Source organism: Lytechinus variegatus, chromosome 4 (assembly GCF_018143015.1).
Source record: "Lytechinus variegatus isolate NC3 chromosome 4, Lvar_3.0, whole genome shotgun sequence".
Lineage (NCBI taxonomy): Eukaryota > Metazoa > Echinodermata > Echinoidea > Temnopleuroida > Toxopneustidae > Lytechinus > Lytechinus variegatus.
This window is the reverse complement of record NC_054743.1, coordinates 45,583,484-45,655,572: the sequence shown is the minus strand read 5'-3', so window position 1 is coordinate 45,655,572 and position 72,089 is coordinate 45,583,484. Positions and strand designations below refer to the sequence as shown.

General features: G+C 35.8%; 3 protein-coding genes and 1 long non-coding RNA gene across 8 annotated transcripts; 3 read left to right on the top strand and 1 right to left on the bottom strand.

The window, feature by feature from the left end:
• Positions 1-3: 3 nt before the first annotated feature.
• Positions 4-6,629, top strand: LOC121414169. Its single transcript, XR_005969812.1, has 5 exons — positions 4-348; positions 1,641-1,812; positions 2,456-2,612; positions 4,193-4,318; positions 5,827-6,629. It is a non-coding gene; the product is annotated as an uncharacterized LOC121414169 (long non-coding RNA).
• A 12,302-nt stretch (positions 6,630-18,931) lies between these two features.
• On the top strand, positions 18,932-33,234 carry LOC121414168. 2 transcript variants are annotated; one of them, XR_005969811.1, is made up of 3 exons: positions 18,932-19,152; positions 30,205-30,418; positions 31,576-33,234. XR_005969811.1 is itself a non-coding variant. In XM_041607244.1 (3 exons), exons 1-3 carry the CDS (start codon positions 21,608-21,610, stop codon positions 31,757-31,759), a joined length of 405 nt encoding a protein of 134 aa, XP_041463178.1. In that variant the 5' UTR covers positions 21,513-21,607; the 3' UTR covers positions 31,760-33,234. The 2 variants fall into 2 exon arrangements, 1 of the variants encoding a protein (XP_041463178.1); XM_041607244.1 differs by lacking the exon at positions 18,932-19,152 and adding an exon at positions 21,513-21,614.
• Positions 33,235-33,413: 179 nt separating this feature from the next.
• Positions 33,414-49,818, bottom strand: LOC121414167 (THAP domain-containing protein 5-like). 4 transcript variants are annotated; one of them, XM_041607240.1, is made up of 6 exons: positions 49,610-49,818; positions 41,975-42,180; positions 39,058-39,198; positions 38,462-38,796; positions 35,491-35,606; positions 33,414-34,296 (listed from the first exon to the last, which is right to left on the bottom strand). In XM_041607240.1, exons 2-5 carry the CDS (start codon positions 42,131-42,133, stop codon positions 35,603-35,605), a joined length of 639 nt encoding a protein of 212 aa, XP_041463174.1. In that variant the 5' UTR covers positions 42,134-42,180; positions 49,610-49,818; the 3' UTR covers positions 33,414-34,296; positions 35,491-35,602. The 4 variants fall into 4 exon arrangements, with proteins under 4 accessions (XP_041463174.1, XP_041463173.1, XP_041463176.1 ...); XM_041607239.1 differs by lacking the exon at positions 49,610-49,818 and adding an exon at positions 48,216-48,467; XM_041607242.1 differs by lacking the exon at positions 49,610-49,818 and adding an exon at positions 46,321-46,524.
• A 13,737-nt stretch (positions 49,819-63,555) lies between these two features.
• Positions 63,556-69,287, top strand: LOC121412718. Its single transcript, XM_041605491.1, has 4 exons — positions 63,556-63,629; positions 65,808-65,957; positions 67,525-67,901; positions 69,181-69,287. The coding sequence occupies exons 1-4, from the start codon at positions 63,612-63,614 to the stop codon at positions 69,284-69,286; spliced, it is 651 nt and encodes a 216-aa protein (XP_041461425.1). The 5' UTR covers positions 63,556-63,611; the 3' UTR covers position 69,287.
• The last annotated feature ends 2,802 nt before the right edge of the window (positions 69,288-72,089 follow it).

The window sequence follows — 72,089 nt, the reverse complement described above, 5'->3', positions numbered from 1 at the left end:
TGTACAAAATATCGCTGTATAAGAGGTGCTGTATAATTTTTTGAACAGAACATGTTTAAGCTTTGATAATATCGGTATAAAACACGGCGAATTGACCTGTTTAAGGTCCGTAGACAGAAGGCTTGAACAGGGGGTTGTACAAGATACCGGCACATGTAAAGCGCATGCGTACGCGTGCGCAGTGCTATGCTAGTGGTCGGAAGATGGCGTTGAGTATGTTCGACTCGGAGACTGCTGCAGTGCACTGGAAAAATCGTGTTTAATCTCCGTTTTAGAACATGAAAGATTTGGGGGTGACAAACCTGCTTCAGGAGTGGGACTTCCCACATTTAGTTCCAATCTTTAGAGGTAAATTCAGTGCTTGATTTCGAGTGAATGTTCATGAATAATCTCAAAAGTCAATGCATTGTTACCGTTGTTGCAGTGGTTTTATTGTGTGTGCATGTACGTGTGTAACTCTATATGGTCGCCAAGTCAGAAATATATAGGCCTATGATTTTATTGGAAAAACCTCGGCTCGGCCGGCAGACATTTTGAGATTGAAAAAAAAATGGTGCCCCAGTCTGCGCACCCATTCACTTTTGCACGTGATTTGGAGATTTTGATGAGAAAGGCTGCATTTTGAGGCTATCATAAGAAATACCAAAATTTCATTATTTTTCCACCTTTGTGAGTCGGATTTTGCAATAAATATCTGTCTATGCATTAGATGTGTAAAGTTTGCATTGCGTATCTTATAGATTCTAGGCCTACTAGAATTGCGCAGATACGCATGTGCGCAGTCTATGGTACCTTGAGCGAAGTTCGGGCAGGATCCACTCCACTTAATTACCACAAGGGCCTACACCATGCTCCACTTACACGAACTTCGAGACCATGAACTCGATCTGATATTCTGAGTGACAAAAGGTGGGATTTTATGGGGGGTGAATTATGAAATTCATGCAACATCACGATTTTTACACAAAATTTCACTTCTTTCCATGCTTCTATTAGTATTAGTCTCAAAATTGGTGATTTGAATTATAGCCTACATGAACTGTGATGAAGATCCTCACACATATAAATAATTCACTGCCGATGATCGCATGCGGATGCGATATGCGCGAGGTACCGGGTCCGGTACAAGCTCGGACCGGGCCGTCCTCAAGCACATAGCCTACGTGTAATAATGTAGGCCTGGCTAGATCTATTTCTAGTAAACTTTATTCAATTTTGTACGTCTACATATGTGTATGTTAAACCCCATTAAAATCTAGGTCTATACTCATGATACTATAGGTCCAAACGTGCAAACCTAGATCTAAATCCTGGCCTATAGCTTGGCCAATAGTCCCTTATTATTGGCCAGCCTAGCGAGGACAGGCCTACATGCAAATAGCAACAGATCTAAATGTTACATTGTAATTGCAGATGTATGTACAGTTTGTGAATGATCAGAAACCAATTTTGAATCTGAGATACAGGAATTACATTGAGGTTGACTTCATGTAAATTCCCCACTGTGCACAGGGGAAGTTTTTATTGAGAATTTCTACAATTTATCCACTTATATTCCATCAGTTCTCTATAGAATAGTCAGATAACTTGTGTAATAATTAATGTTACTATTCTTGATCTTTGATTCATGTTTATCACAGTTAAATGTTGCAGAAGATGAGCACGAAGAAGACACCTGGATGCAATATTACTCATCACCTGACAACATAGTTAATGTGACGAACCTCGGTACCGAGATATGAGTTGACTAGAGGAAACCCGCGACCAAGCACAGCAGAAATTCTTGACAAATATCTACAGCTTTTGGGAATGGTAAAATAACTTGATTACTTAGTGCAGTGGGATTCGCATTATGAAAAAAAAAAATTAAATTTAATTGTTCGAAGTTGAACGAAGCATTTTTGGTTATGAATTTCCAGAATTATTCTCTTTCTTGCTTGAGAATATAGTGCAAGATCATAGGATCACTTACTCTGCCTCAGTGTTAAAATTTCAGTTGCATCTTAGTTGTCATAATTCTATGATTAGTGGAAAAGTTGTTCTGAAATCCGATTGGAAAGATTAATTAAGTTATGTCTTCTTCCCATGAATGTCAATCTCTGGGGGATATTAATTTTCCCACCTAACCCCCCCCCCCTCATTTTGCAAATACTAAGTATTTTCCTCCAGTGGTTAATTACTCCAATAGTGATCAATATTTAAAAAAAATGTGATAAATGGTTAGAAATAGAAAGGTCAATGTCAAAGCTCACTAGACTTTACTTGATTTGTGCAGTGTGTGCATGTGACCTAGGGTTTTTGTTACAAACATTGATAAGTTTTTTTTTTTTAGTTAATGAGCAATATTTAGCATGACTTTAATTACAATGTACCGGTAATGTATGAAAACATGGTATTGGTGGTAATTGAATTATGTGTTATACAGCTTATATATAAATACTTATTTCATTTTCAGATTGATCAAGACTTTGATTTAACAATTGATGCAGCTCCTGGTGCCCTTTTCACAATGTGGCCAAAGTTGTCCTGGCAGACTTTGGAATTTGCAGAGAAGATTAATCCAGGGTATAGAAAGATCCTAGGGGCTGGAGTGGACCAGAAAATGACGCAGAGTAAGTTTTAGTCTTATAGTTATACTCAATTCAAACTTACAGTAGCAGTGAGAAGACTATTACAAAGCTGCATCAACTAGCATTTAAACTGCAAAAGAGGATATTTCCTCTCCAGGTGTGTAAGAATAACCATGCTTACAATTTAAAGTGAAATCAGTGTTCTTATGTACACCGAATCCTATCCAACATAATTAGTATAGTTAATGGACCTCATCGAAACAAGCAAGTGATGTTCTACAGTAACATACACCAATTCAGAGTAATGATTTCTGAAGAGGAAGTAACACAGACCCTTTTTTTTTACTATCGTGTTGCACAAGCCATTTAAGAGAGATAATTGACTCTCAACATAATACCAGCTGAACACTGCGCACAGCATTATCAGCATTATTCACCATTATTGCATTATTGTGTACGGGGGGGGGGGCCAAGCATTTTTAGCCTATTAAGAAAAAGAACAAAGAAAGCCACTCCAAGGCATATTATTCTCGTGAAAAAGGAATCCGCTCCAAAGCTTCGAATATTTTCTGTTATGCCGTTCCGATCGATCTGCTACAATGAGTCGTAATTTTGAAAAAGCAGCCGCTGCAATGAACGCTGTCTGACCATTGCCTCTGTGCTAGCGCACCCGCCGCCCATGCTGCCGGTCTAGCTGCATGCACGTATGCCCGTTCCATAGGGATGCATGAAGGCACTCACATGCAGGCGACTCGTTCCAAGGACCCCCGATTTCACAAACATTTGTAGTTCTGAAGCCCGTTCCGAGGACCCTCCTTTTTACAATTAGCCCACTCCATGGCCCCCGTTTTTTGTCTCCCCGCGGCACACCTCCACCAATTTTCTTGAATAACTTTGTACTCAAGGCTTTTAATCAAACTTGGAGAGAAGCATGGTTATATGCAAATTTATTTCAATTTTACCAAACATGAGGGTCACCTCATGGGTCAGGCTGATGATGAGCATGGGTCAAAGTTAAGCCTATTAGGGAAAGTTTTGTATTACAGCTCATAACGTTTGATCCATGTACAGTGTATGCCCATTTTTTTACCAAACTTGGATGGTAGATATCCCCGGGGGAGTGGGGGGGGGGTTGAAGGTCACCTCCAGGTCAAATGTTACAGCAGGGGTTGAAGAACTTTTGGAGCTCATTGTTAGGATTTTGGTTTGTTTGTTTGTTTAAATTTGTATCATTACTCATAAATTGTTACCAATCTAAGAGAGATGATGTTCTTCAGAGATTTGAAGGTCACCTCCAGTTCCAAGGTCACAGGCAGGGGTCAACAAGCCTTTTGAATATAAAATGATTTTGTTGTATATTAATGGGTGATACACATTTTGGCTGAAATCACCATGGTGAATCCCTTTATTACCTTGAATCCTTATAATATCTCAATTATATACTTGTTCCCATTCCACTTGTAAGATTGAATCTCACTTGCAGGCAAACACATTTAGTTTGAAAATGCTGATATCTCCTCACCTTCATCTTTCTTTCCTATTTTCTTTGCTCCCATTCTTATTTTGTTTTCCCTTCCTTCACCGGTCACTTCTTTGCTCAAACCCTATTTTCATTTATACAGGTCAACAATGAAGAAAATTTGGCTTTCAGTACTTCCTGGGATTTTGATCGGCAGAACGAAAGGGGAATGAGGCAAATTAAATGTGCCGTACTTCAAAGTCTTGAATCTTTCATCAATCTCCAATTAGTAAGTATTGATTATCATCTTACTTTTACAAAGATTTTATTTATTTATTTATATATTTATTTATTTTTTGGCCAATTTAGGTTAAAGCTCTAATTTTCCTGAACAATATTAGAACGTTACTGTTGGCAATCTTTGAGAGCACTTAGGTTTGACTGTAGCGCATGCTCACTTGACCAAGGCAAGTGTAAATATCAAAGTGCTTAAGTTGCTTACCCAAAAAGGTAAAAAAAAAAATTTAATGTGGGCAAGTAAAATTTTGACCCCAACATTGAAATCTGTTCAGGGCAGCTTACTGTATTTGTTCTATCTAATAATCCTGATACTAAATTAAGTATCTCAATTCTGTAGCGCAAATCATAACAACGGAATAAGTTCACACAATGACTTAGTCAATACCTATTCTGCATGTATGTCATGGTTGTTGGATGTCTATGCAAAACTGCACATCTTGCGAAGACTTGAAATCTCCTTAAATGCAGTTCTCTAAACTCAGAAAAATACCTCCTATGGTTTTACCTCAATAATGTAATGAGATCAACGCTGATTCATGTTATTTATTTTGTGGGGGGAGCAATAGAAGTCCTTCTTAAAGGGATGGTCCGGGCTGAAAATATTTATAGAGTAGAATTCACTGAGCAAACTGCCAAAAATTTCATCAAATTGGATAACAAAGTTATTGAATTTTAAAGTTTAGCAATATTTTGTGAAAATAGTCGTCATGAATATTCATTAAGTGGGCTAATGACGTCACATCTCCACAGTATTTTATTGTATGAAAATAGGTTTATTCAATTTTTTCCTCCAAGAACTAGAAAAATTGGATTGACATTTCATTTAGTGCATTAGATATTGATTGCTGCAACTTATTTCATTATAAAGGAGACATACATTGTATTATTCACACAAGTATGAAATAATGAAAAAATATGGTTTATGTAATAACATAAGAAAACAGAAAGTGGAGATGTCACATCATCAGCCCACCTAATGAATATTCATGACGACTGTTTTCACGAAATATTGCTAAACTTCAATAACTTTATTATTTGTTATCCGATTTTGATGAAATTTTCGGCCTTTGTTCAGTGAATTGTACTCTATGTATTTAAGACATGAATATTTTCAGCTCTTGACCATCCCTTTGAAGATATTGGCTAACAATACCACAATTAAAAAATCTGAGCCGCATGATTTCCCATGCTGAAAATCGTAAGTTGACCAGATTCACTTGCCCATTTCATTATACATGATAGCCCAAAAAGAATAGAACAATTTAGATCTTTAATTTCAGTGATATAGCCAAAGTGTCATTGTATTGGATATTTCTTTTTTTTGGTAGAATGATGTAATTGTCATGTTTTGTGAACCCTTGTCATTATGATTTTCGAAATATCATGTATTTCCCAACCCTGCTCTTAGTATGTAAGGTATAATACAGATTATCCAACTAGATGTCTGTGTGATTGGTCTTCTACCCCCTTCGATTCTTTGTTTTGCACTTTATTTAGGAAGGAGCATGAAGAAAAAGAAGATGAACAGGAATTGACAATGGCGCGTTCCATACCTGGGAGTGATTGCACAGTGGCACCCTTGGACCTAATTTCACCCTGACATCAAGTTGGTTTTAAGGAGAACCATGAGAGAAATTAATAAATTAAAGTTTGCTGAATATCAAAGAATAACAGAGTTATGAGGCTTCAAAGTTTTAAATTTGTGACATGACATGCGAGCAGCTCCCAATATGTCAATCATGTAATATAAATTCCATAAATTGCCATTTTTTAATGGTTTTCATGATAATTAAATGGGTTTTTATCAGAAGCTTATATGAAATAATGTTTCTGATAACATTGAATCCACAGGTAAAATCATTTTCCAATTTCCCTAGAAAAGGCACTTGTATAGAATTGATATCACATAAAATATGGGGAGCTGCTCGCATGTGAAATCACAAATTTAAAACTTCATAACTCTTATTCTTGGTGGATTTTCACCAACTAACATGCAATGTCAGGATGAACCTTGCCTTATATTGGCAGCCTTTCATTGACATTTACATACAGTATTTTAGGTTTTGTGAGCAAGTATATGAAAAAGGTGCTAATTAACACCTACTTCCCCTTCTTAACCCTAAACAGGCCGGGGGGGGGGTTAAAACAACCTTCCCCCAACATTATCTGCGATCATTCCTCCGCGGGAGATTTGTTGACCCTGCCACTCTCAGAGTTTATACTAAGTCTCGCGCATCTTTTGAGACCAAATTTACGATGCCCAGGTACGTTGTCCCGAAATTATGCAACATTTCGTAAGTTCATGTCTGACCAAAAATTGTTCCAAAACGTGATTTCGTCCACAAAGTCAATGCAAATTGAGTTTTCTCATCTTATTCATAAAGCTATGATTTTTACTTTAAACAGCAGAAGTCAATTGATTTTAGCATAATTATATGCTTCAAACAGGCTGTGCTATAATTTAAATCTGGTGAAAAAAGGTTGAAAAACAAAGAAATTTCTAAAACAATAAAATACATAAGAAATTGATTTCCAAACTGAAGTTTTTTTCAATTTCGATTGTTAAGAATGCTACAAAGAATATTTTTACCAAAAATTAGCATTCTGGGAGCTTTATGGTATGAAGTGAATTAGAGCAAAAAATATGATTTACCCACCCATAAATTAAAATAATATCATTATTTGGAAAATTTTACCATACAGCCTTGTAGATTACATCGCACACTACCAGCGTGCAAATTGCTCGCGTGATCGGCAGGGGGGGCACTTCCATTCACGAGTGGATACCATGCGCGACCATGGGGTCTCGAAAAGCACCCTAAACACGTAATTTCCATATTCGGAACATGCACCCCTTAACAAGTATTGGCGTGTGAAACCCTACCCTTAACAACTCTTGGAAGCAAAACGATACTCTTGGCAAATATTCCCTGAAATGAACCCCTAAACAAGTACAGGAATGTTTTATTGTTACGGGTCCTTCGGTTGTCTGCTTTACCTTAGTTGGTTTGGTACGACCCCATCTTCTACTATACGTGCAAATCAGACTCTAAACACGAAGTGTTAGGGCAAAAAGGCCATCCTTTATGAAACATTTTTATTTTGTTTTATCGTCCCCGCAAATTTGACCCTAAACGTGATTTTCCTAGCGATATAGATACCCTTTTTTCATTATATTTGTGTTTTTTACACCATTATCACGTTAAGTACGCAACGTGCCATGTCGTTAAAAAGACATCCTTTTTACCTGTTTTTAAGGTCGCGCATGGTATCCACTCGTCAATGTAAGTGGCTCCCGGGGCACCCCCCCCCCCACAGAGCAGCCAAAACAGCCTGGTCTAGTTGGGGTTGAGAGGAGTGCTCGTTTGTTATTCTATTGATCACATGTAAATATTTTTAGGTCAAATGGCATTTTTTAGGACGGTTATTTGAATAATTTCACCTGTTGGTGCAGAAGAACAGTTCTTGTTATCTTTGTTGTAAGAACTTAAGTCCAGTACACATCATCTTTCCAGATTTCATGCAAATACAAGAAATAATCTTCTAAGGCATGTCTGAAACATTTAGATGACAATCTTTATTCCAATTTGTTTTGCCAGGATAAATTGGACTCATTTCGATACTTTCTCAATGCTAATTATAATGTTCCATCGTTGAATTTATTTAAAGGTCAAGTCCACCTCAGAAAAATGTTGATTTTATTTTATTTTATTTTATTTATTTCTGCATTCACATCAATATCAGAATTACAAAATACATATATACAATATTTACAAAGGTAATACATGACAAAATAATAGAGTTACAAAATACATATATACAATATTTACAGAGGTAATACATAACAAAATAATAGTCGCATAGTATAAATATTGTAAATAAATATTAACAAAAAAAAGATGTGTTATATATTTTTTCAAAACAAGGTTATAAATGAATGCAGGAGACCGCCATCATGAGCGATTAGGCTTGATGATGATGGAGGCCTCATAAAAGGTACGTAATAGTTCTTCATTGATCAAGTGGGTGCTGTGCAGGTGTAGGTGCAGGTGCGGCAGAGAGCAGTTGAGATATTAAGTTTAAGAGGGGGCTGCGTAAGATGTAATAATGTTACGTTTAATATTAGCTTTCAAGGAGTAGATTGTTAAAATTTGAATCAATAAAGAAAAATCAGACAAGCACAATGCTGAAAATTTCATCAAAATCAGATGTAAAATAGGAAAATTATGACACTTCAAAATTTCGCTTATTTTCAACAAAATAGTTATATGAACGAGCCAGTAAAATCCAAATGAGAGAGTCGATGATGTCACTCACTATTTCTTTTGTTTTTATTGTTTGAATTATACAATATGTCAATTTTTACGAATTTGGCAATTAGGACCTATTTGCCTGAAGCACAAAATGTTAAAATAATGGAATTCCACGTGTTCAGGGAGGAATGAAACTTCATTTCACATGACAATGATGAGAAAATGAAATATTTCACATAATAAAATACAAAAGAAATAGTGAGTGATGTCATCAACTCTCATTTGGATGCAACTAGCTCGTTCATATAACTATTTTGTTGAAACTTTAAAATGCCATAACTTTCTTATTTTACATCAGATTTTGTTGAAATGTTCAGTGTTATGCTTTTTGAATTTTTCTCCTTTTATTCAAATCAAGTTTTTGTTGGGGTGGACTTGTCCTTTAAATATTCAGCAACTGAACATTTGCTCAATGCATTAAAACTGAAGGATCTTTTGTACCATAATTGGATACCACCCTCTAATTTTTCATCCATTGCACACTTATTTCACTTTGGCCTGCAGTAATGCTGAGCTTGGGTCTGTAATAGGACATATATTTCATATTTGCTTTGCTCACATAGTATTCAGTGGCTACACCCTAAATAGACTGGGCTATTTCGACGCCTAAGAAGACGGGGAGGGGGGGGGCTAATTCAGCCCCCCCTACGATCTCCGCCGTGGATGGCGCGATCGAGACGAAAATTGGCACTCATGTTACCCATGGCATTATCACATAACTATAACATCAAATTCTGCAAAAAAATTGCATGTCTCATTAATTATGCTAATTTATGCGTAAAATTATAGATTGCTCTAATTAATAAAATAATGCCCCTGAATTGCTAATTTTTGTTTCACATACTCTAGATAGGCATCTGATCAAATTTATTTTTAAAAAATTTCAACATCACATTTATTTTCTTATGTGTTCTATTGTTTTCTAAATTTATTTTGTTTTTCTTTGTTTATCTACTTTATTCAATGGAAATTGTCATAGACTTTTGACCATAAAAAAGATAAAATTAATAGGTTTTAAGCAGTAAAAGGAAAAATGTTGATACATTTATGAATTTTGGCTAAAAACACTATTTGCATTGGATTTGTACACAAATTCACATTTTTGATTAATTTTGGGTCTGCATGCACTTACGAAATGTTGCGTAATTTCGGAACGGCGTACCCGGGGGTCACAATTTTGGTCTCAAGAGTTGCGCCAGACTTGAAAGTAAAAAGTTAGTGAGCGACATGGTCAAAAAATTTTGAGGGGAGCTGAATCAGTCCCCCCCCCCCCTCGACATTTTTTTCGTTATAAAGCTGCCGTGTAAAGTTTTTTGACCGCGTCGCTCACCGACTCTTTACATTCAAGTCTCGCACAACTTTTGAGACCAGATTTCTGACCCCCGGATACGCGGTTCCGAAATAACGCATTTCGTAAGTGCTTGCAGACCCAAAATTTAACAAAAATGTGAATTTGTGTACAAATCCAATGCAAATAGAATTTTTAGGCAAATGTATCATTATTTTTCCTTTTACTGATTGAAATTTATTAATTCCATCTTATTTATGGTCCAAATAAGTCCCCGACAATTTCCTTTGAAAAACAATAAAAAATTGAGAAATACATAAGAAATTTAGAAAACAATAAAATACATTAAAAAAATTAAATGTGATTTTGAACTTTTTTTTGTACATTTGATCAGATTCATATAAAGTGTCTGTGTACCCCAAATTTGCATTTTAGGGGCATTATTTAGTTAGAGCAAAATTTTGATTCTACGCATAAATTAGCATAATTAATTAGCAATGAGCTTGTTCGCAGAAAATGATCTTGTAGTTTTGTAGATTATGCGACGGGTAACACTCGTACCAAGTTTTGTTGCAATCGAGATCATAAGAGGGGCTGTATCAGACTATCAGCCCCCCCCCCCCCCCGTCTTAGGCATCGAAATAGGTTGAAATAGATGTAATATTTATGAGTCTTGTTATTTGCAATGTTTCATGAAATTGTAATGATATTTTTGTCTAAAGTTATCATGCCGATATTCAATGTACATGTAATTTTCATTAATTTATGTATCAAATAGCTATTTGAAATATGAAAAAATGTGAATTCTTCACTGTTGCAAGTTAGTTATCAGAGTACTTCTTAGATATAATGCCTGGATTGAGATTTTCTGCATACTTAAGATCACTACAAGGATCCCCATCTTTTTAGGATAATGTTAATCTTTCGCATTTGTGAAAGCACACAGGTGTCTGATTTTCTTGTAAAAAAGGGGGGGGGAATAAAATAAATTACTGTTACTGAAAATTTCTGCTTTTTAAAAATATATATTGATAACAAGAGGGCAGCAAATACGTCAATGATAAGTTATGGACATTTCTTCATATTTTGTACACATTTCAAAATTTTCTACCTTTCCCTGTGCAGGATTGAATCTACTCGTCCGTGTTCCGATATAATATGTCAGAGTCTTCCACAGTGTTACATAGTGTTTTAAGTGATACCTTGTAAAAAAAAAGTTTTAGGAGTATTGCCTCCTATGTATGTAATGTAAAACATGCATACTTTACTGTGCAGGTGTGAAATGCAAGAATAAATATCTTGAATGAAACTGAAAGCATAAAAGTTTCTCCTTTGCCTTTCTTCTTTGCCTCCTTCTTTTATACAACCATTTTTGAACAGTTTTTTTTATACAACCATAGTTTATACAGTTGCACAAAATTTAATCAGTATTGCATAAAAATCTTTTTACAACCCGCTGTATAAAACCAAGTTTTAAAGGGGAATCCAACCCAAATAAAAACTTGTTTTTATAAGGAAAAAAAAATCAGACAAGATGGTACATGAAAGTTTGAACAATATTGGACAAACAAAAAGAAAGATATGAATTTTTAAAAGTTGTAAATATTGGTAATCACTATACCCATGGAGACTTCAAATTGGCCGCATATGGGATGTCACAGTGATGTAAGGCAAGGACTACTCTTCCATGTACTCCAATACATATTATGGCTAAAATGTCATTTTTCCCAAAAGTTTTATTTCAAATTATATTTTTCTTTCATGAGGACATAAAACAATATACTACATGGGTTATATTTAGATTACTGCCCCAGGGGACTGGGTACTTAATAGAAAACCACAAATCCCTGATAATAAAGTACATGGCCTATGGGAAAGTTGTCCTTGCCCCTTGTCATAATTTACTTACCCAGTTGCCAATTTGAAATCTACATAGTATTAGTGATCTCAATTTTAAAGCAGCTATAACTTTCTTATTGCTTGTCCAATTTCTTTCAAACTTTCACCATTCTGTTTAATTTATTTTTCTCCTTCCCAACACAACATTTTATGGCCAAGGCTGGATTCCCCTTTAAACATAATTTCTATAAAAAATTTGTACAACCTGCTGTTTAAATTTTGAACAACCGAGGGTTGTATAATTTTCAAACAACAGTTGTAAGGTTCATATTTTTTTTTTTTTCTTTTAAACCAGTACTGGTCTTCTTTATTTGGATAAAAAATATACACATACATATGTACACAAACAAAAATTTTACAAATTATTCAATATTAGATTCCATTTGCTCATATTCATATACAAATTTTCCTTTCGTTTACCTTTCTCAATATCATATCTTTTTTTCACAACATATATGAACATAATTTTCAAATCATAAAACTTCATCTTTTTCATTGTAACTAATGTTATTTTGTAACATTTGTAAATAGAATATAATGCATAATTCAAAATTAAATTAATTTCTTTTCCTTTTTCTTTTCTTAGTCCGTAAACAATATGCTGAGGCTTCAAACGAAAATTTTGAATTAAACATCTGCTTATGAGTGCTTCTACGTATTTCCAAAACTTATCAACCTCTATACACAACCAAAACAAATGAAATAAATCACTCAACTTATTGCACTCACTACAAATATTAGTGTTTCTTAAATTCCATTTTTTTAAGTTACAGAGAGTAGGTAATAAATTATACATAAAATTGAAATTAAAGTGGGCTATGGCATTATCTTGAATACTTTTGAGTTTCAGTGTCCATGTAAACAACCAAGAATTCTTATTTTCTTCATCTAAAATTTCTCTCCAAAATAATTCGGCCCTTGATCTTTCAACATTTAATTGCAACATCTCTTGATAAATTTGTTTTACTCTAGAGTTACAATTAAGCAATGTATTTACAGATGGCATACATGATTCATCATTCAAAATTGAATTTTTAAATTTTCTAAACAAAGCAAGGTTATTTTCTTTTAGTTGTTCTCTCCACATTTTTGGTATTGACATTATACAAACTGCATATTCTGACAACCATTGTCCATCAAGATTGACTAACTTTTCTTTTAATTTATTTACAGTAAGAACGGTATTCTTAGATACCAGATCACCTATGAACAAAATATTTGACCGTATCCAGTTCCTAAATAACAACATCCTTCCATTATGTCTGATATTGTTGTTAAACCATAACAATTCTTTGCAAATCTCTGCACTTGATATTATTTTTTTCTTTTCCTTAAGCATTTTTTCTTTTTTAAAAGTAAAATAGACATATAATATATCACGATAAAACTTTGGAATCGTTTTCAATGACAGGATATATTGTGGATCACACTTACAATTTCTTAAAATAAAGCTTCCACCTAATTTATCAAACCAATAATCAAACATCCATTTCCATTTTGATTTAGTGTCATCGAAATATTTGAAAAGCCATCTTAACTTAAAACTGTTTAACTGTATACCTAGATCTAACATATTTAATCCACCATTTGACAAATCATTAATTACCATAGTTCTTTTTACTTTGTGAATTTTGGATCCCCAAAGAAAGTTCATCATTAATTTGTCAATTTTTTTTACCAGGTCGTTAGGACAAAAAATAATTTGAGCAGTGTATACAAATTTAGACAATATTAATGTTTTTAAGACAATTATCTTACCTTTATATGTAAGATTTCGTTGTTTGCAAATGTTAAGCAATCTTTCTATTTTATTAATTTTGTCCTTTGACCAATTAAGTTCGCAGCTCATTGATTCATGTCTTGTAAAAATTATACCAAGTGCTTTAACATAATCCTCAGCCCATGGAATATTACTTATCATTTCTAAAGGTTTATCTTTCCCCAACCACATAACTTGTGTTTTTTCCTTGTTTAAAATAACACCTGAAACTTTTCCAAAATCTATTATATGCTCTATGGCCTTATTTCCTGAATAATTATTTTGCATAAAAAGTGTCATGTCGTCAGCTAGCTGACATAACTTTATTTCTTTAGATTTTTCTCCAATACAAATTCCCTTTATATCCTTGTCACTTCTGATTTTGTTGCTGACAAACTCAACCGCTAAGATAAAAAGTAACGCAGATAACGGGCAACCTTGCCTTATCCCTCTAGTGGGGTAAAATGTTTCTGTAAAATATCCATTCAAAAGAACGCAATTCGATATTTGTGTATATAGAATCGAAACCCATTTTCTAAACATTATTTTGAAACCATATTTTTCTAAACATTCATCTATAAAATTCCACTCCAGACTGTCGAATGCTTTGTAGAAATCTACAAATATAAGACGACCATCAATCTGTTCAAGTTGTGTGTAGTCAATAATATCCTGAATCACTTTTGCATTACAATACCCGATTCTACCTTTTATATAACCAACTTGATCTTCATTTATCAGTAATGTTAATATATTTTGCAATCTATTAGCTAAGACCATTGCAGCCAATTTGTAGTCAACGTTGAGTAACGTTATTGGCCTCCAATTTCTAATATCTTCTTTATCTCCCTTTTTATACAATAATGTTATAATACCCTGCCGTTGGGTGTACGATAAACGTCCATTCTCAAAGCCCGCATTCAAACTAAACAAAACTAAATCCTGTATATCTTCCCAGAATTCGATGTAAAATTCTACCGTCAGTCCATCTCCGCCCGGTGTTTTATTTCGTTTCATATTTTTCAGTGCCTGTGTTATTTCTAACTTTGATATTTTACCTTCACATGTATTCGCTTCTTCACTTTTCAATTGTGGTCCATCTATGTCTTGAACGTACTCTCTAACCTCATATGTGTTCTTATTTAACGAAGTATATAATTTCGAGTAGAATTTATGTACATAGTTCAAAATTTTACTCATTCTATGCTCATTTTTCCTTCCTATCTTCAAAGACGTAATAGTCTTTTTAACTGCATTCTGTCTTTCTTTTTCAACAAAATATTTCATATTTGTCTCTCCTTCTTCATAATACTGCACTCTTGACCTGATTTGTGCACCGGCACATTGTTTCGAGTAAAATTGTTCTATTTTCCTTCTCAATTCTACTATATCTTTTTTATTGTTATCGTTTTCAGTGCTCTTAATCAACTCTTCATATTTCTTTTCTAAAGTTCTTATATTAACATTCTCTTTTCTTTTTAATCGTTTTGGCAAAGGTTCATATAGTAAACAGCGGTTGTATAAAATTTTATACAGGTTGTATAATTTTGTTTTTTCTGTGTAGTGAACAGGATGTATCTCCCCGCTAGACGCAGCTAGCGGCGGCGCGCTGCTCAGATTAAAGCAGATTAACAGCCCCATTAATCCTAGATTTTATCATTGCAGCTTCTCGCCGCTTCTCGCAGCTTGCACGCGGTCAACTTGCAGGCGAATACTCGTACTCAAGATGTGCTTTCTAAATCCGTTGGTGAAATGTGCGCGACCGATGAGGCGATTTTTTTTGTCTGCCCGACACGAAATAAAGGTATTAAAGTATGAAATATTGAGCTAAAAAGTGTCTTAGATCTTTAGCAAAATAATTCTTATACATTTCGAGGTGGAAAGATTCATATTGATATTAGTTTTATATTATTTCCGTTGCATAATAATGATCTATTTCTTCCAACAAAGTACGATCATCACTTATTCTTAATCCGACCCCGACATGAAATAGGACATAGTAACTTCTAGCAATGTAAGATCATCGCTTGCGTGTTTGTTTAGGTCCGTTCCGGCACGAAATGAAAGTATAAAAGAATGAAATATTGAGCTAAAAAGTGTCTTAGGAGGTTTTAAAAATATTTCTGGTACGTTTCAATGTGGAAAGATTTGTATTCATGTAACTAAACTTTACGAAATAATTATGTATTTCTTAGAACAATGTACGATAATCGCTTGTTCTTGAATTCGACCAGACAATCAATAATACAAGATATGGAATATTAAAAGATAAATGGGTCGTAAATACTTTTAAATAGTTTGAAGGCGGAATGAATCTAATTACCCTTCGTATAGTAATCTACGGTATTTTCCCAAATGTATGATTATCGCTTGCCTGTTTGTTTCCGCTCCGGCACGAAATGAACGGGGAAATTAAGGAAATATTGAGCTAAAAAGTGTTTTAATGGTTATAAAGATATTTCTGGTACGTTTAAGGTGGAAGGATTCGTATTCATATAATCAAACTTGTGAAATAATTATGCATTTTTTTTTAACAATGTCCGATGATCGCTTGTTCTTGAATTCGACCAGACATTTAATAAAATAAAATATATGAAATATATAAATGGGTCGTAGATTATTCAAAATATAGGCCTACTTTTAAATAGTTTTAGGTCCGTTCCGGCACGAAATGAAAGTATAAAAGAATGAAATATTGAGCTAAAAAGTGTCTTAAGAGGTTTTAAAAATATTTCTGGTACGTTTCAATGTGGAAAGATTTGTATTCATGTATCTAAACTTTACGAAATAATTATGTATTTCTTTGAACAATGTACGATAATCGTCGCAATTCGAACAGATATGTAATAAAACAAAATGTATGAAATATTAATAGATTACACGGATCCTAGATTATTCGAAATATACTTTCAAAATGGTTTTAAGGCGGAAAGAATCTAATTACCTTTAGTAATAATCTACGATATTTTCCAACAATGTACGATTATCGCTTGTGTGTTTGTTTCCACTCTGGCACGAAATGAAGGTATAAAAGAATGAAATATTGAGCTAAAAAGTGTTTTTAATTGTGTTAAAAAATATTTCTGGTACGTTTCAAGGTGGAAAGATTCGTGTTCATATAATTAAACTTGCGAAATAATTATGCATTTCTTTGAACGATGTCCGACGATCGCTTGTTCTTGAATTCGACCAGACATTTGATAAAACAAAATATATGGAATATTAATAGATATGGGTCGTAGATTATTCGAAATATACTTTTAAATAGTTTTAAGGCGGAAAGAATCCAATTACCTTTCGTTGTAATCTACGGCATTTTCCAACAATGTACGATTATCGCTTGCGTGTTTGTTTCCGCTCTGGCACGAAATGAACCGAGAAATGAAGGTATAAAAAATGACATATTGGGCTAAAAAGTGTCTTAAATGGTTTTGAAAATATTTCTGGTACGTTTCTAGGTGGAAAGATTCGTGTTCATATAATAAAACTTGCGAAATAATTACGTATTTCTTTGAACAATGTACGATAATCGCTTGTTCTTGAATTCGACCAGAAAACAAAATATATCAGTGTAGTAAAATCACGCGAAATCGTCATTACGCAAACATGTAATAAAATGAGGTCACCACAGTGAATCGATAACAGCGAGAGCGCTGCACATTGCCAGCGGTTCACGGAGATTTGCACGCAAAACCTATGAGAAACGAGCGAGAGCGAACGATTCCACGAGCTCTTCCCCCTTCTTTCCCTTCCCGGCGATTTGTCCCAAAACAAAAGGATTTCTGCAAAGTACGATACTTTGTTTTTCAACTTTATTAGCATTCGATCTATCCGCGCCGATTTTTTTTTACCGTGGCATTTTGTTATAAATTACCAAAAGAACCTGTACATCAGTTTTGCCGAGCTGAATAAAACGACTGATAGGCGTTTATGACAGCCGTCATTCACGTAAACTTTTGTATCCGATATGTAAACTTTCATTCTACACGTAGTGTACTGATCAATATGCACACAACGTCGTACTTGAAGGTTCGTTATAGTATTAATATTCATAGGTGATAGCAACGGGGAACATAAGATTGACATGTACAATAAAAACCAGTAAAAACTATTTAAAAATGATGAGTCCTTGATGCAGTTCACCGACACAGTGAAGGATCAGGATCGTCAATTACAAAACAGATGAACATGATGAAATTATAAAACTTACATGACTTGTCCAATATCGCATGAATCATTAATATCCCTTATTTTTCCTCTGGCTTATGACTGTTAAGTGCAGAAAAGGGGAAACGGTGAATAATTTGGTACTGGCTGTATGGTCCCGTGGTCAGTTAGCGTGCATGTACGGTAGGCCTACATTCACAATGATCACGTCGATGGTCAGAGAACAATTTCCCTCATTCATCTCAATCCTGTCTTATCATTACATGTATCATGTGTATACCAGGGAGATGGGGGTTGGTGTGTGCATTAACGTGTGCATACAAGGAAAGATAGCCGAGGTATAGGCCTTAGTTTGTGTGTAAGTTCATTGGGTATGTTGGGTCGTCTCTTTGGTCAAGAGCGTGGGTGCTGTGTGCATCATAGCACGGTGCAAGCTTGTGTGTCAAATACGCGCGAAACGACTAATAACTATGGGGCGCCAAGTGTCCGCCAGTATATTCTGTGCAATTCAAGCAATTCCGTACACAAAATGTGTTTTTATTCAGACGAAAATCTTTTCGTCATGACGCTGTTTTATTTCGTACACGAAATTTATTTTGTGTCACACAAAATTAATTTTGTCTCAACGAAAAAAATTTCGTCTAGACGAAATGTAATTGCGTCCACAAACTTTTTTTGGCGTGCCATACTCCGTCCAATTCACGCCATTCCGTACACAAAAGTTTTTTTGTTCATATGAAAATGATTTCGTCATGATGCAATTTTATTTCGTATACGAAATTATTCTTGTCACACAAAATAAATTTTCGTCGAGACAAAATGTAATTTCGTCCACAAAATTTATTTCGTACACACGAAATGAATTTTGATCTAACGAAATGGCACCCCAAGTGTTCAAAGGAAAATTCTGTAGGAAAATTTGTGTTTCACTCCAACGAAATTCATTTCGTCATGATGCAGTGTGATTTCGTATACGAAATCTATTTTGTGTCACACTTATAATCAATTTCGTCGAGACGAAATAAAATTGCGTCCTCAAAATTCATTTCGTTGCGATGCGAATATCTATTCCGTCGATGAAATGATTTTGTGTCACATCACAAAAAATTCCGTCGACAAAATGATTTTGTGTCACATCACAAAAAATTCCGTCCATGTAAAATAATTCTGTCTCCTCTTTCTGGCAGGGTATATGAGATCGTCGCTGATTGGCTGCACCTTGCTCAAGCCGATCTTCGATCGATCGATATCCGGCCGCGGGACGGTCACACTCACAGGTCGGCATGTTGGTGAACCTTTCCTGTTTAGCTTAGATTTCACGTTATCATGGTTATTCATGCCAACAAGAGCTGCAAACAACTTCTCTAATTAGTAGAATGTGGACGGACATTGCATTCGTAAGTTCAGCTATGTTTGAATTACGTTGAAAACAAAATGGGAAATCGTAGTGGTTGCCATACGTGCTACTTTCATTTGCAAGAAGCTGTGTACTGTAAAAATTATAGTCCCATGTATTCAAGTTTGTGTACTGTAGTCAGACAAAGGGGGGGGGGGGATTGGTCTTTTCTGCACACCTAAAATGGTGAGGAATTATACAGGCTGAAGATATTTTGGCCTAGAACTTAGCAAATAATGTAAAATTCATACAGAGCAAAATGCTGAAAATTTCATTGAAATCAGATGACAAATATATTTTTTTTAATTTGAAATAACAAATTTATTCAACAGTTTGGGCATGTTGGGCGGGCTTGGCCGCAACTTGGCGCAAGTTTACCCAGCCTCACTAACCTCGTACCCCGGGCCGGGGCACTTGAACAAAAAAGTGGTGGGGGTGTGCCGCAGGAGAGACAAAAACGGGGGCCTTGGGCTTGGAGCGGGAGTATTGTAAAAAGGAGGGTCCTCGGAACGGGGTTTGGAACTAAAATTTTGTGAAATGGGGGTCCTTGGAAGTTGGAACGGATCGATCGCCAGCGTGTGAGTACGTGCGTATGCATCCCTATGGAACGGGCATCCGTGATGCAGCTAGCGCAGCCTCCGCCGGGTGCGCTCGCTCAGAGACGATGGTCGGACAGCGCTCTGTGGCCGCTTTTCACCAAAATTGCAGCAGATCAATGCGACCGGAATGGCGTAACGAAAAATATGCGAAGCTTTGGAGCGAATTTCTTCTTTTTTCTAGATAAGAACAAAATGCTTTGCCTTGGAGCAGCTTTCTTTGTTTTTTTCTCAATAAGACAAAAATGCTATGCCTTGGCTTGGAACGGAAATTTGGGTGTAAAAATGGGGGTCCCCTCCGCGGCACATACCCACTATGCATTATATACTGAGTGCCCCCCCCCCCCGGCCTCGTACTAGTGTGAGTGCCCTAGCCTAGGCTACTCCACTTACACGTATTGCGATGTTTCAGTCTTGATTCAGGCCCTCTTCAAATTCAGCTCCTCTGTAATTATGCTCTCGCAGACAAAGTCCGGAGGGGGCATTAAGCGTTCCACCTGTCCATTGATTTGCCTGCCTCCCCCCCCCACCCCCACTTGGTTTCAGTGCAATAAATTGAAATATATTTGATTGTTTTTTTTTAAATTTAGGTGTGTTGGTAGAGGACACTCTAGGCACCGTGCCTATTAATTCCTGTGTTAAAAAAGTGAGTGCACGCGAATTAAAAGTTGGACTTAAATTACTAGATTTTAACATGGAACTCCATTAAGAAAACTATTTTTAATTAGTCCCTAGATACTACTTCTTTTCTTGGGGTATTGAAGCCTATTCGTCCAGAACTTGCTCAACTTTTGCGACTAGCCTTGTCGCCATAGGGTTGTACACATCCTCGTTTAATACTGATTGTCACGTGACACGGCAATGTGTGTGTGTGTGTGTCGTTAGGCTGTTTGGCCTGTATTCAATCAAGGCGTTCTATCCGTTATGATTTTATATTGAAGCAGAATACATCAGGTATAGGCCCATGTCAAGTCAAATCGATACAGGGATCGAGGGGGGAGGGGTAGAGCAAAAAATTCCCAGTCACATGGTATGAAAATGATATTTTTTAATGATTGTTCATGCATTAGGGCAAACCCCTGTGTGGCAGGAGCATGATGAGTAAAAAAAATGAATTAGTAGAAAGAAAGAGGCCGAAACATATGGCACGTGGGAATAAAGTTGCTTTATATGTTCCAAGCGAATGAAGCAAGCGAGAAAAAACCTTTCGTGCAAATCTAAATTTGAGACAGATATCTTACCTTACACTTTTCCTAATTTTGGTTTCTTTAATTCCCTTCATTTTTTTATATCTTGGTTGTACGTAGAACATTCGGGGGGCATGCACTGGGCATAACCCTGGCTTGTGTACCCCAGTGCTAAATCAGCAGGTGGGTTTTGATATCTCTGGATCTTTAGCAATTTTAAAACTTTTTATAGAATGGATGAGAAAATCCCTGCAATCTGATTGGTTGAGAGCAATGCAAAAATTTTACTGGGCTGCATGAACGATATCCCGATAATCAAAACGCAACGATATCCACTGTAAACAAGCAATCGCCCGAAAAGTGGAGGTGCCGTGGCCGAGTGGTCTAAGGCGCCTGGCTATACATGGAAAGTCCGGACATCGATCCCCGGCCGCGGCACCTATGCCCGTGAGCAAGGCATTTAATCTACAATGCTCTTTTATCCTGCTTTCAAATAAATGGAAATGCTATATGCATTATTGGTAACTAGGTGTGCACTTGTTTTTAAAAAAAAAAAAAAAAAAAAAAAAAAAAAAAAGGTCATTGTGATGTCATCGCGCATGTACTGTTACCGTCACTTGTTTACGTCAAAATTTGAATTTCGATCAAAGCAGAATGAATCAAAGGATGCAAAATGATCTGTAAGTACAAATACGGTACCGTAATTGTCATTGGGATTAAAACTGCCCACATACTCGTTAGTTGAGAAGTACGATCTAACGTTAGATCTATACTGCCCTGGGCTGGCTGTGCACAGCGAAATATCCACTGCAGGCCCAGGCAGGCGCTGGCCCCCGGCGCGGCCCGCATACACACACACAGCTACATGTATTGGAGGTCCGAGGCTGCCTCAACTGCTCAAGATATAGTCAATGCAAAGCTGTATCTGGCATTTTGGGTATAACAATATCTTTGTGGCAACATTATCCAGTTAAGCCCATATTTATGTTGTCCAGGGTTATCAAAGTGTCTGCGCTCTGCATTAGATTTTGGAATTTTCATGCATCGATCCGGTAAATAAATCATGCGTCCAGTAAATAAATCATGCGTCCGGTAAAAAAAATCATGTGTCCGGTAAATTAAATTTACCGGACGCATGAAATTATCATGCATCCAGTAAATCATTAATTTTTGTGGTTTATTAAAAAAAAAATTCCATTCTATAAAACAGATGATGCATGGGTTTCTTTCGTGGGTCAGTGGAACTGTGTGCATGTGGTTACCTTGTACACAGAGTTCCTACTGACCCACTCTAACGCATCATTTGTATATAGATGGCTACTATTTTTTATTAAATCGCGAGTGTAGACCTAAATGTAATTATAGAAAAACATTTCGTTAAGGTTTTTATTTTTTTGACCCCCCCCCCATAAAAGAAGGAAAAACAATTATAAATGAAGTTATAATATACACCCCTTTAATGATTTCGCTTTTTCTTCTCTCTTTTCCCCTCCTTTTTTTTTGGGGGGGGACCTTTTCGTTTATTTCCCAGTCTTCCCTTTCTCCCCCCCCTCTCTCTTTCTTTCTTTCCTTTTCTCTTATCTGGATTTTTTTTCCGGTGAAATCCACTAGGGATCAAGGGCCAGCCTGCATGCCCCTGCAGCGGTTTACGCCTCTGCCGTGGTATACGCATGATCTTAACCCTAAAAAGACTGAATCAGCCCCCCCTCGACATTTTTCGTGATAAATCCGCCGCGCAAATCTTTTTGACCGCGTTGCTCGCCGACTTTTTACTTTCAAGTCTCGCACAACTTTTGAGACCAAAATTGTGACCCCCGGTACACAGTTTCGAAATTACGCAACATTTCGTTCGTGCATGCAGACCCAAAATTACTCAAAAACGTGAATTTGTGTACAAATCCAATACAAATAGTGTTTTTAGCCAAAATTCATAAATGTATTATTATTTTTCCTTTTACTGCTTAAAATCAATTTATTTTATCTTTTTCATGGTCAAAATAAAGTCCCTGACAATTTCCATTGAAAAAACAATGAAAAACAAAGTCGAAAAACAATGAAATACAGAAGAAATTTAGAAAACAATAGAATACATAAGAAAATAAACATGATGTTGAAATTTTTTAAAAATAAATTTGATCAGATGCCTATCTAGAGTAGGTGAAACAAAAATTAGCATTTCAGGGGCATTATTTTATTAATTAGAGCAAACTAATGATTTTACGCAAAAATTAGCATAATTAATGAAACATGAGATTTTTTGCATAATTTGATGTGATAATTTGGTAGATTATGCCATGGGTAATGTGTGCCAATTTTCGTCGCGATCGCGCAATCGACGTCCGAGATCATAAGGGGGCGCTGAATCAGCCCCCCTCCCCAGTCTTCTTAGGTATCGAAATAGCCCAGTCTATTTAGGGTTAATCATGATTAAAACTAGAGGTAAATCCAAGATTTTCCAAAGTAGGGGGGGGGGGTGGGGTGAATTTTCTCAAGTACAATTAGACAACTCCCAAAAAAGGTTCTCACTTAAAAAAAACCGGTCATTTTGTCTCACGTAAAGTGATGGTCACTAAAAATGAAAGTCATTTCGTTCGCGTGATATTCGGCAAGCTCCCCCCAAAAAAATAAATAAGAAAAGGGAAAGTCATTTTGTCCATGTTATATTTGGCAACCCCCCCCCAAAAAAAAAAAAATTAAAATTAAAAAAAAGGTTTTAACTGTAATAATGATCGAAGGTAATTTTGTCTTGCGTAAAATTTGACAAATGAAAAATAAGATTGTCACTAAAAAAATGAATGTAATTTTGACCCACATAAAATTTGGCAAGCCCCCCCCCCCCAAAAAATGAAAAGGTTTTAACAAGCAAAAAAAAGGCTAAAAAGAGAAAGAAGAGACAAGAATATATGAACGAAATATATCCCCATTACAAATAATGCTGTGATCATCATGAGGGAGGGGTCGCATAACTAATATAATTCCAAAATATTTACTATAAATCTCAATAGGGGGATCGTGTAGAAATGCTCACCAACAGTGAGCATTAATATAATCCATTTTAATTTCAACTAATTTTATAAAGTATTAAATGTCTTCCCACCAAATGAAAGTCATATCGCATAACTCCAATTTGTATTAAGGCGTACATTTACCAAAGTCTTGGGTTTGAAATCAGATTCAGAACAGCATTGTCCAACCGGCAACCCATATTTTGGGTAATGTCGCCTATGAGGTCCAAACATTAACATTAATCATTGGTACTAGGAGTGTGTGTGTGTATTTTGAGTTTTTGACAGACGTATATCAATCAGGTTTGATTATTTACGTCTGGGACCGACCTTTAATGTCACAATCCGAAAGACGTGATCAGGGCTCGAACCTCTGCATCAATGTGTAACTTCCCCACAGCTTGGAGTGGGTGACACCATAGGAGTGGATGACACCATAGTAATAATAATAATAATATTCCACATATTTATATAGCGCTTAATGCATCGGAACGACGTCTCTAAGAGACTAAGCGCTTTCCAGACTCAGTATTACCACGGTCATCAGAACCTTGTATGCCTGCGTACAATGTATGCACCTTCTCCACTCCCTGGGGAGCACTCCAACAAGAGTTCCAAGACTCAATTGCTAGGCATACTACATTATACATAGGCTTTCACATCCTACCAGGTACCCATTTAACACCTGGTGGAGAGTGGCAAAGTGGATTAACGCCTTGCCAAAGGACGCTAGTCCATGGCGGGATTCGAACACACGACCCTCTGATAGAACCGGCCAAGTTTGAATTTGGAGTCGGCAGGTCAAAACACATTAAATATGCAATTTAGTTTCCGCATGATAATGTCTTTTTTATGAGTTATGAAATATTCTACTTAATATTTGAACAAATTTGGGTGTGTAGGTAGATGATACCAATACAGGCTAAGTTCGAATTCGGAATATGCTGGTCAAAGATCACAGCTCATTAAATATGCGAGTTGGATTCCTCACGATATCTTATCAAAAGTCATCAGATTTTTTAAAATTTGGGTGTGTTGGTAGATGATGATGCACAGCATTTATATAGTGCCATATATCTGTTAAAGACATTCCAAGGCGTATTGGAGGAGCCAGCCAATCTGGGTCGCCTACAAGGGTGCGCACACAGAACTGTGACCCGCAGGTATCTCCTCCCAATTACTGGTTGGGGGTGCGCATCCGGCGCGACCACTACACTGGGTCATTAAATATGCGAGTTGGTTTCTTATAAAATAACATCAATATGAAATAATCACGTAGGCCTTATATAAAAAGTGCAAAGGCAAGCAATTTTTTTTCTTACTTTTTTTGGAACTTTTATATATGTATTTAGGATGTATTTTGTCCTGAAAATTTAACATTCTAGGCACCGTTTGTGATCCTGAACAAGATGTGTGTGTTCTAGATAATTACTGAGAATGCCAAGCACGAACATAAATTTTAATAAGTGTTCTAGCATGATCCTGTTAAGGACTGTTTAACCATGAGGATGGTACATATTTCAATAATGGGAATGCGAAGCACGAGCTGAAAATTGTTGACATTCCGACCTAAAAAAAATGGTCATTTGTTCTATGCACTAGATCATAAAATGATAGGTACGTAACTAAATAATTGATGCGAGTGCAAATTGGGAATTTGAGTGTGGCAAACTGATTCTGTTTGGTTCTGCTTGCGTAGACTGGGGCCCGTTTCTCAACACCGTTAAGTCTTCTAACTTCTTAACTAAATTGGAAATAGTTAGCTACCTGTTAGCGAACTGTTTCACGAATCCCTCTTTGCCAAGATCGGGGACAACTTGACCAAATAGTTATGACATCTCCAAACCTGTCATAACTTACTTCTTTCTTAAGGGTCAAGTCCACCTCAGAAAAAATGTTGATTTGAATCAATGGAGAAGGACCAGACAAGCACAATGCTGAAAATTTCATCAAAATCGGATGTAAAATAATAAATTAATGACATTTCAAAGTTTCGCTTATTTTGAACAAAATAGTTATATTAACGAGCCAGTTACATTCAAATGAGAGAGTCGATGATGTCACTCACTATTTCTTTTGTTTTTTATTGTTTGAATTATACAATATTTCATTTTTTACAAATTTGACAATTAGGACCTCCTTGCCTGAAGCACAAAATGTTAAAATAATGTAATTCCACGTGTTCAGGGAGGAATGACACTTCATTTCACATGACAATGACGAGAAATAAAAATAATTCATATTTCATATAATAGATTACAAAAGAAATAGTGAGTGATGTCATCAGTTTCTCATTTGCATATCGACCGAGATGTGCATAACTGTTTTGTGAAATGAAGCGAAACTTTAGAATGCCATAACTTTCTTATTTTACATGCAATTTTGTTGAAATTTTCAGTGTTATGGTTGTTGAATTTTTCTCTTTTTATTCAAATAAAGTTTTTGTTGGAGTGGACTTGTCCTTTATGTAGTGATATCATGTGGATAGACTGTGACATTCAAATGAGCCTCGAAATTTGAAAATTTTATTACGTAATAATTTAAAGAAAAATGAATTATATAGCAAACAAGTGGGATAAATCATTCAATAGTAATTGTAATGCACAGAAATTATAACAAGTGTTAATTTAACCCTAAATCTCCCGGGTATTTTGATTCTTGTCATTCCCGGGGGGGGGGCCATTATGGCCCCCCCTTAAGATCTCGGCCGCCGATCACGCGAGCGACGCAAAAATTTGCACGCTGGTAGTGTGCGATGAAATCTACAAGGCTGTATGGTAAAATTTTCCAAAAAAAAGAGATTTTATTTTATATGAATTAATTATGCTAATTTATGCAAAAATCATACTTTTTGCTCTAATTCACTAAATAAAGCTCCTAGAATGCTAATTTTTGGTAAAAATTTTCTTTGTAGCATTCTTAACAATCGTAATTCAAAAAAACTTTGGTTTGGAAATGAATTTCTTATGTATTTTATTGTTTTATGAATTTCTTATGTATTTCTTTGTTTTTTTACTTTTTGTTTTTTATTGTTTTTTCAATGGAAATTGTTCCAGACATAATTCTGATCATAAACAAGGCAAAAATAATTAAGTTTAATCAGTAAAAGTAGAAATAATGATACATTTATGAATTTTGGCTAAATACGCAATTTGCATTGGATTTGTACATGAAATCACGTTTATGAGCAATTTTGGGTCTGACATGCACTTGCATAATGTTGCGTAATGTCGTAACCGCGTACCCGGGCTTCACAACTTTGGTCTCAAAATTTGCGCGAGACTTGAATGTAAAAAGTCAGTGAGCTGCGAGGTGAAAAAATTTCGCGCAGCAGATATATCGTGAAAATTGTTGAGGGGGGGGGCCATTATGGCCCCCCCCGGAGAATTAGGGTTAAGGTAGTAAAATAATTGAATTGACAAAGATTCTACCACTTCAGGTCATCCATAATTGGACTCGTTTTCAGACCCTTATCAAAATTTTAATAAATTCTTCCTCTAATATACGCATAGCATTCATAAAATTGTGCGTTTAGGTATCTAAAGAGTTTAACAATCCATGATAATATATTTTTTGATGATGTTTGGAATCCTGAAAATCTGTTTGATTATCATCATGTTAAAGGCAAAAAGAAGCTGCTGAAAACTGCTTATCTAAAAAAAAAAAAGAGCCAATGGAGTAAATTAGAGAGTCAAAAGGGGGCCTAAGCTTTCGATCCTAGCAGAATCTTCGTCGGAGGCAAAATGACAAACATATAAAGTGGAACAACCATGATATAGACCACAAACATCCAACAGCAACACTAGAAACCATCATGTTAGGAAGAAAGCCTTATGGTTTACTTACGTAAACTATTCAAATTTTATATCTTGGGATAAATATCTCAATGTCCACTTACATGTGATTTTTTTTATCATGATATGAATTAGTGTTAATTTCATTTCCTCAGAAATTTAATGCCCATGTCTGCATGTTTAAGTACTTTTTAAGCATATTTTGCCTCTATTTTTTGCAACTTTTGGAAAATTTGCTATTTTGTGACTAAGGCTACGTCTGGTATGTACTTTCCACCAATAGTATCAATATGATATTAATGGATTCTAGTTAATCCTTTTGGGTAATTTTGGAACTAATTCTGTGTTTGGTAGATAAATAGGACTAACTTGTCCAGGTGTTGAGAAACGGGCCCCTGCTGATGAGTAGGCCTAGAGTTTTTATGCCCCTGCAGATGAAGCCCGGAGGGGGCATTAAGTGTTGCCCCTGTCAGCCCCCCCCCCCCTTGGTTTCCGCGCAATAACTTGAAAAACATTCAATGGATTTAAAAAAATTTGGTGTGTAGGTAGATCCGTAGATGTCACCAAAATACAGGCTAAGTTCACAGCTCATTATGCAAGTTGGTTCAAAATTTATTTTTTTGATTATATTTATATGCGTATTGATTTCTGCATGATATTAAGTTCAATCATATTGAATGGATTTCTGATCGCGTTAACTGGGGCCCGGGTTGGCACGTTTTAACCAGTGTGTTTTAAAACACATTTTTTTTACTTGTGTGTTATAAATAAATCCTCTTTCTCTTCCCCCCTTTACTCTTTCTTGATTGCTTTGTCATGTTCCTCTTCTCCCTGTTCAATCTTGCACAGCAATCAATATTAAGAATATCATTTTAACAAACAAATCTATGTGATTAGCTCACTTTTATCTACAATAAATTCGTAAACATGGCAGGGCCACACAACATTCAAGACTATTTTTGGAATGCATGCATGGTTACGCAGTTATGATATACACAAGTGCATATTATCAGATCCCGAATTGCTTAAAATCTTGATTTCATGTACAACTCAATGTGAGTCATTGCCAAAATTTGTATCTGTATCATTATTTTCAGAAATTGCTGAAAATTTCTATTAGTAATAAATTTGAAAATCTGTACATAAGAAAAATGAAAAAGTAAAAAAAAAAACATTACCAGTAACCTACATAGACTGGGCTATTTCATTTCCTAAGAAGACTGGGGGGGGGGGGGGCTTTATGATCTGGGCAGTCAATCATGGGATCACAGCGATGATTGGCAAACGCATTACCCATGGTATATTCTAAAAAACTATAATCAAATTTTGCCTAAATCTCATTGCTAATTTACGCGTAAAATCAAAAGTTTGCTCTAATTAACTAAATAATGCCCCTGAAATGATCACTTTTGGTTCACAGACTCAATATATTTCAACATCACACTTATTTTCTTATGTGTTTATTGTTGTTTCAATGGAAATAGTCGGGGACCATATTTGACCGTAAAAAAGTTGAAATTAATTGATTTTAATCAGTAAAAGGAAATATAATGGCACATTTATGAATTATGGCTAAAAACACTATTTCCATAGATTTGTACGCAAATTCACATTTTTCCAGCAACTTTTGGTCTGCATGCACTTCCAAAATGTTGTGTAACTTCCAAAATGTTGTGTAATTTCGAAAGCACATACCAGGGGGTCGCAATTTTGGTCTCAAAAGTTGCGCGAGACTCGAAAAAGTGAGTGAGTGATGCTGTAAGTCTGTGAGTGATGCGGTAAAAAAAATTGTGCAGTGGATTTATTGCAAAATATGACAAGGGGGTAAATCAGCCCCCAGTCTCATAAGGGTTAAAAACATTATATAGGCCTACTGATTGTTTTTAATATACATTTGATCAGAATTCCTGAATTAAAAAAATAAGTAGTTCAAGGGCTATATTTATAGGTTTGAATTGAATTTGTATTTTATGCCCTAAAATTGGTATAATTGATTCAAATGAAATAAAGCATATTGATTTACCCGAAATGAAATTAAGCTTTGAAACCCAATGTATATCAATTTTTCCATTGTGCAAATTCTCCTCGCCCCCCCCCTCGATTGACAAGACTCAGGACACCTAGGGACAACACGTATATAATCATGTATTAGGAATGAAATGTCATATTACTTATAAAGTGTTTTTTTTTTGTAGGCATTCAATTTCCATGATTTAGTAATTTGGGGGGAAATATCAACTTTTCTGTTCAAAATTCATAAACAAAATTGTGGTAATCTCTTATTAAAACATCAAGAACTGAAATCTTATTTTATTTAGTGTATAGTTTAATTGATTTACAGAAAATTGCATCATAAAACAATAAAAAAACATTTTGTACAATTCTGCGGGGGCATCTGTTTCCTTTGGACACGTCAAACTTTCTTAATTATGTGTAATTGATTCTATGACATGTGTTTACATTTGCTGCAGATTCCCATTCAGCCATTGGACTGAACCGGTACCAAGACCGGAACTGTAACACAGTAAGGATGGTCAATATGAAGCGAGCTTCATTGAATTCCTCCAAGAGCTCTGTACTCTGTTCTGATCATTTTGAAGATGCTTGCTTTGACCTGGGCAGACGATACGTCTTAAACAGGATGCTGTCCCAACCATATTTGATTTCCCGCCTCGTCTTCAGAAGGTACAGTGGATCTATATCATACATGCGTTCTAAAGAAATATATATTCTGTTTTATCTACCTTTGTTTTGATAGAACATTGCTTTAATTATTCAATTTTCAGTAGCAAAATAGAGATGAAAATTATCCTAATCAGGAGGATAACCATGGACCGGGGCCTATACTGTGTATTTACAGTAAACTACTAAATAAATATATTTTTTAAAATTTGGTTTAACTCATAATCCTGGGCTACTTTGAGATTGCATAGCCCAGGGAGGGGGAGGTGGGCTTTTTTGGTCCCCCTCTTCAGATCTTGCCTCTGATCAAAACGAAAACCAATGCACACATCAACATCAATGTAATCTGCAAGCATGGAACTAAAGGTTACAGAATTCATTAAAATTTATTGTTAATAAATTATTTATTGTTAATAAATTAGTAATGCTAATTTATGCGTAATAGAGAATTCTTTGTTTTAAAGGTTAATCTCTAAAGAATTCCCGAAATTCTATGATTTCTAACAAAGTTGCTCAAAAATAAATGGTAAATGACATTTCTAATCTTATGTATTTTATTGTTTCTATAATTCCATATGTATTTCTTTGTTTTGGGGCCTTATGTATTTTATAGTTTTTTTAATGGGATCTGTTCATGGCACTATTCTGATTATAAAAAGCAAAGATTTGATTATTTTCAACCAATAAGTGCAAGAATAATGATAAATTTGTCAATTATGACTGAAAATAGAATTTCCATTGGATTAAATGTGTATACAAAATAATATTTTTGAGCAATTTTTGGTCCGACATAAACTCATAAAATGTTGCGTAACTGAATATCCGGGTGTCTCAAAAGCTCTGCAGAATTGACCAAAAAGTAATCATGGTACCTCATTTCTCATTGTGGACTTATCATGAAAAATGTGGATGGGAGGGGGGCTTATTAAGCCCCCCCCCCCCGGGGCTAGATAGGGTTTATATATCATCATGTATATTTTTAAAAATATTATCTTGTTGCAAGTCACTGCAAAAGGTTTGATTTCTAAACGAATATTGTTCTTCATGGATAATCGAATATTTGATTGAAAAATTATCTTTGAATAGTTATCTTTTCATTCTTGTATCTGTTTTTGTTCAATATTCTTTTTTCTTATTTTTTATTAATTCGTCTTCTACAGAATTCACCCAAACCAAGGTATTTCCCAAAAGACTTTTCGATTCAGCAAACAACCTCCCAGATACTGCAAAGACACCAGTGCCAAAGTCTTCAGCACCTTAATTTCTCGAAGACCACTCCTACTGAATACCAGAAAGTCCAAGAGGGGTAAAGTGGAAGTCAACAACAATAATGGACTGTATTAAAACTTGGAGAAGAGGCTGAAAACCACACAGAAGTCCTACCTTATACATTACTTGCTTTTAAGTTTGGACAAACATTGATTTGCACAACTTTACAACAAAAAATTTACGCTGTGTGGATTCTGATTATTTAAAATAGCTCAATGAAAACGTTTATCACTGGGCATGTAACAAAAATGAATTCATTGAATTTGAAGATGTCTTACAGTATATTCATTCTGATTTGAATGTCAGAAGAGAAAAGTTTGTGAAAAGTAGGAATGACGGCAAGCTGACAGAAGAATAGAATACATGTAGGATAGAACAAGGCCACAGTTATAAATGAGCTGTTGGATAGAGACAAAAAGATGAATTAAGAATGGGGGTGATAGAGAAATAGAGACAGGAATTGGGGAGCCTGTGATGAATGCCTGAGAAAGTAAAAATTACCATATTTTATTTTTTTAAGGATTTGAACAGTTAGGAAGAATGTGGTCTTTTTTCTGTTGTTATTTCTCAAAATACTGGTATGTTTTGTGTACAGAAAGGGGTATAATCCTTTGCAATAATCACTCTCACAGAAAATATTAACTAATCAAAAGAAAAGTCAAATATTTCACTGATTTACAATTGTTCGGTCACTCTCATATCTAAAGTTACCCCCCCCCCCATCATTTCAAGGTATTGGAGAGAGAGGTTGGGCAGGACATGGCTGTCAGCAGAAAAAAAATGCAGGGTGGGGCAAAACAATTTTGGGATATGTGCGAGGGAGCGAATGCGACAGAGCAGAATTTTGTGGGGGGGATATATGCGAGAGAGCAAAATGACAGAAGGAAAATGCAGGGGCCAAGAGATTTGAGGAATATGTAAGAGGGAGCGAAGTGACCAAGCAGAAGAAATGTAGAGGACAACAAATTGTTGGGTATGTGAGGGAGCAAAGCAACCAATTAAAAAAGGAGGTTAGTCAAAACGTTCTTGAATATGAGTAAGGAAGCAACTTGTTCACTTCCGAGCAGTAGGACTCGTTTTAAAATAGCTTAGGAAATATGTGTTTCCTAAGCATGGTAAACACATATTGTAGGCCTATAGTACAATTTAGGTGCTCTAAGAGTTAAATTCTGAATGAGCTGCATTTGCTGGTAAATCATGCGCAGAGGATCTTTGTCTTTTATCCATTTCTACACTTTTCTTTAGATTTCAGTTTTAAGGCGGGAAGGATCCCACCCTCCTGTGGATGCTAATATTTTGACTGACCCTGGATAAATAGAATAATTACAAAAACAAAAATGATGTTTTAATATGAGATTTTTTAATGCCCCTTGAAAGTCCACCATCTTTCTCACTCTCCATCTTTGTTTTTATCCATTTTAACTTTCCAATTCTTTCTCTCTTGATATCTATAAAGTTCAGGTTCACCCTTTTAACTTGCACTATTCCAAGCCCCCAACCAATTGGCATCCACAGGAATGGGGGAGTGGGGCTTCCCCCTAGAAAATAAAGTCAAACAAAAGAAAAATGTGGAAAATAGAAATGGATAAAGACAAATAATCCTCTAGGCATGTCTTACCTACCAATACAGTTCATTCACAATTTAATTCTTGCAACACCTACATGTAAATTCTACTATGAGTTTACCATACTTAGAAAATGCATATTTCCTATGCCATTTTTAAAGTCCCTATCGCTGGGAGTGAACGTGTTGCTCACCAGCACGAATTCGAAAATATTTTGATTGACCTGGGGCCCGTTTCATAAAACATTTGCCGCAGCGGCAACTCCCATTTTCTGCGGCAAATCTCAAAACAGCGGCAAATGACAATTTCTGCGGCAATATTTGATGCAGCTATTTGAGCTGCGTCAAATATTTGCCGCAGATACTTTCAGGGGCAAATGACAATTTCTGCGACAATATTTGATCTATTTGAGTTGCATCAAATATTGCAGCAGAAACGGCTTTTTCATCAAAATATCAACAATTTGGAGGGCCTAACAACCATATTGCTAAAGTTTTTGATGATATTGAATTGATAAATTGCTTTTTGTCATTCTAAATAGAAAATACAGGTATTTTCACTCATTGACAAATAAAAGTAGATATTTATTGAATCACTAAATTTATTGAATTGAATTTACTGAATTTATTAAAGTCAAATTTATTTCATTAAATAGATACATAGGAACATCCATTGTGTTCCTGCAAATTTACACTTTAAAAAAGTATTTCTTTATCCTGTAAAAGAATGAATAATTGTCTCAGTTTGTCAAAGATGTTGCGTCATTGGCTTTTGAGTTTCAATTAGATTCATTTCATTATTCATAAGTGTTTTTTTTGCTGCTGTTGGTTTTTTTCTGATGTGTTTGTTGAAACTCCAGCTGAAGCTGTGGTTGCTGTTAACGTTCCCGGAGTGCTTGGACACCTTGATGTTGTTGAGGTTGCCAGTGTGGTTTTTGCATCTCCTGCAGAAATTGTTGATGCTGCTGTAGTTGTTGGTCAATGTAGTGTTACATCTCCTGTGTGTTTGCTGCTGTTTTTGCTCCTACTGTGCATGTGATTGAAGTACCTGAAATAGTAATTAATTTATAATGCATATGAGCAAGATACTCCCGGGGGGGGGGGCACTCGACCAAAAATGTGGTGGGGGTGTGCCGCGGGCGAGACAAAAAACGGGGGCCTTGGAGCGGGCTTATTGTAAAAAGGAGGGTCCTCGGAACGGCTTCGGAACGACAAATGTTTGTGAAAACGGGGGTCCTTGGAACGGATCGCCAGCGTGTGAGTGCGTATGCATCCCCACGGAACGGTCATGCGTGCATGATGCAGCTAGCGCGGCCTCCGCCGGGGGAGCTCTGCGGCCGCTTTTCACCAAAATTCGACTCGTTCAATGCGATCGGAGCAGCGTAACGAAAAATATGCTAGCTTTGGAGCGGATTTCCCTCTTCTTTTTTCTCGATAAGAAGAAAATGCTATGCCTTGGAGCGGCTTTCTTTGTTCTTTTTATCAACAAGGCAAAAATGCTATGCCTTGGAACGGAAATTTGAGTGTGAAAATGGGGGTCCCCTCCGCGGCACATACCCACTATGCATTATATACTGAGTGCCCCCCCCCCCCGGGAAGATACTAAACTTATTCCTAATTTCAATTTCATTGTTAACCCTAAATAGAGTGGGGGGGGGGTGGAGGCACCTCTTGGTACTTTGCAAGATTTATCCAAATGGACAAGATCCTCAGGCACTCCCGGGATGACCTACCAGAATAGCCTCACAGTAAGGTGTATTAACAGGATTTTGTACTCATAACATTCAGTTGATTTTGCATGAACTCAATTCATCAAATGAATGTAAAGGGTCTACCAGTAAAAAAAATTCTGTGAGCTTTTTCGGGTAATCTTTCTGAGTCCTTTTACTCCTTTAATGAAATATTAATAATTAAATACATGATGAAGTGAGTTTGACAGTTATTTGACATGTTGCATCTTATGTGCTAGTGGTGGGGTCAATCATTATAGAAATGCAGAATATACATGTACATGTACCAATTTGGCAAGAGAAAGCAAGTCACATTATCGACCAATGATTGATATTGGTTTGTTACTTTTGCAGCTGAAAAAAAAATCATCAACACCTCAAACTAAGAGTTTAATTCTAAAATTTGGATTCCTGACAAAGAGCAAATCAAGAAGACAAAAATAATTCAAATTGTTATTATGACTTACTTTCTATGCCAAAATGAATCAGAATTATAAATAAGTTTAACTTACCTTTAAATCACATTTCTCGGCTCTTTATCTGGCTCTTCAAACCCTTCAGTTGTTGATTCTGGCATGACTTTCTGATACTATTTTGTGTCCTTCTGGAACTGTGGACAAAACCTCACCTGAAGGAATAAATTAAAATTTTCAAAAAATGTTTGGCACTATAATTTTTTTTCTCACATGAATACATTACATGTATATCAAAAGAAAAGAAAAGGAAACTTCATTTGACTATTAGGTTTTTGTCAGGGGGGGGGGTAAAGGGGTCAAGATGGGTCAATATGATGAACAAAAATGCAATAGTAAATAATATATAAGGATCAATCTCTGGTTGAAAAACGTCACTTCATGCAATTATTCCTCATAATTCATCTTGCACACACATATACACATAGTGAGGATGGGTGAGAGAGAGCGAGCATCGTCATCGTACATGCAAAAAGTATTAAATCCATCACTGATGTATAGATGGGGGCCATGCCCCCCAGTCAGACTGCAGGTCCCAAGAGAGTGGCTTCTTTCATCCAAATGATATTCATGACTTGAGATGTTTTGTATATTTAATGAGCTTGACGCGGACCATAACACCTTTTCATTCGGTCATTGCTGCTCTAACTGTGCATCGAATTTCATGAATTTGGTACCATTGTAAAGAAGAAGAATCATTCTTTCATGTCATATGTTTGGATTTATTCAAAGATTTTGTAATATAGGTTCAAAGTTTGATCTAAAATATGCTATAAAATAAATATTTTCACCAGACAAAAGTTGCTATTTTCACACTTTATTTGTGTTTGAGCCCAAATGATTTTTATATCATGATAAAGCTGAATATGTATGCTTTGAAACGATATAGGTTTCAAAATAAGAATTGGTTTAATCGGGTCAAGATCACACTTTTCATTTGCCAAGTACATAAAGCAGTTTGAAAACAAGAATACTGCATTCTGATTGGTCAAATAGACCACCCAGTGGCAAATTCCAACGGTTCCAATGCCAGGGTTCGTAGGAAGGTCACACTTCCCATGTGGTAATCTCCTCAAATACCCTGTGCCTGTTGTTCTGTGAACCTTATCCAGCCAATCAGAACTCTGGATTTCATGCAAGTACAAAATTACAGAAATCTCGTATTGTACCTTAGTGGGAAAAGTGTGATCTTGACCCGATTAAAAGGTGCCGCATATCAAGAGTGGCATTGTGAGAAAGAAAAGAAGTTCAGCTTTTGGTGATATGGATATCATTGAGGCTCAAAATAAAAAGTTTGCACAATGTGCAAAAGAAAATGGAAGAAGAAAATTAAGTTTTGAGGCACACTTTCAGGCCAGAAATTTACTTATTTAACAAAATATTGTATACAAAATAAATGACCAATATGAAAGAGTAACTTTTACTCTATCTGATAGTGCAATAATATTTAATTTAACTTGAGGTTAAAAAGAAATGCCAGTAGTTGCAGTAAACACTGATTTCATGAGAAAGTCTGGCTTAATTGTCAGTATATCATCGAGGATCTAGATTTGGTAAAGTTACATAAACTGAACTTTGTGAAATCTTGAAATCTACGCTGAAAAATGTTCACACTGAAGATCACCAACACAGATAGGCACACGTGGGACAGTGTATTATTATTGCTGGAATATGAGCTTATTTTGCTTATTTCTCAGCAATTACACAATTTCTTCCAGAATCCTTTGGCACATATTTTTTATTCATACAAACAGACACTTGGGTGGTCATTATATTAGATTCTGTAAAAAGTCATTTTGAGATCGTTACCAATACTGGAATTTCTCTTTAAAACAGGTAAATTCTTAGACTCGAGAAAGAAAATCTCATGAATCACAAGATTTTGCAAGGATTCAGCCACGAGATGATTTGGATGTATCTGGACTTTTTGCTCATTAGCATAGGGACCTGCGGTCTGACTGCCCCCCCCCCCCCAATGTTTAACGACCAAGAAAGAAAAGGAGAAAAAGAAAGCGAACGAGAAAGGGTGAAATAGAGAGTATTTACTGGATATTATTACGTCAAAATCTTTCCAAATTTTGATTTCTGTATTAAAAAGTTCTAAAATTTTGCACACTCCCTTCGCTCTCTTTGGAGAACTTTTGTTCCATTCGCCATATTTAGCCCTCTCAAAATATTTGGCTCATTATATATGCCACTGAATTCAATTGTAAGAATTTTATGTTTGCTTAATGTAGACTTAATCTAACCCTAATAAGACTGCCAGGGTATTTTGGAGGCAGGAAAGATGGGCGGAAGGGGAGTGGGGGCCCTCAAGATTGACCGTTAATTGCGCAATTGTGAAGAAATGCAAAATGCCTGCCACAGATGAAAAAATTGTATATTTGATCATTCTAAAATTATTTAGAATTATATGTTTTACTAAATCATGCATGAAATTAGAATTTGGCTGGAAATCTATAAACACAGACCTTGAAGTTTTTGTTCAGACACATAAAGATTAATTGATATCACATACCTTTCATATGTATTTTTTTCCTTTCTTAAGTATTTCTTTGTTTTTTTTTTACTTTTTTTATATTGTTGACAAAATTTTCTGATCATAAGCACAATGAAATTAATAGATTTTAATCAGTAAAAATAAACATTAACCGGTACGATACAATTATGAATTCTGGCTAGAAACAGATTTTGCATTGGATTTGTCCATGAAATCACATTTTAGTGCAATTCTGACATGTGTACTTACACAATGCACAATGTTGCATAATTGCAGAACCGGGTACCCAGGTGTCACAAATTTTGTCTGAAAACTCATAAACTTTTTTTAAAAAAGGCTTTATAATGACGCGGCACAATCTTTCACGTTGTGGATTTATCGTGAAAATTTTTGGGCTCCCACGGCCTTTTTAGGGTTAAATCAGATAGCACATCATGATGGGTTTTACTGATATTCATTCTGCAACCCATATTTCAAAGACTATCCATCATATCTGACATTGATTTTTACCTGTGGCAGTATGTTAGTCTCTGCATTTCTACAACTGTGGCCAAATATTCTACTACTAGTTCATTAGATGGGCCCATGGCATTTTTCTTATTGTAGGAGACTGGCAAGCCCTGGCTTTGAAGTTCCTGGTATATCCTTCTCCAGCTGCAATATCTGGTCAGTTGAGGACTTGGGGGCTTTGTGTCAGGAGTGGTCTTGGTAATGGCGGTGGCAATGGTGATGGCAGTGACAGAAGCAGACTTGGTGGTGGTGACTGCAATTGCAGCATTGTTGATGGTGGTATATGCCTCATCACGACCAACATTAGCTCCTGCTGCCATGCTGCTGGTCTCCATCTATTATGTTTTAAATAGAATAAAACATTAAAACAATTGATTATTAACACATCAACTTCAGAACACTAGCATATTGATAATAAAACTAATAGAATTTCAGACCACCTTGAGGATGTTATGCTCAAAGCAAGGTTTTTATTTGACAACATTGGTCAGAGGGACATGGATTTAAATGTCAGAATACAACTGGTATCATTGGTTGATCAATCATACTGTACAATACCCCATTTAGATATATGTTGCTGTTATCTTCCACTTTACCCCTCTTAGATTTTTGGCATTGAGTAGTAGTCCCAGGGAAGGTGCTGAAGACTTTGGTACAGGTGTCTTTGCAGTATCTGGGAGGTTGCTTGCTGAATCTAAATGACTTTCTTTCGAGGGTTTCCCTGGTTTGTGTGCATTCTGTACGAGAAGAGTGAATTAAAAAAAAAAAACATTAAAAAAAGAAGAAAAATTGAAAAAACCGAGATGCAAGAATGAAAAAATGACTTTAAATTTGTCAAATTAATATTCAATAGTACATTTAGAATAATATTTGTTTAGAAATGAATCCTTTTCAATGGACTTGCAGCAAAATAAACATGTTTAAATATTCATGATGATTTATTAACCCTATCTGGCCCCAAAGGAGGAAGGGGGGGTCTTAAAGGGATGGTCCAGGCTGAAAATATTTATATCTTAATACATAGAGTAGAATCCACTGAGCAAAATGCTGAAAATGTCATCAAAATCGGATAACAAATAATAAAGTTATTGAAGTTTAAAGTTTAGCAATATTTTGAGAAAATAGTCATATCATGAATATTCATTAGGTGGGATGATGTCACATCCCCACTTTCTGTTTGGTTCATAAAATCATAATTTTTTCATTATTTCATACATGTGTAAATGATGTGTCTCCATTATGATGAAATAAGTTTCAGCAATTAATATCTAATGTACTAAATCAGTTGTCAATCCAATTTTTCTAGTTCTTGGAGGATAAAATTTAATAAACATAATTTCATATAATAAAATTCAAAAGAACAATTTGAGATGTGACATCATCAGCCCACCTAATGAATATTCATGACGACCGTTTTCACAAACTACTGTTATAAACTATCAAATTCAATAACTTGATTATTTGTCATCTGATTTTGATGAAATTTTCGGCATTTTGCTCAGTGACTTCTACTCTATTTATTAAGCTACATGTATAAATATTTTCAGCCTGGACCATCACTTTAATAAGCCCCCCTCCACATGTTTTGCAATAATTCCACAGTTAGAAACATGTCCTCATATTTTTTTTGTTGGTCAAGTCTCGCAGAAGTTTAGGGACCAAGTTTGCGGCATCCGGATACGCAGTAATGCAACAATGTATGAGTTCATGTCGGACCTAGAATTGCTCAAAAACATTATTTTTCTTACAAATCTAATCCAATGGAAATTCTATTTTAAATCATAAATGACAAATGCATCATTATTCTTGCACTTATTGGTTGAAATTATAAAATCTTTGCTTTGTCTCAAAATATTATATCTATATTTTGATATTAATAGATGCTCTAAGATCTTATCTTTGAAATGGCATTTAAAAAATAAATTCATGCTTGAGCGAACACGGGACGTTTTATACTTTTAGACTTTTGGCTAATCAGCAGACTTATAATATATTCATTATCTTTGCCATAATTTTCGAAAAATGCTGTCAAATTTCACTAATAAATTTATTCATTTACCTGAATTACATTGGTTTTAATTTGAACTTCTTTTACCTTTGAATTTTCCTTCATAAGTAAGAAGAGACTTTCTTGTCAACCCAAGTGAGAAGATTTGCATTTTTAATTGGGAGAATTTGTAATCATTCAAATCCTTTTTATTATGTGAAACAAATTATGTTATGGTACCTTTGATGATAATTATGTGAAACAATTTATGTAATGGTACCTATAAAAGACATGAATCCTATTTTCAAGGGGTCATTGAATCCTTCACCAAGTTTAATTATGTGCTTGACAGGACAAACAAGAAAATATTCATGTCTTTCAATGGCAATGGTGTATTGAGTCAATTTTGAAGGAGGAAGATATGGCAGATCAGGTAAAATGCATTAAAAAGTTGTGAAGCGAGCAAGCAAAAATTTCCAGTTTTTACTAAAATATCCAATTTTGTGATTTTGACATAACATTCAGAATAATATCATATTTCACTTTCTATGTTTTCTGTTATTTTTCTTTCCACTTTTTTCCTTGGTCATAATTTTGTATTGGGAGGGGGGGGGGAGCACCCCGAGCCCCCACCCCTCAGTATGCCACTGTTCAAAGGCATCATAACCTTTGCAGAACACAATGAAAGGATTCGAAAAAAAACACGCTCTACCATAATTTGGTTTAAAAAAATGTTCTTGCCTAAGGAAGGAATATTCAAAACTAAAAGAGAACATATTAAAAAGGAACAACACCACAACTATCCAAATAAATAAGTAGATTTGGAAATGAATTTTGACTGCATAATTCGAAAATTATGGCAAAGATAATGAAAAGGTTAAGAGGAATTCTGCTGATAGCAAGAAGTCCGACCATCATATTATGCCATTTTGGCGCAAGCTTCCTTTTTTACCCCAGACAAAACAAAAATTTGTGTTTGCGTAAGCACGAACAAAACCAAATTATTTTAATAGCATTTGAAGGATAAGACTCCATAGCATGTATTGACACCAAAATATTGAGATCATAATTTGAAACAAAAATTTTATAGACTTTTCAAATCTATCCCATTTTTTCATACGCACTGTAGAACTTGGGAACTTATTTAGAGATTTACTTAACTGTACAGCAGAGAATTCTCTATTTATGCATAAAATAATTTATCAAAAATGAATTTTAATAAATTATGAAAAATCAGCAATACACCCTTAGCTTTGCAATTTCAAAGAAGCTCATGCTAATTATGTAGGGCTAAACCAAATTTTTAATTTGTTTGATCATTTAGTAAGCGTTAACTTAAAATACACAGTCCCCTGGTACACAGTATAGGCCGAGGTCCATGGTGACCCTCCCGAATAGGATAATTTTCATTTCTCTTTGGCTACTGAGAATGGAATATTCAAAACATTGTTCTGTCAAACCAAAGGTAGATAGATAATACAGAGATTATATTTCTTTAAAACACGTATGATATAGATCTACTGTACCTTCTGATGACGAGGCGGCAAATTAAATGTGGTTGGGACAGCATCCTGTCTTAGACGAATCGTTTGCCCAGTCCTGTCAAAGCAAGCATCTTCAAAATGATCAGAACAGAGTTCAGAGCTCTTGGAGGAATTCGATGAAGCTTGCTTCATATTGACCATCCATACTGTGTTACAGTACCAGTTCAGTCCAACGGCTGAATGGGAATCTGCAGCAAATGTAAACACATGTCATGAAATCAATTATATATAATTAAGAAAACTCTAGGCCTACTCAGCAGCGGCCCGTTTATCAACACCTGGACAAGTGAGTCATATTTATCTACAAACCACAGAGTTAGTTCCTATCTTTAGGATTTTTTACAAGAAATAATCCATTAATAACGTTATATTGAGACTATCGGTAGAAAGTACAAGAGATGTAGCCTTAATCACATAATAGCATAATTTTCAAAAAGTTAAATCATGATAAAACTTGCAATTATTGTGATAAATCAGGAAATACATCCAATCAAAAAAATAGCAGAGCCAAAACTAGAACAAAAGCTTCAATCTCTGTTAAAGGGGAATCCAACCCAAATAAAAACTTGTTCTTAGGGGAATAAGAAAAATCAGTCAAGTTGATAGGTGAAAGTTTGAACACTATCTGACAAATAATAAGAAAGTTATTTTTTTAAAGTTGTGAATATTGGTAATCCCTAGATCCACGAGACTGCAAATTGGCCACATATGTGATGTCACAGTGATGTAAGGCAAGGACTACTCTTCCATGTACTCCAATACATAAAATGGCTAATATGTCATTTTTTCAAATGTTTTACTTCAAATTTTTATTTTTCTTTCACATGAGGACATAAAACAATATACTACCAGGGTTATATTTAGATTACTGCCCCAGGGGAAGGGCAGTTAGGAGAAAAACACAAATCCCTGATAATTAAGTACATGGCCTATGGGAAAGTTGTCCTTGCCTCTTGTCATAATTTACTTACCCAGTTGCCACTTTGAAATCTACATAATCATAGGGATTTCAATTTGAAAGCAGCCATAACTTTCTTATTGTTGGTCCGATTTCTTTCAAACTTTCACCATTCTGTTTTATCTAATTTTCTCCTTTCCAACACTATATTTTATGACCAAGGCTGGATTCCCCTTAAGTGTAAAGGCATCCGGCCGAGCGTTGTTGGAGCGGTCGTGGAGCGGAGAGAAAAAAAAATCATCACTGCTCGCTACCGTTTACCTTTTTCAAGTTCGATTTTAGTTTTTTTTGTTTTCGATTTTTTCCCCCATTTTGAGAGAAAAATTCTACCCTCTTTCCCTACCGCTCCAACAACGCTCGGCCGGTGTGACCATGCCTTTATGTTGGTTGTTCAGCTGAATTTCGTTGGCTTCACTCACCAAATACAGAAAAAGATATAAAATACTCCTCGAGGCAGAGGGCTGCCAGCTGTCTACTAAAGGCAAAACATGCATCAAACATAATTAAACCATGCAGACTTGGGGATTAAAATGCCGAGAGAAATGAAATCGTCACTAATTCATTTTGAACATGACTAAAAAACAAGGCAAAAGCAATTTTTGTCTCGCCCACTTATGAAAATAACCAGAAATATTGTGATTTGCGAGGGCACGCAAGAATTATATCAAAACTTCATTGTGAAATTACTGGGATGGAATAACACTTGTCATACCAGCCTTGCACGTAAACTTTAATATTGACCTGAAAATGACCTTTGACCTTACCATGTGACATCCGACTGCAGCATAAGTCTGCAAGTTTGGTTGAAAAGTGACTTACGGTTGCGGAGTTCGGTGTCATAAGAGAGTCTTGCATGTAAACTTTAACCTGTAGATGACCTTTGACCTTTCCATGTGACCTCTGACTGCAGCATAACATGCAGGTCCCCCAAGTCCATCTACCATCCAAGTTTGGTTGAAAAGTGACTTACGGTTGCGGAGTTAGGTGTCATAAGAGAGTCTTGCATGTAAACTTTAACCTGTAAATGACCTTTGACCTTTCCATGTGACCTCCGACTGCAGCATAACCTGCACATCCCCCAAGTCTATCCAACATCCAAGTTTGGTTGAAAAGTGACTTACGGTTGCGGAGTTAGTTTTCATAAGAGAGTCTTGCATGTAAACTTTGACGTTGACCTGAAAATGACCTTTGAACTTATCATGTGACCTCCCACTTCAGCGTAACATGTGCAGGTCCCCCAAGTCCATCTACTGTCCATGTTAGGTTGAAAAGCGACATACATTTGCGAAGTTAGGTGTCCTGCATGTAAACTTTAACGTTGACCTGAAAATGACCTTCGACCTTACCATGTGACCTCTGACTGTAGCATAACATGCAGGTCCCCCAAGTCCATCGACCATCCATGTTTGATTGAAAAGTGACTTATGGTTGCGGAGTTAGGTGTCATAAGAGTCTTGCATGTAAACTTTAACCTGTAAATGATATTTTACCTTACCATGTGACCTCTGACTGCAGCATAACATGCACGTCCCCCAAGTCTATCCAACATCCAAGTTTGGTTGAAAAGTGACTTACGGTTGCGGAGTTAGGTGTCATAAGAGTCTTGCATGTGAACTGTAACGTTGACCTGAAAATGACCTTTGACCTTACCATATGACCTCAGACTGCAGCATAACATGCAGGTCCCCCAAGTCCATCTACCATCCAAGTTTGGTTGAAAAGCAGTTAGGTGTCATAAAAGTGTTGCATGTAAACTTTAACGTTGACCTGAAAATGACCTTCGACCTTACCATGTGACCTTTGACTGTAGCATAACATGCAGGTCCCCCAAGTCCATCGACCATCCATGTTTGATTGAAAAGTGACTTATGGTTGCGGAGTTAGGTGTCATAAGAGTCTTGCATGTAAACTTTAACCTGTAAATGATATTTTACCTTACCATGTGACCTCTGACTGCAGCATAACATGCACGTCCCCCAAGTCCATCGACCATCCATGTTTGATTGAAAAGTGACTTATGGTTGCGGAGTTAGGTGTCATAAGAGTCTTGCATGTAAACTTTAACCTGTAAATGATATTTTACCTTACCATGTGACCTCTGACTGCAGCATAACATGCACGTCCCCCAAGTCTATCCAACATCCAAGTTTGGTTGAAAAGTGACTTACGGTTGCGGAGTTAGGTGTCATAAGAGTCTTGCATGTGAACTGTAACGTTGACCTGAAAATGACCTTTGACCTTACCATATGACCTCAGACTGCAGCATAACATGCAGGTCCCCCAAGTCCATCTACCATCCAAGTTTGGTTGAAAAGCGACTTACGGTTGTGGAGTTAGGTGTCATAAAAGTGTTGCATGTAAACTTTAACGTTGACCTGAAAATGACCTTTGACCTTACCATGTGACCTCTGACTGCAGCTCAACATGCAGGTCACCCACCAGGTCCATCTACCATCCATGTTTGGTTTAAAAGCGACTTACGGTTGTGGAGTTATGTGTCATTACAGGTTTGTGACGGACGGACAGACGACATTTGGATCCCTTAGTCTCGCCTTCACCTCTGGTGGGCAGGACAAATATGTCATACGGACGTTGAGATATGCCGCGAGAGCTTTTCTCGAAAGGGTGGGTTGAGGAGGAAAGTCAAACAAAACACACCTTTTCGGGACAACCGGGGGAACTTTCCATGAAAGGCTGCATGTGTTTAATATTTTTTCTGAACCAATCGTTTCTATGAAAATTAGTCTTGAAATAACAATATAACAGTAATATAGACACTAGACAGAGGTGCATAGATGGGGGGAGGCTTGGGATGCTCTCCCCCCCCCCAAAAAAAAAAGGGAAAGAAAATGAAATATAACATTTTCTGAATATTTTTATGTCAAGCTACAAAATGTGATTTTTTTTAATGAAAAACTTGCTCGCTCACAACTTCTATTGAATTTTGCCTGATGACACATCTGACTCCCTCAAAATCTTGGGCTCATTTTGTCTCTGATTATTAGGAGAAAAAGAGAGCTTGCAGTTTTTGTGATTCTTAATAAAATTTCATATCAATGAAGTAATTCTGGACACAAAATAATTACACAAAGCCATATGGAATTATGAGAAATAGTAAACAAATATATCAGGCTTTGAGAAAGTATAGTTGAAGTATTTATCCGAGGTTGGTCTGACAATTACTTCCTGAGGGGCGAAGCCCCGAGGGAAATATAGTAGTTTTGCCAGTCCAACCGAGGATTAATAATTCCCACTATGCTTTCGAATGAAACGCCTGATATATTTGTTTTTTATCCAACTTTTTATAATTTATAACCAAAATCTATGTGATGAGCTTGCAAAGTCCGGTTACTTGAGTTGAATTACCTACTTTTCTCTGAGCCATCGTGCTCAGCAGAACGCAGATCAGTGCCTGTGCCGACACATCGCTGGACTTGCCCGGGAGAGAGAGCGCGCTGGCCGGTGTGCCTGAGAGTTTAGCTAGATCCAGTTTTGTGAAATAATGATGTCAGACCTCGATATACTAGTATCCAAAAATATATCGAGGTATGACGTCAGAGTTGAAATATATTCGGTCACATGATGCTACTTGAACCAATAGTACTATACATGATTTACTCCATGTAGGATATAATGTATTCTATTCTATAGGCGTAAGTATTTGCATAGAAGTGTGATGAAACAAATCAGTGGCGAAGTGAGCCAAAGTTTTGAAGGGGCTAGATATGAATAATTGGGCAGATCTTTTTTTTGTGAGCGAGCAAAAAAAATTAAAATATTTAACTTTATAAATATCCAATGAAAGCATAATATTCAGAAAAAATATATTTCACCATTTTCTTTTCTACTTTCTTGGTCATAATTTATTTTTGTAGGAGAGGAGAGGGGGCAAGCGCCCGAAGACCCCCTCGCCTCATCTGTGCACTGAAGAAATTACTTTGAAACTGACTTTCCTTTGCAAGCTGCTGGATAATCTTTATATAATAGTTACCATGCAAGGACGGCTGCACTGCCGAGACTATTGAAAATAAATACATGAAAATGCACAAAATTTGTGTTTTCCCTTCTTTCCTTCCGTTTTGTTTCACCTGCATAGGAGAGTAAAATTATATTATAGGCGCTGTTTTTCTGACGGTGGCGGCATCAACACCAAATCTTAACAAAAGGTTGTGTTTTTTAAATGAAAACTTAGAAACCTAGTTCATGAAATTTGGGCATAAGGTTAATCAAGTATTGCTAAACGTCCTGCCTGAGTTTCAGGTCACTCAGTTGTTGTGTGTCCGTACAGGTTGTGTGTCCACACGATCAATGTTAGAAAGTCATTTGAAAAAAGTTAGAAGCGAAGTTTCATCAAATTTTAGTACAAAATGTTGGGAAATATAAAGAACAAAATAGAAGATGATAACAAGTATTGAATTCATATTTTTAGTGTAATCCAAAGACAAAAAGGAAGGCTTCAAAAAGATTGTTTACATTCATAATTCCGAAGCTTCGTTATTCCGAAGGTTTGGATATTCCGGAGGTTCGTTAATCTGAAAGCGAAATAAGGTTCGTTGTTCCGAAGGTCCGACAATCCAAAAATTGAAATGACGTTCGTTGTTCCAAAGGTTCGTTAATCCGAAAAGGAATAATGAGAGTCATAATTCCGAAGGTTCGTTAGTCCGAAAAAAAATGAGGTTCGTTGTTCATTTAGTTTTTTCGGATTAACGAACCTCATTTCGTTTTCGGATTAACGAACCTCATTTCGTTTTCGGACTAACGAACCTTTGGAATTATCACTCATTATTCCTTTTCGGATTAACGAACCTTCGGAATTACGCCACAAATGTTCGGATTAACGAACCCTTTTTCGATTTAACGAACATTGTGGTTCAGGCAATAATGAATTCACGTGTTTTGGAATTACGAACCTTCTGAATTACGAAGTGTAACCAAAAGATAACATGTCCGGACACTGGACCCCCTCCTATATTAGTTTTGTTTTTAAAGATCGTGATGTTCCATGAGTTTTATATTTCCCCATAAAATCCCACCTTTGTCACTCGGAATATCAGATCGACTTAACGGACACGATGTTCAGCCAGATGGAGCGTATAGTAGTGGTGGTGAAGTGGAGCCGGCACAAACATCGCTCGAAGTAACTAAACTTGTACTAGTAATGAGTGGGGCTAGGACCTAGGCCAAACATACTTAGGCTACCACAACAGGCGATAGGCTTTCTTACCCCTCCAAAGATAACTTCTTAAATTGGAGATAAAATTTTACCTTCTAGGGTGACCTTTTCTTGGACTTGCCCTATACCCTGTACCATGAACCGTTTTGGCAGTGGATATCTAAGTCAGTGGGTCGCGCATGGGATCTCATTCTTACTTCTGGTGTCCATACCACATGATTTTTCTGTGCGCGGTGGCGCATCTTTGGGCCCGAGCCGAGATAGGCCTCGACTCTAACATTAGAGTCTACGGACAAGCCCAACTCATAGTCAAGGGTTCATTACATGCAGAAACAGATCTAGAGGGGGGGTTGCAACCCCCCCAAAAAAAAAAAAAAATCTGGGGACCATTTTTTTTAAATCTTATCTTTTTTAAAAAACTTGTAATTTTATTTGATTCTATTTCTATGTATTCATTTAATTTATTATTATTATTTATTTGGGGGGAGGGTTGGGCGAACAAATGTCACATAGTCCTTTTTGCCCCCCATCAGCTTTTTTGAGGACACGGGCCACCGCGGAAGTGACAATCTAGGCCAGGGTTGCCGATTCTCATCCCCAAACAAAAATCCCCCCATTAAAAAAAAAAAAAATGGGGGATTGCAACTTAATTTTACAAATTTTCATGGGGGTTAATTTGGCAACGACCTCTATATCAAAAATAGTGGTGTTTTAGATGCAAGGAAACGCCATTTTCACACACAGATTTTCAAAAATTTTCCCTACGTGGGAGGGGGGACACCCCCCCAAACACCCTCGCTTGCTTCGGTCGCTACGCTCCCTCACATACCACCCCAACCCCCCCTTTATAAAAGCTGGATCCGCCCCTGACATGCCACAGCGCACAGAAAAACCAAGCCATTACTTAGAAGTGGTGTGTTTATATGCCTTATGGACGTGGACATCACTTGCAGAAGTGGGATCGCAGCAAGCCAGCATGCGCGACCCACTAACTCATTAACTGTCAATTCGAAATCCACTGCCAAACATGGTTCAATGGTTTAATTTACCAGTATTAATACTAACCTCGCAATGCGTGTGGGTGCCCAAGCTAAAGCTGTTTTTAATAATCTAAAAATAAAATCACGTCAATCACTGACTCAGTCTCAGACAGTCAATAATTATATAAAATTTGTCATCCAATGAAGTTTCCAATTTCAACATGCATTTTGCTCTGAGTCAGTCTGAGTATGAATTTTACACCATTTATCAAAATCTAGGCCTAAATATCAGCCTGTATAATTCATTACCATTTTAGGTGTGCACAAAAGACCAATCCCCCCTGGCCTGGCATGGGCATGGTCGACTACAGTAGGACCCTACACAAACTTGAATACACGGGACTATAAATTGCACAGCTTCTTGCAAATGCAAGTTTGGCAACGACTAACGAATTCCCATTTTGTTTTCAACGTAATTTTGAAGTCGAAAACATAGCTAAACTTACGAATGCAATGTCCGTCCACATTCTACCAATTAGAGAAGTTGTTTGCAGCTCTCGTTGACATGAATAACGTGAAATCTAAGCTAAACAAGAAAGGTTCACCAACATGCCGACCTGTGAGTGTGACCGTCCCGCGCCCGGATATCGATCGAGCGAAGATATCGGCTTGAGCAAGGTGCAGCCAATCAGCGACGATCTCATATTCCCTGCCAGAAAGAGGAGACAGAATTATTTTACATGGACGGAATTTTTTGTGATGTGACACAAAATCATTTCGTCGACGGAATTTTTTGTGATGTGACACAAAATCATTTCGTTGACGGAATAAATATTTGCATCGCAACGAAATGAATTTCGAGGACACAATTTTATTTCGTCTCGAGGAAATTGATTATAAGTGTGACACAAAATAAATTTCGTATACGAAATCAAACTGCATCATGACGAAATGAATTTCGTTGGAGTGAAACACATATTTTCCTACAGAATTTTCCTTTGGACAATTGGGGTGCTATTTCGTTAGATCAAAATTCATTTCGTGTGTACGAAATAAATTTTGTGGACCAAATTACATTTCGTCTCGACGAAAATTTATTTTGTGTGACAAGAATAATTTCGTATACGAAATAAAACTGCGTCATGACGAAATCATTTTCATACGAACAAAAAAACTTTTGTGTACGGAATGACGTGAATTGGACGGAATTTACCATCGGACATTTGGTGCGCCATTTTGTATGGCACGCCAAATGAAGTTTGTGGACGCAATTACATTTTGTCTAAACGAAATTTATTTTGTGCATTTCGTCGAGACGAAAATGATTTTGTGTGACACAAAATAAATTTCGTATACGAAATTAGAAAAGCGTCATGACAAAAAGATTTTCGTCTGAATAAAAACACATTTTGTGTACGGAATTGCTTGAATTGCACAGAATATACTGGCGTACACTTGGCACGCCATAAATAACAGGATACAAAAATCACTCGACCATGCTGCCGCTATGCGAATTCGGTGTGCGAAGATTACGTAACTTTCACCGAAATTAACGCTACACCGTAATGACGATTTCTCGTTATTTTACTACACTGTATATGGAACATTGACAGATAACATGTGTCCTAGATTATTTGAAAATAGTTTTAAGGCGGAAATAAAATAACCTTTCTTTTCTTCGCACAATGTACGATGATAGCTTGTTCTTGAATCCGACCCGACATGAAATGACGCAAAATATTTGGCATGTTAATAGATAAAATAGGCCGTAGATTTCTAAATAGTTATGAGGCGGAAAGCATCTGACTGCCTTTCGCAATAATCTACGGTATTTTCAAACAATGTACGATTATCGCTTGTGTTTATTTCTGCTCCGACACGAAATAAAGGCATAAATGTACGAAATATTGAGCCAAAAACTGTCTAATAAATGATTTTATAAATACTTCTAGTACGTTTCAAGGTGGAAGAATTCATATATATCTAATTAACCCTGCTTAAAACTTAACTATTTCTTCCACCAATGCACGATAATCGCTTGTTCCTGTTTTAGAATGATACAATTCACCTTGCCATTAATTTGATGGTTCAAATTACTAAATTTGTGATTTTATGCCATAATATTTGATGCAAAAGAATTCAAGTAATTTCATTTCATTTTATATAATCATTGGATTATTTTGTCGCAGCAGGTGAGTGTAATGGTGCTTCTTCGCAATTCATTATGTTTCCATACTCGTGCAATGTATATACAATTAATCAATTTAGAAGCCCATTGTAGCGAGTAGTCTGAAAAACGCTCAAGCGCAATGAAAAGAGCAGGATCTTTCGCAGAATAGTCATGTCCGCTACGCCCATGACCCTTCAATGATAATTAATCAATATAATCTACGTCGGATACTTTCTTTGAAAAGAACTTGCCGCGCATTATATTGTGAAAGCAAATGGCCGCTTTGATCTTTAATGACTTAAACAGCACCATTGTTAGGTATTTAATCAGTTAATCTTAAAAGAGGATAAGAAAGAACATCCTGTGGAGTCTACTTTTTTGCCCTCTTATAATATTTTAATGCTTTTAAAAGTCATCCAACACTAGAATCTTTTGAAAAATTGTTCGGCGATTTCATGTAAACGGGGGGGGGGGGGTCGAAAATTATTAGACCTATAAAATCCTGGGCACGTTGAAACCAACAAAGTATGTATAGCCCTTTGGTATAATTATGTACATATATATTTTTAGGGCGGTAATGTCAATAGGCATCTAAAAAGAATACCTTGTTAGAAGGCGGGATTATTAGAACTTTGATTATAACTTACCTTTTGTATCGGCGTGGGGATACAAAATCTTTGGAAATTGTTAACATAATTAAAAGAAAGATAAACTTAAAATCGGGGGGGGGGGGTATACAACCAAGTCCATACTAGTGAGGGCACTAATAGATTTACCCGGGGCCACAATGCCTAGCTGCCCTATCAGCTACTTTAAAAGATATGCCTCATTATATTGCTATATAACTAGATCAAATTTCATTTGGCCTTTGTAAATGGTGCAAGCACGAGAACACGACACGAAGCGCGCTTGAATTTTCTATAAGGCATATCTTCAACAATTTTGATAGTTTTGACATTTAGAGAACGTTCGTAAATAATCAAATGAATTAAAGCTTCCATTTGTTGGGGGAGCCAGGGAGAGGGTGGGGTGTATGACATTTTGTGTCCCCTACGCTTAACTGACTTTTGGAAGGACGTGTTCTCCCCCCCCCCCCCGACATGTTTGATGTCCAACTACCCAAAACATATAATGGTCGGCTTGGTCGCTATTTTTTTAAATCCCGTTCTTTAAATTTTCATGATCTACTTTTCATACTTGTTTTTTTTTTCACATCTTTCAATTCATTGTATTTGCGTTCTTTTCTCTGTTTTTAAACTTTCTTTTGCTCTCGCGATTTTTCAAATTACATTTACAAAATTATAATAACCCGAACCACTTTTGAAATATAATGTTCGTCTGTTTATTGCGTGCTCATTGTAGTTTCCTGTTGGGGTTATTTTTGCACCATTTGGAATAACGTCAACCTGGTCAGGCTTCCTGCTTTCACTCCTGTTCAAAGAATTCTTGTAATTGTTATTTTTGCCAAGAAAAGCACAAAGGTCGTCCTGACAAAAAAAAACGAGATGGTAACGTAAATGTTTTCAATTAAGCTCAGGGTCAATGAATTCGATCATGGGCACTTAATCACTCCTTTGTGAAATGACGAAGTGCCAGTTGCCCGAACTTGTCACAATAGCTCTAATTCTATAAGGAATTAAATCTATTGTTCCTTCGCATTTCATCGTTGAGAGGATAAAAGCACATTTGCAACATATTTTGCAGCTCTAACCTTGTTGACAAATTAGACACAGAAGAAAAGTGACGCCTATTGGACAAAATTGTTTAAAAAAGACGAGATGTCAAATAATCATCAACAATTGCGTATGCATCAATTAACTAGAAATGGCACGAAAGTGGCAATGATATTGCATGGAGTGGAAATAGAACATGTCGTCCCTTTTTCAGTCCACGTTCATTTACCGCCATGTGCTGTGTATATAGAGCAACATAAAATTCTGAACGCAAAATATATTTTGTCATATTATCATTATATATGTATTACTGTTTTTTTAATCCCCTTGCCCGCCATCCGGGGTAGGAGGATGGGCGGCGGCAGGGTAATTTTGATTACGGGGAGGAGTAACTTTTATTGTATACTTAATTTCATATCGGGTCGGATCAAGAACAAGCAATAATTGCATCTTGTTAGAAGATGTAGATATTATAGCGTAGTGCGAATTATATTCTTTCCGTTCCAAAACTCTTCAGAAGTATATTTTTAATAATTCAAGATCTTTATGAACTCGATATTTGTCAGTTTTATGTCGGGTCGGATCTCTTTCCGATTCGAAACCTTTTAGAAGTATCAGCTAGATCGAAACTCTGTATATAGGTATATCTATAATTTTCTTAAAGTCGACCATCATTTTATAACGGGTCGGACCAAGAACAACAATCGTATGTTGTTGGAAGATATAGGTATTCATAGCCCAACAATAATCAATTATTTCCACATCGAAAGTCTTAAAATATATTTTTATTGACAGACGATATCTTTTAACTCGATATTCCATACTGAAATACTTTCATCTCATGTCGGATTGGATCAAGAATAAGAAATTTTGCGACTTTTATTCCATTAAAATATTGCCTTTTCGACTTTGTCGGGAAAATTAGTCATTTCATTTTTTTCTGACAGAACATGGGTTCGTCCATATACGGGAATATCAGTTATTTAAATCGTTTACACTCGCATTAAATTTAAAATCATGCGTGATCGATCCTGCATTAATTTGAGATGTTTGTAACTCCATTTCATTTGCCTTTCCGATATTGCCGGGAAAGTGTCATTTACGTTCTCAGAGAACATGAATTCAGTCCTGAAGATATATGAAATTTATCTTAAATTGTTTGCACCTCAAAACAATCGCTCTTACATCAACACATGATCAATCGGAAATGATGGCGAAAATCAAAGAACGACAGAGATATTCCATGCATCCAACAATGGAATCGGTTCGCGAAATATACGCAGTAGCACCCATTCATCATGTTCATAATAAAATATAGAGGGTGAAGAGTTTCCTCATTTGAATAAAAACATGCGGCACTAAAAAAAGGATTGTCACATGTATCAGTTCCTATTATGTGTGTAATGGCCCTAGCCTATTTATTCACAAAATGTTGCTAAACTAAAAAAATAGGCCTCAAATGATTGGATTTAAATACTGCAGTATGGAAATTACAATGAGTATCATACAGTTTCACTTTTTTTTTCAAAACTTTGATGTTTTGTATGGGATGTCATCTGGATCCCAAGCGTTTTCTTTTTCTTCATTCAATGTTTTTTTTTAATAAGAAAAAAAAAACTATGGACTACTAAACCGCACATCCGGGTTTTTTTATTATTGTTCCTGCTCGAAATGATATAGAGCGATCAAAAGACGGCGTTTGTAATTTGCATTCGACCCTTAACGCCCCCGCAATCCCCCCTTCCCCCTCTGCGTGTGGTCTTTAGCGTCACTAGGGAATTAACGCACTATAGAAAACCGGTGGATGAAAGGCTGATCGGATTTAATCCCGTGCCTAGAAAGACAGTATTGAAGATTATTGATACTGAAAAGCACTGATTTTTATACCGAGACTTAAACCTCGGTCACATTTGATGTACGGCAGCCGTAAGGCGAATTAAAACAGCCGTTTATTCATTTGTTTTATATACAAACCACCTATATGCAGCTGGTTCAAAAATGTTAAAACGGCTGTTTCCGACTCGCCGAACAGCCGCCATAGAGCAAATGTGACCGAGGTACAAATGGTAAAAAAAAATTGACAAGCAAAAAAAAGTCTTCACATAGGAGAGGGGTCACTTATGGCTCGTCAGGGATCACTTTGGACTCGTCAGGGGGGGGGGGCAGGGATACGTCACTTGCATGTGTTGTGACTCGTCAGGGGGGCAGTCTGCCCCCCCCCTTATTAGGTACATGTACGCTAATGGTGCTGATCGTTGACTTTGGCCGGTTTATTAGGTCCGGTAAGAGGTAAAGGGTTGGAACAATTTTTTTAAACGTCTCAGATTAATTGAAAATCGTTCGAGACAGAAATTATTTCAAAATTGTTTTGATTTGGAAATTATATTGAAATAATTTAATTTCCTTTGAGAATAAACACTCTCCTAAAAAGAAGTACAATTCACTTATCTTTTCAATTAAGTCAGAAATATAAGTCCTAAATGCATTAGATAAATGGTCTGAACTCTCAGATCACAGCTCATGATCGATCGGAACGTATTTCAAAATTGTTTTGAGGTGGAAATTATATAGAATTTATTTCAGATACCATAAGCTCTTTTTCCTGAAATAAATATTATTCGCTTCTCTTTCCAATAAAAGGGAAATACGTTGGAATAAAAGTACTCAACATCTTAGTCTTAGATTAATGCACGATCGTTCGAGACGTATTTTTGAAATTGTTTTGAAGTGGAAATTATATATCATGAAATCAATTAAAACCTTCCAATGTAAACTTTTATTCTCCTGGAAAAAATACAATCGCGTATTTTTCCAAAAAAGTCCAAAAGAAGCAGATTGCGTTTCCAATAATTTTCTAGAATCAAAAGTGCCTACAATATCAAAAATTCGGCATAAGTTAAACAAAAAACCCAACATAAATATACCCAAACAATTTATACGATGTCAGAAACAAAATCGAAATGTCAAAAAATCAAAACAAAAATATCATAAAAGGAAGTATTTCAAACCAACATAAAAAGTAAGACAGTATGTCTAACAAAAGAAAACGAAGTAGACATTTTGTTGATTTGCGATTTAGCGTGTTTAATGATATGACGTCATTATCATTCTCCAAAATTTAGTTTGCCGTTGATATCAATGTTCGCACTAATTTAGTTACATTCGGGCATCATATTCATATTGTGTCATTTTATCTGGCCTCTGTCAGAAAAAAAGTAAAGTAAAAATATTAATCTTCCCGTGGCAAAGATGAATAGGCCTACCCCTCTAGTTATACACTCTTGGCGGACATTATCCGGCGAGTTGGATGATATAGGCCTATTCATACCAAGATGTCTCAAACTATGGCCTTAATAGAGGTAAAAAAAAAACTATGCATGGGTACCATTCGTGCAACTGCTCGATCATTAATATTCTTTTTAAACGAACGGTTTGTCTGTCTTGCGCTTCTTGATTTTCATGCTCGGGAATTAATATTTTTGTCAGTGCCAAGAAGCAACGTTGACGGGATAAAATAGGCGTGTAATCCATCTGTATCCGGTCCCAAAATCATACGTTAAAAAAAGGTCATTAATTCAACTTATTTTTCATGTGTGAATCTTCCGTGTCAATCTCAACTCGAAAGCTGCAACATTTTCGAAATCGGCAGTATTTCTATTGATGGCGTTAATTTTCAGTTCAGTTCGTTGACAACGGAAACTATTGAGAACCATCGACTTATCGAGATCGAGAATTTTTGTCATATTCATAATTATGCGCACGTGTTGATATATTCTATCACTAGCTAGCTGTAGTCATTTCCAATAGAGCGTGCTTGCATGAAATGCTTCGATACGGACATAAAAGAGGAACGCCTTTCATTATCATGCTTTTAAATATAATAATTTGAAGTCGAGTAGCACGACAAGTGGAACTAGTACAGGCACCACGACGTACATGTTACTCTTCATTCCGGGTCTTCATTCCAGAGCGAGTCGCGGAATTGAAGGCTAGCCGTGGCCGGCGCGGGGTGAGATTGCCTTTGCGAATTTTGATAGAAATGGGGGGCAGCGACAGCGCAGCTAGCGGCCGCTAGCTGCCGCTAGATGCAGCGAGCTGAGGATTAAATCTGTAATCAAATGTAACATAAAGTATGGCAGCGAGCGGCAGCAGGCACAGGGGGAGCTGCGAGAGCGGATGTGAGTTCTATTGTGCTTTAATTATCGCAGCTAGCTGCCGCTGGCCGACGCTATTATCCCGTCTTAGAGTGTGCAAGCGTACGCTCGCGGGGTGCACGCTGCCAATGCAATATGGATGGGCTCCCTAAACATAATTCAATGACACATTGCTCCCTATATAGGTTAAAAATTGCCATCAGTTCATGCTACAATGGTAAGATATGCCAAGAATCCACCTCTGTCTATTGAGACTATAGCTTTAAAATGTAATTGATACCAATGTTAAGAGTGAAAGCACTTTTGTCAATAATTTTATAAAGACATAGGGAAACCAGAGGTCCAAAAGATATCAACAGTGTGTATGGGTATTCAATAAAGGGGAAATTTCTCATGATATTTTAATTTTCAAATATGCAATACCCCTAATTCAATGAAATCTTTTTAGAATACAATACTTTATTTTATGATAAATTTTTCTGAAAGTTGCTTCGAACATGCAACCAATTTAAATTCAAAACCAAAAACAAAATGGGGTTATGTATGTGATAGGGCATACATTTGTTTACAAACATGTGGAGGTAGAAGTTTACCGTGCAATGTAAATATTCAGTTTTTGAATTGAATCATGTGATATTGATTATAAGAGAAAGTACTAGCCCCAGATTAACATTGGATACTGTGTACTAGGCCATTACAAGAATTTTGCATAATTGATAGAAATGCAGAATACCGTATAGGTGGCACAAATATCTGAGAAGTGTTTATATGGTGGTCACATGTGTTTATTGTCGTAAACAAAAGCTTACAAGACAGTTTTTGGTCTTCTACCCCCCCCCCCCCGGTGATGGGGGAGGTATGTCTTGAAATATGACACCGAGAGAGCAAGGCCCATTTTCTTTATAAATATGTCTGATATAGTGATTAGATTTGATTTATGCTTATTTCAGATATAAGTCATGGCATGTCACAGAAAATTCCAGATTTCTTTGTATAGAAGTCGGAATGAACATATTGCAGCTTTATTATTTTACCTTAAAAAAGTTAAATGCAATTTGGTTAATTAATTTTAAGAACTTAATTTCTTTTCTATCTGATGTTTTATTGTTAAGGGATGTTATTTCTTAAAATAAACACCAAATAATGTACATGGTTTATTTGTCAAATATTTGACTCATTTATGCATTTTAATTTTCTATGCATGTTCACATAGTCAAATGTTGCCCCTCCCGTCTACATTTGGAAGGTATTAATACACTAATTTAGCTAAAATGATTTGGGAAATATCTTTACACAATTAGAATTTTTTTCAAAGGCAGTTTGACAACTTATTACACCTGTATCATTTTATGTCACAATGGGTATGATTTTTTGCATGGTAATTTACAATGTCAACTATAATATTTTAGGCCTCAGGTATGTACGTTGGTTTTGAAAATAGAAAATGAATTAATTGGGTTTTGTAGTTTACATAATGATTTGAATAATTGTGAAATTTACTTTTAGGTAAAAATTACATAAGAGTTATGAAGTTCAAATTTAATATCACTTTACATAATTTCTGTAAAACATTCAAGTTAGATAATATTTACACAATGAATTGGGTTTTGTAGTTTACATAATGATTTACATAATATTTGTGAAATTTGCTTTTAGGTAAATATTACATAAAAGTTATGAAGTTCCTATTTAACATCACTTTTTACATAATTTCTGTAAAACATTCAAGTTAGGTAATATTTACACAGTAAACTGGGTTTTGTAGTATACATAATGACTTCATAATATTTGTGAAATTTGCTTTTAGGTAAATATTACATAAAAGTTATGAAGTTCCCATTGAACATCACTTTTTACATAATTTCTGTAAAACATTCAAGTTAGGTAATATTTACACAATAAATTGGGTTTTGTAGTTTACATAATGATTTACATAATATTTGTGGAATTTACTTTTAGGTAAAAATTACATAAAAGTTATGGAGTTCCTATTTAACAGCACTTTTCACATAATTTCTGTAAAACATTTAAATTAGGTAATATTTACACAATAAATTGGGTTTTGTAGTTTACATAATGATTTACATAATATTTGTGAACTTTACTGTTAGGTAAAAATCACACAGAATTTATGGAGTTCCTATTTTACATCACTTTTTCATTTTTTCTGTAAACATTTCTCTGTGTGTATTTGTGCCTGCTGGATCTGAGGACACAACTGAATTTGAACAGAAGTTTATATCAGACATTTCCAGTATCTTTTTACTAAGTTTTTATCATTGAAAAGGGGTTTACATTTCACTTTTCATTTAATACTTGTTTCTTCACACTTTTCCCAAGCTTAGCAATGATTAACAAAATGAAAATCAAGCTTTAGCAATTCCATGTAAATCACAGCTCAGTGTAAAGCAAATATCGTCACGATGGCCTCTGTGTGTAAGGGAGTGGGGTGGGGCGAAATGCACTCTTCGAAGTGTTTTGGTCAAGGAAACAAGTCAAACAAGGTAGACGATATCTTCAAATCAATTTTACTTGCTAAATATCATATGTTCTTCATGACTAAGGTCTACTTTTATTCGCATAACTTTTTCACAGTTCTGCGCAAATTATTTTTCACTAACTTTTCAAAAGTAAGTTGTGCTCACTCAAGTGGAAATATTTTTCGACAGTATATCGTCATTTGCTTTGATAGATCTGTACCAATGTTAAAATGTGGAAAAATCTTCAGGATATTAAAAATGTATGATTTTACAGGATTTTTCCAAGGTGTAAACTTTTTTTGATACGCACTGTATATATGATTTTTATCTCAAGTAACAGCATTTAATGCATGATAATATCTAAATCAATATTGTTGGGTCTTTTCTTTCCAGCGATAGGCCGCTCACCTCAATGCTATAATAAATACTATTAACTATTAGCTTAATCTTTTGAAAATGGGAAGGATAGTTCTAACTTTCATGTCACAGCTAGCATCATCTGAAAGCATTTCCAAACAGCAGAGGGATGATGATGAAGTGAAGGCCATCATTAGAGCTGCATGTACCTCAACTTCAACAAAGGTGAATTCCCGTTATATCAGTAATTACCTCTCATTGCAAGTTGCAAGAATCTCTTGAGATGCTAATGCTGCAGGACAAAACTTAATTTCTACTCTCTGCCGTAGGTCACCCATGATGCTACTTCTACTAGGTATCAGTTTGTACAAGGATCATATATTTGCTTCGGAATAACTGAGTGTTATCATGCACAAATTAGGCACATGATAATGAAATTCAAAAGGAGATAATAGCATAAAAGTACACATCCATCAACCTAACAAAACTCTTACAGCACCACGTCAAGTTCTTGAGAATCAAGCTATGCAACATATCAGTAATTATGTAGACCCTGGTCTGATATCCCTTGACAGAACATTTTAGGCTTTCATTGAATGGGCCAGATCAAAGTCCTGAAAATGTCAGAAGGTTTTCAAGAGTTTCATTACTCTTTGCTGAAGTTGAGACGCTTAACTTCAATTACTATGACAAAAGCTGTAGCTCTAATGATTGCCCTTTTTGAATTCTTCATCATTGTCCCTGGCTATATGAAAATATTCTTGGATGATGCTTGCTATTAGAGTTAGGCCTATCCTTTCCATTTACAGATTAAATTATAGTTTATAGTATTGTAGCATTTGATGTTAGTGACCTATTACTACAGATAAATTAGTACCTTGATTTAGATTTATGAAATGCATATGTAAATGCTGCTACTTTAGACAACTTACCATTTTTAATTATATTATACATGATTTTTAAAACATTTTTGGCAATGCATTACTACAATATATATTGAAAAGTGCTATTTGATCTCGATTTCACCTCGAACTTGTATTTTGACGTCATCATTGGTCAAGTAATCAACTATTTAATTTGTGTTCAAATTTGTGTTCTGTGCATTTTGACACCAAGATCACCAACCTGCGCCTCTTCATCTCTCAGATATACCATTATACCGTATATGGTACATGTATATAATTTTTAAAAGGTCAATGACCTTTGAAAGGCTTTGACCTTTAATGTTTTTGTTTAATGTGCATTCTGGGGACTTAATTTCATTTTAAGAACCTCTGCATTTTGACACCAAGATCACCAACCTGTGCCTTTTCATCTCAGAGATACCATTATATCTCATATGGTATATAATGTAAAAAATGGTCACTGACCTTTGAAAGGCTTTGACCTTGAATTTCATCAGTGAATGAGCATTGTAGGTACTTGATTTGATTTTATTTGATCTTCTTGTAAGAATTTGTGCGTTTTGACACCATGACCACCAACCTGTGATATTTTATCTGGGAGATACCATGATACAGTATATTTAAAAAGGTCATTGACCTTTGACCTTGAAAAAACACTTTCCCCATACCGTATTCTTCCTAACTTTTTTTGGTAAATGTTGACACCCATACCTACTCAAATCAATCAAAAAACCATTTCCAATAATTTTATTCCAGATGGTTACTAATTATGGGATACTAAATGTTTCATTTTCTTATTTCAATTTATTATAATGCAATATGAACATTTTATGTAACGGTTAAGACATAAAAGCATATTGATTATATTTTGTATGATAAACCGCTTGCAATTTGCAAATCTCTATTGTTTTAAGTTCAATAGTGAGAAATATCTGTCAAAAGATATAAACATGGCAAAAGATATTTTAAAAGTTTCTTTTTTAACTCTGGGGACGGTTTGCTTTTTGTACACAGCAATTGCATGATGCTGCAATGCGAAATAGCCGTGTGTAACAGCTTTTAACATTTTTTTTTTATTTCTGCTTCTATTTTCAGTTAATAAACGGGATGATAATTTCCCAAATGAGGGGTATGATGTTGTAGGAAACACGCATGAAGGAATCTAATTTCGTTTTCACTTTTGTTGATTTTGTCGTTTTTGTCTCACCTGCGAAGCAAAGTGAGACTATAGGCGCCGCTTTTCCGACGGCGACGGCGGCGGCGGCGTCAACATCAAATCTTAACCTGAGGTTAAGTTTTTGAAATGACATCATAACTTAGAAAGTATATGGACCTAGTTAATAAAACTTGGCCATAAGGTTAATCAAGTATTACTGAACATCCTATTAAAGTTTCATGTCACATGACCAAGGTCAAAGGTCATTTAGGGTCAATGAACTTAGACCATGTTGGAGGAATCAACATCGAAATCTTAACCTGAGGTTAAGTTTTTGAAATGTCATCATAACTTAGAAAATATATGGACCTAGTTCATGAAACTTGGACATAAGGTTAATCAAGTATCAATGAACATCCTGCATGAGTTTCACGTCACATGACCAAAGTCAAAGGTCATTTAGGGTCAATGAACTTTGGACGAATTGGGGATATCTGTTGAATTCCCATCATAACTTTGAAAGTTTATGGATCTGATTCATGAAACTTGGACATAATAGTAATCAAGCATCACTGAACATTTTGTGCAAGTTTCAGGTCACATGATCAAGGTCAAAGGTCATTTAGGGTCAATGAACTTTGGCCGAATTGGGGATATCTGTTGAATTCCCATCATAACTTTGAAAGTTTATGGATCTGATTCATGAAACTTGGACATAATAGTAATCAAGCATCACTGAACATTTTGTGCAAGTTTCAGGTCTCATGATTAAGGTCAAAGGTCATTTAGGGTCAATGAACTTTGGCCGAATCGGGGGTATCTGTTGTATTACCATCATAACTTTGAAAGTTTATTGGTCTAGTCCGTTAAACTTGGACATTAGAGTAATCAAGTATCACTGAACATCCTGTGCGTGTTTCAGGTCACATGTCCAAGGTCAAAGGTCAATGAACTTTAGCCGAATTGGGTGTATCTGTTGAATTACCATCATAACTTTGAAAGTTTATGGATCTGATTCATGAAACTTGTACATAAGAGTAATCAAGTATCACTGAACATCCTGTTCCAGTTTCAGGTCACATGATCAAGGTCAAAGGTCATGTAAGGTCAATGAACTTTGGCCATGTTGGGGTTTTTTTGTTGAATAACCATCATATCTCTGTAAGTTTATTGGTCTAGTTCATAAAAAGAGGACATAAGAGTAACCATGTATCACTGAACATCTTGTGCGAGTTAGAGTAGTATGCAAAGTCAGCACTGCTGCTATATTGAATCGCGTGATGCAGGTGAGACGGCCAGAGGCATTCCACTTGTTTGTATATTCCATAGCTGTTTTACCATGAAAACTGTCATACAGCTTAGTGTCTTATTGTGCTGTTCAAATTAATTAAATATGATTTCAATACACACTGAAGTGTAGGATTGTAAAGTAATTTTGAATTCATTTTCATGCTACTATCTTATCAGATTGAGATTCTTGATCTCAGAGAGAATCTCAGTCAACGTCCGTTTGCATGCGTGATCTCGCTAAGTTCATCTGTAAGATGAATCATCTAGAGAAGCTCAAACTCTACGGTCAGTATCATGATGACTTCTACTCAACAGCATCATCGATGGCATCAACTACAAAGGTAATATATAGTAAGAGGTCTTTATACGTAAAGGGTCAGTAATGAAACCATAATGCTCTTCAAATTGTCTATTGATGATGCGATGCCCTTTATAAATTAAAATTGCCAGTATCACTTTGCAATGAATCTTTTCTTGAATTGTTATTGAAATCAATTGTAATTTAATAGTCAATAGTCAACAGGTCCTTACCAAAGAAAATTAAGGAATCATTCCATAATTGTTTCTCTTTTCATTTTTATTTCTTAGAATCTGCGAAAAACAGATTTATCAATAATGCCCCCATTAACTACTTTATGTGGCCAAATTCTCTCAATCAATTAACGTAGCTTCTAAATTGTGCTTGATGCAACCGAATTATATCCCACGAAAAAAATATTTAGAATTATTTTCTTTTTCTGTTTTATTTATCAAATTGATTCTTCACTCGCGTAAATGAGGTCCAAGTAGTGGGGGATGATAAAAAAATATAAATTTTAATGACATCCCACACCAAGGGCTATGTATAAGGGTACATATGTACATAATACTACAATTTTTCATATAACGATGTCTTCGTGGCTATCATGGCTATAAAGTAATGATTTACAATTAATATCAATATGCGAGCGAGCGAAACGATTGATCAAATTTTCAGTAGTTGTAAAATGATTCCCAAAAACCTTTTTCAAGTGGTGTGTCTTTTATCACATCACGGGCAATGTACACGTGTGTATATACTTTGTGTACTTTGTGTTAGCTTATAACTATATGAATATCAAAATGCGAGCGAGCAAATTTTAAATACTAGTAGTTGGAGAATAGAATGATGACCAAAAACCGTATTCCAAGTGGTGTGTAATTATGGGAGAAATCCAGCGAGTGAACGTAGTGGGCGAGCCTTGGAAAGTTGTTTCAGTCGTTTAAAATGTTGTGAATAGTACAGAGGATGATAAAGGTAAATTATCAATAAATTGAACTACAGAAGAAAGGGGAAAACATATGAAGAGTAAATAAGTATGACAGTCAATATTTTGTGCAATGAAAACTCATTTCCTCACTGGTCAGAGGTGACATGAGAATGAAAAGGAGAATCATTATTATGGGACTAAGGGTGATAATGAATGAAATGATTATTGGTCATTACAGCCACAATATAAACTTCCAAGAACGAATAAATATCACAATGGTGAAAATTAAAAGAAGAATATTGCAGAAAGGAAAGATTTTGAATTATCTTAAAGATTGTATTGGGAGGTGATGCATCATTCATGTTTTTTTAGATTGTTATGGAATTAAATGTAATTAAGTGTCTCCTACAAAAGGGTGAAATTGTAAAGTGTGTGGTAAGTATTGCTGTCCCAACTTCCCTCGTTGTGTTTCATTATTGGCATTGATTTGGTCAGTATCTCATCGTACTGTTAACCTGAAGTAGAGAGTATGCCTGTATCTTTGTACAAATTATCCCCGCTTCCACAAAGACGCCAAGATAGTATGACCCCTTCCCGTCACGTCAGTGTATTCAAAGATTTTTTGACTGGTTTATGCTCAAAGTTATAAACATATTCAAATGACATTTGTAGCAACTAAAAGCATTAACAGTACATAGTAATGATCATTAATCGTCTCTGTTCCAAATTGTGCCCCCGCGCTCCCCCCCCCCCCTGACTGAAAGTGATAACGTGGTTTTTTTTCTTGTGAAATTTATTTTGTACAAAGTAACCTTACATTTGGGGTAATAATCTTCTTTTTTTGGAGGGGGGGTTAGATTTCTCGGGGGAAATGCCCCCCCCCCCCCCTTGGAAAGTCCTGGATAAGCCCCTGGTCCGCCTACTTTTGGGGAGAGATTTTTCACCCATGGCGGGAGTTGTTCTTTTCTCTTTATTTATTTCTATTCATTCTGATATTGTACTTTGAATATTGTATGATGATTATTTTCAGTGTACATATATATAATATTGTTACGAGTATCATGTTCCTGAAAATGGAATGAACAAATATGTAAAAATAACTTTCCGGTAACCTGAAATTGCAATGTTAAACATATACCCTGAACAATTATCTAAATAATACTAATTCTTTTACCATGATTACTGAAATATCAGATCTGTGTATTATTTCGTAAATACAATCAACGACAGGTAATTACAATGCTCATAGTTACAAGTGATTTTAACTTTCATTTGATATTACTATTATAGCAAATAGACACTCTTGATCTCTATGCTGATCCCAGTGAACGTCCGTCTGCATTACGTCACCTTGCTCAGTCCCTTTGTACATGTTGTAAGATGAATCAGCATCATGATGACTTCTACTCTTCATCATCCTCGATGGCCTCGACTGCAAAGGTAATATCTAGAAGGAGGTACTTACATTCAGAAGTAGCAGTACTTGAAATCAAATCATAGATTTGTTCCCCCCCCCCCCTTTTTTTCTCTACTAACACCAACTTTAAAAGGTGTGGTAATGTTGCGGTCCTATTGAAAATCATTTTTTGTATACATATATTAGGATTTGAGGTTTTTTCAGTTCTTTGTATAAGTCCTGATTTTGGATGACTATGTAGTTGGTCGCTTAAGAATATCATTATTTCACCTTTTGATAGTCAAACTACAGTTATGGCACAGGGGCATGTCCGTCTGAAAATAGAGCAAAGATATACGTCGAAATCGTCTTGAAGTGCGGTATAGTAGAAAGTGAACATCAGAGTAGGCCTACAGATGAAATGATACAGCAAAATGTTTTTTTTATTTAAAAAAATAAGATAAATGCAAAACAGAAAGAAATGGTTGTCTTCTTTCTCCCTTTTTTTTCGGGGGGGGGGGAATTTTGCCTCTCATGCCATGCCCGCTCCCTTAAAGTATTTTGGTTCATTCCTCCACTGAATTTGATTGCACTGATATATGTACTAGGGAGTGAAAGAGAAATGTGTTTATCTTCTTCAGCCATGAATGTCTAGCCCGTTTTAGACATAATAATGATTATTATAATGATAATAATTATGATAACAATAATAATGTTAATATATTTACCAAATGACGTCACTTCATCTTAATGCTCTTCGAATAGTTGCAATGCATAAAAATGAAAACAAAATAAGCTTATTTCCTGCCCGTTTCCCCCAAATCGGACGTCAAATAGAACTCTGTTCAATTTTATAAACATCTTTATGTACACATCGTGATCGGCATGTAAAGGAGGAAACTGATAAAGCAATCCCTTACATTTTTTTTATTTTGCATGATATATGTCTATTTTTCGCTCTCATTACAATGTTGAATAATGTTTGATTTCTTTCTGATCGAGGTAAATTTCCATTGTTGTGAACTATTTTGATTTAATGAAGTGTTACTGTACTGTGAAAATAAAATATTGCATAATTCGAACAAAATATACAAATATTTATCTACAAAATCGAATATCCCGTTTGTATGCCATGCATAGAAATGTTTTGTGGAAAAAAATATACGAACTTTTAGTGCATAGCTTTCTAGTTTTACATCCAGTTTTGATTGAATTACAGATTCTACTCTTAATTTTGTTCCATTTCATTTTGTTGTGCAATTACTGATCTTCTGTTTGTATTCATAAAATGAAGTATGTTTTTGTAAGAACATGTTGGTTAATGTGAATTTATCATAAAAAATACATTTTGGGGTGCAGAGAAGTGAATACAGAATCAACCTTGGTGTTCCTTGAAATTATGATTAACCTGATAAAAAAATACAATCTTAGTATTTTTCTTGTGATATGGTATGTGTTTTTTCTTTAGCTTGTTATATTGTTTCTCTCTCTCCTGTTCTATTTTGATAATTGTCAGCTGATGGGGTGGTAGTTGATAGATATCATGTTTCCACTAGCATGATCTCTTGTTATTTTTCATTTATTTATTTATTTATTTTGCATCTATCGTAGGATGAATGCAACACGAGGTCAACTGTGACTAATCTGACCGTTACTGATATGGCACTAAGAGAATGGCAGGATTGTGGTTCGATGTTTGACAATGTGAAGAGGATCACCATACAGGTATGGCCCAAGATCAGATGTGACGTCATCCAGAGGATCCATCTACCAGCAGCGACAGAGCTCACTATTCAAACATATGAGTATGGTTGTTACCCAGCTTCTCTCCACGATGATCCCACCTCACTACCCAATGCTCTCCACACGGTCTCATCTCAGCTTGTCAAGGTCACATTCCTAGAACTCGACATCGGTAACTATCAGACCAAACGCATCATTCAAGCTTTCAAATCAACACACGATCTCAAAAATCTGAGGATCCTGGGGTGAGCTATCTTTCCTTTATTTCTATCATCTTTTGATTAGCGATGATCATTTATTGATTTGATTTGAGGTTAAGTTTTTGAAATGTCATCATAACTTAGAAAATATATGGACCAAGTTCATTAAACTTAAACATAAGGCTAATCAAGTATCACCAAACATCCTGCATGAGTTTCACGTCTCATGACCAAGGTCAAAGGTCATTTAGGGTCAATGAACTTTGGCCGATTTGGGGGTATCCGTTGAATTACAATCAAACTTTAATAGTTTTTTAATCTGATTCATGAAATTTCGACATAATAGTAATCAAGTATCACTGAACATGCTGTGCAGGTTTCAGGTCACATGATCAAGGTCAAAGGTCATTTAGGGTCAATGAACTGGCCGAATTGGGGTATTTGTTGAATTACCATCATAACTTTAAAAGTATGTTGGTTTAGTTCATAAAACTTGGACATAAGAGTAATCAAGTATAACTGAACACCCTGTGCGCATTTTAGGTCACATGACCAAGGTCAAAGGTCAATGAACTTTGGCAATAATGGGGGTATCTCTGAATTACCATCATATCTTTGCAAGTTCATTGATATGACTTTTGAAACTTGGACATAAGAGTAATCAAGTATCACCGAATATCCTGTGCAAGTTTCAGGTCACATGATCAAGGTCAAAGGTCATGTGAGGTCAATGAACTTTGGCCACATTCGGGGTATTTGTTGAATTACCATCCTATCTCTGTAAAGTGTATTGGTCTAGTTCATAAAACGTGGAAATAAGAGTAACCAAGTATCGCTGAACCTCTTGCGCGAGTAATAGTAGTTTTCAAAGTCAGCACTGCTGCTATGTTGAATCGCGTGATGCAGGTGAGACGGCCAGAGGCATTCCACTTGTATAATACTGGTACTGCTTAAAATATTCGAACGAGAATTACCGGAATGATTTATTGTCTTGCGTTTATTTTGGGGGTCAGTTTGTTTTGCTGGGCCATGCTGGAAATGGATGGGTAGATGCTCTTCTGCTAAAAATGACAACACCTTGTCTTTGCATTTTATTTTCTTTTTAATTTTATGCACATCTTATGTTCTATATACTTACATTTTAACCTATCAAATGGGTATTCATGTCTTGTAGGTCCATTATTTAACCTTATTTTGTCCCCGCCTTTGCAGGTGATTTTACTTCACTTTCCCTAGAGCCAAACCACAAAATATCAGCCTCCCCATAACACGCAAAACAATTTAATCCAACGAATGCGTCTTCTCTCCATGTTAATACTACTAGATTCATAAGATGTGGGACTGATGAGAGCTTAGATCCTTCTAGCATTGATTCTAATGATGAACATAGGATACAGGTGGAGATAGTACATGGCAAACCAGAGAGGTAAGTCATCAGACCTCATTTTATCAAATATTTTCTTTTCTTTCTAATTGTGCAATCAGATCCCCAGATCCCCTCTCTAAAGGAATTATCTAGGTGTTTGGTAACTACACAATTATATAATATAAAAGTTATTTTACACTTCTACACTTTCCACGGAAAGCTGGCTAGAGACCATTATATTTTCCAATAAATTTTGTGAAATATAAAACCGATCGTCGACATGTCCTTATCATTCTAATCTCATCATAATTCATAATAAATATTTTGACAGAAAGTATGTTTTCAAATACTTGTAGCGGAATAAGAAGCTAAAATTTTGTTCGATTAGTCTGGCCAAAAGGCAAGAAAATAACATTTTAAAAATGCATTCAGGGATGTGTGTGATCACTAATAGAAAAAGCAGATGAGAGAAATAAAGATTGTTGCCAAAGTTGAATTTAAATGACTATTCAAGAGAGAGCATAACCACGTTACCCTAATGATAAGAGCTTCTAATTATGTGTAAAGTTACTTCGTTAGCTTACAATGCATACCCAAAAATGTAACGTTATCTTAACAATTAATTGTAGTAAGATGTGCGTAAAGAATATATTCATCTAATCGCGTTGGAAACTTTAATATTAAAGTCGAAATTAATGAGTGCGTTTTCATCATGGTACACGCTTATTTACTACACTCCCTAGGCTTACTAACTGATGGTCTATTATCACTTGGTCTAATCATCAGATGGGCTAATAACATTCGGGCTAAACCCCCTTACTCCAATTCTCTTTTGGTCTAATGACTACTTGGTCTAATAGCCACTTGGTCTAATGACCACTTGGTCTTAAAGCCACTTGGTCTAATAGCCACTTGGTCTAATGAATACTTCGTCTAAAAGCCACTTGGTCTAATGAACACTTGGTCTAATAGCCACTTGGTCTTATGCCCAGTTGTCACTTGGTCTAAATTTTGGTCTAATTGCAATTTCGTCTAATAGTCGGATGGTCTAATACTAGTTGGTCTAATACCAGTTGGTTCAATCCTCACTTGGTCCATTATTCAGTTACTCTAATGTGCAATTGGTCTAATTTCCAGACAGTCTAACATTCATTTCGTCTACATGCCTCTAATTTGTAAAGTCTGCATGGTGACTTGTTTCCAATTTTCTGGTGAAAGTTTTAAAGTTGCTTTCAGCGTGCCGGCATCAAATCTTCACACGCGCGCCCCGGGGAGTACAATTAGAGCGACATATATTTCATCCCCAACTGAATTTTGAAAATTAGTGGGGATTTTCCAAAGTCTGTGCATTGGGGACGAAAAATATATGGGGACTAAACAAACTTTAGGGACTTTTTGTCTGTTTCAGGGAATTTTCGAAGGTTTTGTGAAAAACAATAAAATTTGATATTTTTCTGTAAAAAACGCAAATATACATGTAGAGGTGGAAAAAATATTATGTTTATTTATCCACCTCTATGTATACGATCTACTGTAGAAATTTAACGGCTGGCTTAATCCAATCACGGTTCCCAACTTTTCAAGTAAACAAAACTCCCTGATTTTTCTCTGATGAAGTTAAAAAATTCCCGAATTATTTCAACCCATTCCTAGTTTCTCACGTTTTCTAAGTGTTATTTCAGTGAATTAAATGTAGTATTCATTTTAGTTATGCCAGTGGCGTAGCTAGGATTTTTTCCCGGGGGGGGGGGGGCACTGGGGGTCCTTGCTTTTTTCAGGGGGGGGGGCACCGGCCATTTTTCCGGTGTGTGTGTATGTGTCCACAAGGGCGGATCCGACTTTCGCCAATAGGGGACAGGGCCCTAAAGTATCTTCACCTATATCAGTCGCTTCTTAGTTTTATACTTAATCTCATAAAACAACATAAACATAAAATAATCTCATAAGCCTTATAAAAAAATGCGAGCGCGAAGCGCGAGCGAATTTGTTATTTTACTTTAATGTATTTTTTCCCGAAAATTTAATTTTCTGGGCAATGTTAAGTGTGATCCTGAACAAGATTCAAATGTACCCCCAAGCGCGAACAGAAATTTTTATCAACTGTTCTAGCATTATCGAAAAGGGACCTGTTAAGGACTGCTTACAGATACCCACGAAAACGGTACATATTTCAATAATGCGAGCGCGAAGCGCGAGCAAATTCTTTGACATTCCGACCTTAAAAAATGGTCATTCTAACTAATTTTTGTATTAATTATTGAGATATGTATGTAACTAAACAATTGATGCGAGCGCGAAGCGCGAGAGGAATAAAATTGAGATTTTAGATCTAAAAGCGGGACAGTCTATTCATATTTTGTAAGTCATAAATATGATATAGTCAATTGGGTATCATTAATAATGCGATCGTGAAGCGTGAGCAGACAATAATTGATATTCTGATGTGAAACTGGATAATTCAAGTACATTTTAAATAAAGAACATGCAGGCTATCGCGCATCTTTTATATTTAGACCTAAAATCTTGACATTCTGAATACATTTGTTTAAAGGAACATTATGGAATACACGTAGACAACATGAACTTGGCAAATCAAACAATGGGACCACGCAGCGTGAGCTTAAAATGCTGATATGTAGACCATAAAACGGACATTTTACAGAACATTTAAATTTGTAAAAGCTCGATGTCCGAGCTAAAGTATGTTTTGCATATTGACTTCAAAACTTGCTCCACATCAGCCTATTGAGCAAGATATGAATCCCATCGAACAGGCAACTATGGCGCGAAGCGCCAGCAAAAAATTTACATAGTAACATGAATTTTTTTTTGATTGCAAGTCTTCCCCTGATATTATTTCATTCACT

What these genes read in the sequence shown, in the direction of transcription:
- LOC121412718 (XM_041605491.1), top strand. An exon ending in CGATGGCCTCGACTGCAAAG is followed by an intron (nt 65,958 to 67,524) that starts GTAATATCTAGA and finishes CATCTATCGTAG; the next exon opens with GATGAATGCAACACGAGGTC. An exon ending in AAAAATCTGAGGATCCTGGG is followed by an intron (nt 67,902 to 69,180) that starts GTGAGCTATCTT and finishes TAATACTACTAG; the next exon opens with ATTCATAAGATGTGGGACTG.
- LOC121414168 (XM_041607244.1), top strand. An exon ending in TCCCGCCTCGTCTTCAGAAG is followed by an intron (nt 30,419 to 31,575) that starts GTACAGTGGATC and finishes CGTCTTCTACAG; the next exon opens with AATTCACCCAAACCAAGGTA.
- LOC121414167 (XM_041607239.1), bottom strand. Translation starts at nt 48,261, where the DNA reads ATGGTACAGGGTATAGGGCAAGTCCAAGAAAAGGTCACCCTAGAAG. An exon ending in AGAAAAGGTCACCCTAGAAG is followed by an intron (nt 42,181 to 48,215) that starts GTAAAATTTTAT and finishes CATTTGCTGCAG; the next exon opens with ATTCCCATTCAGCCGTTGGA. An exon ending in ATGCCAAAAATCTAAGAGGG is followed by an intron (nt 38,797 to 39,057) that starts GTAAAGTGGAAG and finishes AAAACATAATAG; the next exon opens with ATGGAGACCAGCAGCATGGC.